At 51.0% G+C, this 70,234-nt stretch overlaps 3 protein-coding genes across 6 annotated transcripts in view; all 3 read left to right on the top strand.

Annotated features, from left to right (window-relative positions):
* Positions 1–19,606: 19,606 nt before the first annotated feature.
* On the top strand, positions 19,607–28,093 carry FCAMR (Fc alpha and mu receptor). The gene is made up of 4 exons (XM_065937116.1): positions 19,607–19,621; positions 20,684–20,798; positions 24,515–24,853; positions 25,756–28,093. The coding sequence occupies exons 1-4, from the start codon at positions 19,607–19,609 to the stop codon at positions 26,517–26,519; spliced, it is 1,233 nt and encodes a 410-aa protein (XP_065793188.1). The 3' UTR covers positions 26,520–28,093.
* A 10,351-nt stretch (positions 28,094–38,444) lies between these two features.
* On the top strand, positions 38,445–56,190 carry PIGR (polymeric immunoglobulin receptor). The gene is made up of 11 exons (XM_065938291.1): positions 38,445–38,562; positions 45,826–45,920; positions 46,654–46,998; positions 47,706–48,359; positions 49,509–49,841; positions 50,767–51,090; positions 52,272–52,437; positions 52,835–52,956; positions 53,574–53,705; positions 53,828–53,886; positions 54,899–56,190. Exons 2-11 carry the CDS (start codon positions 45,878–45,880, stop codon positions 54,995–54,997), a joined length of 2,277 nt encoding a protein of 758 aa, XP_065794363.1. The 5' UTR covers positions 38,445–38,562; positions 45,826–45,877; the 3' UTR covers positions 54,998–56,190.
* A 6,526-nt stretch (positions 56,191–62,716) lies between these two features.
* Positions 62,717–70,234, top strand: part of FCMR (Fc mu receptor) — a 15,452-nt gene continuing 7,934 nt past the window's right edge. For all 4 annotated transcript variants that reach the window (XM_065936698.1, XM_065936696.1, XM_065936697.1 and 1 more), the window contains exons 1-2: positions 62,717–62,821; positions 69,699–70,034. In XM_065936698.1, coding sequence (XP_065792770.1) covers positions 62,785–62,821; positions 69,699–70,034 — 373 coding nt within the window. In that variant the 5' untranslated portion in view covers positions 62,717–62,784. The remainder of the gene's footprint in view (positions 62,822–69,698; positions 70,035–70,234) is intronic.

Here is a 70,234-nt window from a genome sequence, read left to right as displayed (position 1 = left end):
ACAAACTCTTAGCGGCAGCACATGAGATCTAGTTCCCTGACCAGGGATTGAACCTGGAGCTTGGCATCTTAGCCACTGGACCACCAGGGAAATCCCTAAAATGTATCTTTAAAGTCAGAACTAAATATTGAATGTGCTTGGGGCATTTTTGGTCCATAGGCAATGTAGAAAGGCATCTATCTTCCCCTCCCCCCTGCCCCTCTTTCAGTAGGTGTAGTTGGGATTTCCTTATACTTTGTGTCAGAGGGCCTCAAGACTCTTTTGTGTATTACTAACCCTGAACAAAGCGGAGGATGGCCAGCGTGGGTAGCTGTAGGAAGCTTCTTGCTGAGAGTAGACAGAGGGGAGTAGCACAATTTGAAAAACACTGCCAGAACTCTCTGTAAAGAATCCCAGTACGTCCTCTTGTTCCCTCACATTCCCTCTCCCAGTTTGCCTGGCATAGTCCCAATCTACACCTGCTGTTCCCACACTAAGATTAAAAGCCCCCTTCCACTTTAAAAAGTGTCCTAATCTGAGAACTGGGGCTTCCCGCATGGCTCAGCGGTCAAGAATCCACCTGCAGTGCAGGAGATGCAGGAAACGCGGGTTCGATTCTGTGGTAGGGAAGATCCCTTGGAGGAGGAAATGGCAACCCACCGCAGTATTCTTGCCTGAAAAATACCGTGGATAGAGGAGCCTGGCGGGCTGCAGTCCATGGGGTCACAAAGAGGGCGAGCAGGCGCAGGATTTTAGGAATAAAGGACATGGTCACCCTAGTCATGAAGCCTTGCGGCCACAAGGTGGCAACATCTGTTCATCGTTGAAACAGCACCGCAGCTGGTGGGCGATCCCAGTATCTGTGATAGAAAGCAGGCCCTTCCTTAACCCGGGAGAAGGTGGAGATACAGCACCAGGCCAACGAAATGAGGGTAACTTAGAATTCAGGGACTTTAAGGGAGTCATCTTGTCCACTCTCCAGACCTGAGAGCTATGAGAGAGGCTGTCCCCGGGAAAGGGATTCTCTTAGCATGTGAAGTTAGCCCTTAGTTCAAGCATTTCCTGGGTGATGCCAGGGACAGGTCCTCTCCACCAGCAGTTTCTGAGATCCTGACCTACAGACACTAGTTCTTGCACTGCAGGTGCACACCGCTTAGATGGATTCAACGTGCCTGTTTGGTTTTCCCGACGATCTTTTCATTGTCAGCTCTCTTCTTTTTTTTCTTCCTGTTTTCGGGCTGAATTCTTTGCTCTGAAAGGATAGGCTGAAGGTCTAACCCCCAGGACCTCTTGAAAATAAGGTCATTAAAGAAGCAATTAGCTCAAATGAGGCCGTACAGAGTAGAAAAATAAAAGTGAAGTCTCTCAGTCGGGTCTGACTCTGTGATCCCATGGACTGTAGCCTACCAGGCTCCTCTGTCCATGGGATTTTCCAGGCAAGAGTACTGGAGTGGGTTACCATTTCCTTCTCCAGGGGATCTTCCCAACCCAGGGATCAAACCCGGGTCTCCTGCACTGCAGGCAGACACTTTACCCTCTGAGCCAGAGTAGAGCAGGCCCTTAACCCAATGTGACTGGTGTCCATATAAGAAGAGAAGAGGAATGGACTGGAGTGATGCTGATACAGGTCACAGAACACCTGGGGTGGAAGAGGGAAGGATAAATCACTTCCTGGAGGCTTCAGAAGGGTCATGGCCCTGCCAACACCTTGATTTTGCACTTCTAACCTCTGTAACTATGAGAGAAAATGTTTTTGTTTCTCCAGCCACTCAGCTTGTGGTATTTTGCAACAGCCATAGATAAATTTTTTTTCACTCACTGATCCCATTGATTAGCATCGATTGCTGCATAATTGTACTACCAAACAGTTAGCAGACAAAACAGTACACGTTTATTTTCTCATGGTTTCCTTGGGTCAAGAGCCCCAGCAGGGGTTAGCCGAGATCTCTGCAAGACTGCAATCAAAGCATCAGCCAAGGCTGCATTCTCATCTGAGAGCTTGGTTGGGGAATAATCCACTTTCATGTTTGCCTGATTATTGGTACGATTCAGGTCCTTGAGGGCGCTGGACTGAGAGGCTCGGGTTTCTTGCTGGCTGGAGGTCAAGTGAAAGTGTTAGCCGCTCAGTCGTGCCCGACTCTCTGTGACCCCATGGACTATAGCTTTCCAGTCTCCTCTGTCCGTGGAATTCTCCAGGCAAGAATACTGGACTGGGTAGCCATTCCCTTCTCCAGGGGATCTTCTTGACCCAGGGATCAAACCTGGGTCTTCTGCATTTTGCAGGCAGACTCTTTACCATTTGAGCCAAGGCTGCCCTCATTTCCTTTCCCCAGTGCCCTTTCCTCAGAGTAGCTCACAACAAGGCAACTGCCTTCAGCAAAGCCCACAAAGAAAGAAGTCTCCTTACAATCTTATGCGTCCTAATCATAAAAGCGACCTCTCATCACCTGTGCTCTTGGTTTAGGTGAGTCACGGACTACACTCACATTTGAGGAAAAAGCATGAGCACCGGGAGGCAGGGATCTGGAAGCCGCCCTCTAGCAAGGCTATGGACAACAAATTACTTGGAGATGAAATTTCCAGACCAAATATCGAGGGGTGTGAGTCCCTATAGCTCTCCCTAGCCCCTACCTTTCCACAGTTCAGTTAAGTCACTCAGTCATGTCCAACTTTTTGTGACCCCATGGACTGCAACATGCCAGGCTTCCCTGTCCATCACTAACACTTGGAGTTTGCTCAAACTCATGTCCATTGAGTCAGTGATGCCATCCAACCAGCTCATCCTCTGGCATCACCTTCTCCTCCTGCCTTCAATCTTTCCCAGCATCAGGGTCTTTTCCAAATAGTCAGCTCTTGGCATCAAGAGCTGGAGTTTCAGCTTCAACCTCAGCCCTTCCAATGAATTTTCATGACTGATTTCCTTTAGGATTGACTGGTTTGATCTTCTTGCAGTCCAAGGAACTCTCAAGAGTCTTCTCCAACACCACAGTTCAAAAGCATCAATTCTTCAGCACTCAGCCTTTTTATGGTCCAACTCTCACACCCATACACGACTACTGGAAAAACCATAGCTTTGACTAGATAGACCTTTGTTGGCAAAGTAATTCTCTGCTTTTTAATATGCTGTCTAGGTTGGTCATAACTTTTCTTCCAAGGAGCAAGCATCTTTTAATTTCATGACTGCAGTCACCATCTGAAGTGATTTTGGAGCCCAGAAAAATAAAGTCAGCCACTGTTTCCCCATCTACTTGCCTTGAAGTGATGGAATTGGATGCCATGACCTTAGTTTTTTGAATGTTGAGTTTTAAGCCAGCTTTTTCACTCTCCTCTTTCACTTTCATCAAGAGGCTCTTTAGTTCTTCACTTTCTGCCATAAGGGTGGTGTCATCTGCGTATCTGAGGATATTGATATTTCTCTCAGCAATCTTGATTCCATGCTTTATTCAGCCCAGTGTTTCTCATGATGTACTGGTACTCTACATATAAGTTAAATAAGCAGGGTGACAGTATACAGACTTGACATACTCCTTTCCCTATTTGGAACCAGTCTGTTGTTCCATGTCCAGTTCCATGTTCTAACTGTTGCTTCCTGACCTGCATACAGCTTTCTCAGGAGGCAGGTCAGGTGGTCTGAGATTCCCATCTCTTTCAGAGATGTGGGATACCTTCCCACACATCCAAACAATAAAGTGATTTTTCTTTCCCCATTCCCAAATCGAAAGCAACTTCTTTCTCCCTGGTCTGTGGGGTGACTCCCTTCCCACACTTCCTGCTTCCTCTCTGCTGCCAAATGAACATGTCACAGGAGGCCCTTAAATCCTGGGACGGGGCAGCGATTAAAAGCTGAAAACAGTCTGATCCGAGCCAAGGAGAGGCTGTGCTCTCACTGAGGCTGATGGGTACTATCCTCCTTCAGGGATGAAAGAGTACTGCTCACCCTCACTTGCTTCTGCCTTGCCTCCGGCTGGGCACGGGGTCAGTCCCTTTGTGGCAGGGACAGCAGCTCTCAGTGGTCCATGGCCTTATGCTTCCCCGCACTCCTTTGCCGTTAGGCAGGGGCCGTGTGACCGGTGCAGGCCCTGTAGGTTTGGTGCAACGCTCTTGTGTGAAGAAATTTAAATCCAGTGTGTCTCCTCCATCCCTTTCTCCCCAGACTCAGCAAGCTTGGCGGCCTAGTGCTGAGAGGGTGAAGCCAAAAGATGGAGGGAACTTGGTTCCTGAGACATGGCTGTCCTTGCCGGAAAGCCCCTGCTAACCCACAGGGGTATCATTTGACTGAGAAGTGAGGTTCTTTGCATTAAGCCACGGGTTTTGGAATTTGTCTATCGCATTAGCTTAGCGATAAGTACCCTTCCTGATCACCTTCACTGGGGCTTCTTTATCAGTCTCAGGCAAAACGGTGCAAAGACAAGGTCAGCCAGCGGATCTGAAACCTCCAGAACCGGCGCCAGGCTTGACCGATCTGCCAGGGCCACTTGGGCGGTCACACTGACAGCTGATTCTGTTCTGTGCCACTTGCAAGCTACGTGACTTTGGGCAAATCACATGATCTCTGTGCCTCTGCTTCCACACCTGTAAAATAGGCTCTGCTCCTAAGGCAGAGTAAAGAGTAAAGAAATGAACACGCAAAGCAGGGGAGCATCATTGGCTCTACTGGCAGGGATGCAGGTGTGCGCTCTGGGGCACCAGGGTGGCACGCATTTTAACCTTATCCTCGACCTGCCCACACAGGCCCCTGGGGGTGTCTCCTCAGCCTAGGAAAAGGACTGGGCCTCCCATCTCCAAAACAAGTCCTCACTTAAATTCTTTCTTCCTTCCCCAGCTCCCTGTCTCTCAGGCTATTACCTTCCTTTCCTTGACACTAGAAGGTTCTTCATGACTAGCATCATCCAAATCTCCAGTTCAGATTCTCACACAATCTAGTGGGCAATGGTCAGAGGCCAGACTTGACCCTGGAGCACACCACTTGAAACAAGAAGATGGGCTCCTCATTCATCAGAGGGGCCAGCCAGCCTAGGTGCTGCTGGTATATAACTACAGGTGTTACAACTATAAGACATCCACTCCTCTCCAGACCTGTCCTGGACCACTTTCTTAGAGCCCTGTTCTTTCCCTTCTCAATAGTCATTAACATTTGTAATTATGAACTTGCTTCTATGCTGATGCTGGTGGATGCCATGCCCTCCTCCCCAGACTCAGCTCCATGAAGAAGGAGACATACCTGTTTTTCAGCATCTCTTTCCAGCCCCCAGTGTTGTGTTTGGTGTGTCTATTCTTAATAAGTACCTGAGGACTCAGTAAATTAATCCCCCTGTCTGTCCTCCTACTCTCCCTCTGCCCACCTCCCCCCACACCACTGGATTTCAGTATAACCCCATGTGACTCCTCACTGCCATCCCAACCTCATCACCTTTGGTTTTATCAGAATTTCCTAATAGGCTTTCATTTTTCCAAATGTTTGCTCTCCAATACATTTTTAAAAATGCATTTCTATGTATTACTTTATTTTTTGGCCACCCCACATGGCTCGTGGGATCTTAGTTCCCTGACCAACGATGGAACCAAGGCCCCCTGAAGTGAAAGCACCATGTTCTAACCACTGGACTGCCAGGGAATTCCCTCCAGTACATTTTGTCCTCTCCTCTACCCTGCTCGAAAGACCATTACCCACAGGGTCAATTTCCAGCTGCTTTCAAGACACACTAAAAAATGTATCTGAAAAGGAGCGGTTTTGATAGCGGGGTTGGGAGAGAGAATGCTGAAATTCCCTGGGTCTAAAAACTCTTGTCTATGAAGTGCGGATAGTAATACTGCCTTAAGGGTCATTGCAGCGCTTAAATAAGACTGTGATAGGCATGAGGACAAGCAGAAAGTAGACAGGTAATGAAGGGTGCATTTTTGCATTGATAATATTCTATGATTTTAGTTCAAAGGAATGGGGACTGTTCAGGTGAGCAGACAGAAGACCCTAGTGGATGAGTTCAAAGGCTACTAAGGGAAGAGGGAGTAGATTCAATCTTATATTCCTCTTTCCAGAAGATATAAGCATTATCAATAGGAAGGAATTAAAAGCAGTTAGAGTTTTCTCAATTAGAATTTCCTAAAAATTAGAGACATTTGAAAATGTGATGGCTTTGTGTGAGTTTCCTGTCACTGGGAGTAATCAAACTGAGGTGGAATGCCTCATTTTAAAATTGGTCTTTGAAACTGAATAGATGCTTTTCCAAAGAGGAAATGTAGATGGCCAAAAGGCATATGAAAATGTGCTCAGTGTCACTAATCATCAGGGAAACGCAAGTCAAAATGATGAATCAACCTCACACCTGTCAGCATGGCTATCATCAGAAGGAACACAACAAATATTTGGGGAGGATGTGGAGAAAAGGAAACCCTTAACATAGTTGATGGGAATGTAAACTGGTGCAGCCACTATGGAAAACAGCATGGAGATTTCTCAAAAGACTAAAAATAAATGTGACCAACAATTCCAATCGGGTATATATCTGAAAAAAACAAAAGCACTAATTCAAAAAAATACATGCACCCCAATGTTCGTAGCAGTACTGTTCATAATTGTCAAGATGTGGAGACAACCTAAGTGTCCATGAACAAATAAATGCATAAAGGTATGGTACATATAGACTAAAATACTACTCAGCCACAAAAAGAATGGAATAATGTCCTTTGCAACAATTTGAATGAACTTGGAGGAGCATACTGGGTGAAGCAAATCAGAAGAGAAAGACAATACCATATGATATCACTTACATGTGGAATCTGAAAAGTATAACAAACTAGTGAATATAACAAAAAAGAAGCAGACTCGTAGATACAGAGAACAGATGAGTGGTTACCAGTAGCAGGAGGCAATATAGGGGTGGGAGAATGAGAGGTATAAATTACTGGGATTCAGTAGAAGCATTGCTAAGGGGAAGGTTCATAGCAATACAAGCTTACCTCAAGAAACAAGAGAAAAATCAAATAAATAACCTAACTTTACATCTAAAGCAACTAGAAAAAGAAGAAATTAAGAACTCCAGGGTTAGTTGAAGGAAAGAAATCATAAAAAATTAGGGCAGAAATAAATGAAAAAAAAAAACGAGACTACAGAAGGAAATCAACAAAACTAAAAGCTGGGTCTTTGAGAAGATAAATAAGATAGACAAACCATTAGCCAGACTCATCAAGAAAAAATGGGAGAAGAATCAAATCGACAAATATAACTAAAAATGGAGAAATCAAAACAGACAACACAGAAATGTAAAGGATCATAAGAGACTACTACCAGCAGCTCTATGCCAATAAAATGGACAACTTGGAAGAAATGGATGAATTCTTAGAAAAGTATAACCTTCCAAAACTGAACCAGGAAGAAATAGAAAATCTTAACAGACCCACCACAAGCACGGAAATCAAAACTGTAATAAAAAATCCTTCAACAAACAAAAACCCATACCAGATGGCTTCACAGATGAATTCTACCAAAAATTTAGAGAAGAGCTAACACCCATCCTACTCAGACTCTTCCAGAAAATTGCAGAGGAAGGTAAACTGCCAAACTCTTTCTATGAGGCCACCATCACCCTAATTCCAAAAAATTAGGAAGATGCCACAGAAAAAGAAAACTACAGGCCAATATCATTGATGAACATAGATGCAAAAATCCTCAACAAAATTCTAGCAAACAGTCTTGCTTTTAGAGAGCAATGCTTCCAGGCTGAAGTAGATGGGACTGCAGGATTCCAGCCCCTTCTCTCCTTCAAGATAAATCTCAGTCTCAAATATTGAATAGTTAGGAAGGAGACAGCCTCAGGAACTTTGAAGATCCTAGGTATTAGCTTCTGAAATGAAGACTGAGGCTTCAACATTTCCTTAGACATCTTTGTAGAAGCCATTAAAAAAAATTGATTTTTAAAAGATGGAGGATTAAGGGCAGTGATCTCTGAAGATAATCTCCCTCCTCAGATTAAGACATTTGGTTACTGTGGAGCTTACCAGATGAGAATATGAACAAATAGACTTTATTTAGCACTTAGAACTGAATGAAATGTCAGTTACCAATCATTATGGAGCCTGCCCCATCATAGCAAATCTGGATATGCATCCCATCTGCTGGTTTCAACATCTGGTGGGGAAACAGCCCTCGAGACCCTCCTGTTATCAGCTGCTGTTGAATTTCAGGGCAAATTGGGCAAGTAACATGGCTTTCTGTCTGTAAAGGAAAGCAGAACCTGCCCTCTCTGTTCCCTACACTGCACCCTAGAGAAGGGAGACATCTGGTGGGGAGATGCGGTTCTGGAGCTTGGGATGGGACATCTGGTGCACAACGCTTCCAAAATTTTAAGTCCCAGCTTCTTCTAAACTCTCAGAGCCTGCATAATTGGCCCACCCCTCCCTATGAAGAACTAGCTCCACTCTCTCTAACCCCCAAGCCCCACCACTCCATCTTGCTTTAAGACCCTATAGAGACCTCTCCCCACCATCCGCCTTCCTAGTAACTAAGCTTATGAAGTAGAGGTAAGTCCCAACATCACCCAGTTGCGATGTGCTGGCCCTGATAATGGAAGAAAAGGAATAGACCTCAAATGAGCTACAAGCCCTAGTCAGCGTGACCCAGCCAAAGTCAGAGGCGAGCATGTCAGACTAGATTCAGAAGGTCTGGACCAAGGAGGCTGAAATAGAAGATAGTGCCGGGAAGAGCTTTCCAAGAATATAAGATTTAACACCCTGGCAGGGACTTTAGGAAGTCCTCGCTGTTCCCATGACTCCTAGAAGCATGGAGAAAGTGATGGCCCAAGCTAGAGGCAAATGAAATGCCAGAGCTCCTCCAGCAGGCAGTGGAGGAAAAAATAAAAGGATTCAGGAAGGGATCATGCTAGAATGGATGTTCCATAAATTTGGAACACCTACCAGATGATTTTGTTCCATGAGAAGGCCTGAGAAATATATATTTACAAAAACTACAAGAAATGAGCCAGTATTACTGAAAAAAAGAAAAGATAGATGGGGGCTCTCCATAAGCCAGGCTGCTGGTAGGAGAGGTAGGTGGAGAATTTGGCTCAGTGATACCAATGGTGATGAGAGGCCCAGAAGCAGAGAGGCCAGCTGGATGCAATTATTCAATGAGTAACAGGATTGGAGTGCAGACACGGGCCCTGACTCCAGAGTGTTATAGAGATGATTAAAAGAATCTGGTGTTCTTACAGGCAAAATAAATGGGGCTTCCCAGGTGACACAGTGGTAAAAAAAAATCCACCTGCCAACACAGGAGATGTGAGTTTGATCCCTGGGTTGAGAAGATTCCCTGGAGAAGGAAATGGCAACCCACCAGAGTAATCTTGCAGGAAGAATCCCATGGACAGAGGAGCCTGGCGGGCTACAGTCTACAGGTTTGCAGAGCTGAACATGACTGAGGGACTGAGCGCACACAGGCAAAATAAACACCAGCAAGATCATTTCTCAGATTCTGCATTAAAAGACGTCAACAATGGAAGACAGGCTAAGGGCAGCCACCCCAATAAAATGTCAAACTCAGACTCAGCCAGGTCCGGAAAGAAAAAAAAAAAGGCTACAACACCACACCCGACATACAGAGTCGTGATTCCGTAAGTCCTTCCCAAAGGGACCCACAGTTGTCTGATTGGGTAACTGGGGGAAGAGGACCCGCAGTTGTTCTGAGGATGGTTGGACACAGCGTCTGAGCTGACATGATACCCAGAGAACCAGAGCATCACCCTGGCCCCCTATTCTAACCAGTGGGGTATGTGGGGGCCAGGTAATGACTAAAGTCCCTGCCGAGGTCTGGTTTACCGTGTGCTGGGTCTACAGATATACCCAATGGTAGTTTCTCTAGACCCTGAAAGTGTAACTGGGGCTGACATGCTTGCTAGTTGAATCCCTGGGTCTTAGGCTTGTGGGCAAGAGCTATCATGGTGAGGAAAGCCAGGTGGAAGCTTGTGAAAGTGCCCCATCTCTAGCCAAGATCATAAATACAAAACAGTACCTAATGGAAGGGAGGAACTGTTAATATTTGCATCACCCTTAAGGACCTAAAGGATGCAGAGTGGCAATTCCCATGTCTCTATTCAACTCAACAGTTGGCCCCGACAGAAACCTAGTGGGCTCTAGAGGATGACAGTAAACTACTGCAAACTCAACCAATTATTAACCCCAATTCTAGCCACCATATCTGTTTATCTGCTATAGCAGATTTGACATGGCCTCAGGTACATAATATGAAGCTTTGCTTTGGTGAATGCATTCTTTGCTATCCCCTTCAGAGGAGAGGATTAGAGACCATTTGCATTTGTGTGGGTGAATAACAACATTTACTTAAATGTGGTCCCAAGGCTATGTGAACTCCCCTGCCCTATGTCACAATACAGTCCAAGAGGATCTGACCATGTGGACACCCTGGAGAATGTTATGACTGAGTGAAGTCGCTCAGTCATGTCCAACTCTCTGTGACCACGTGGACTATAGCCTAACCAGGCTTCTCTCTCCATGGGATTCTCCAGGCAAGAATACTGGAGTGGGTTGCCATTTCCTTCTCCAGGGAATCTTCCTGACCCAGGGATCGAACCCAGGTCTCCCACATTGCAGGCAGACTCTTTAACCTCTGAGCCACCAGGGAAGTACTCTACCTGGAGAATGTTATATGTATCCATTATTTATTGATGGTATTATGCTAATCAGGCCGTGTGAGCAAGAAACAGTTAGCATATTGGAGACCCCAGTAAGACACACATGACTCAGAGGAAAACCTCATAGAAATTCTGGGGGGTGGTCACCCCAGCAGTATTTTTAGGGGTTCAGTGATCAAGGGCCTGCCAGGGACTCTCATCTCGAGTGAAAGACAAGACATCATATCCTGTATCTTCCAACCCAATGAAGGAAGCAGCATATTTGACAAGTCTCTGGCTCTGGAGGCAGCGCAAGGGAAATGTGCTCTAGGCCAGGCAGCAAGTGGCATGAAATGCTCTTCCCTCTGAGTGGGGCCCAGGTCAGGAGAAGGCTCAGCAGCAGGTCCAGGCTGAGATGGGAGCAGTCCTGCCACTTAATCTGAGAGGCACAGGTGTTGGCAAAAGATGCTATGTGGAGCTTATGGTCACACAGTCCCCTGTGGTTCTTTGGAAAGGCCATACCAGCTGCAAGGAAGAATCACGTGTCCCTTGAAAAACCACTGCTAGTGTGATACTGGGCCCTGGTAGACGTAACAGCTGAACACAGGACCCCAGATGAATACGCATCTGGAACTGCCCATCATGAACGGAGAGCTACCTATGAGATCACAAGGTCAAGTAGGCCAGCAGCAACTCAGCAGAAATGGGAAGTGCTGGGATTAAGGGCACAAGCAGGATGCATGAGCCAGTAGGCTGCCCCTCATCTCCATGACCACAGCTGCACCAGCCCCCCCACCACTCCATTCAAACGGGGTTACACAGGAGCACGTCTTAAAACCACATGGCAGGGGAACAAAACCCAGGCTTCATCTATAGATGAGTTGTGGCTCAGCTGGTAAAGAATCTGCCTGCAATGTGGGGGACCTGGGCTGGATCCCTGGGTTGGGAAGATCCCCTGGGGAAGGGAAAGGCTCCCCACTCTAATACTCTGGCCTGGAGAATTCCATGGACTGTACAGTCGTGGGGTCACAAAGAGTTGGACTTGGCTGAGTGACTTTCACTTCACTTGCATTCCATATGTGGGTCCAAGTTGAAAGTAACACGGCAGTTAGTTGTGCTACTAGTAGTAGGCTTGAGAAACAGAGAAAGCAAGAGAATCCTTCCAATAAGCAGAACTTTAGGCAGTACTACTGGTCATCTAATTCATGTTAAAGGAAAAATGTCCTGATGTTAGAATATATTCAGAGGTCTGGGTAGAGAAAGATTGGAAGATTGGTTAGAGACGTGTGGGTGAATGTGAGCATGGAGTGGAGCATGAAGCTCTTGTATTATAGGCTAATGCCCACTAGAAAGTATCCACATGGAAGAGGCACTAAATTAGCAAGCAGACAGGATGATTTGGCCACCTGACATCAGCCAGTTTCAGGCATCAGCCACCATGGTGCCGGCACAATGGACACAAAAGAGAAGTGGTCAGGGTCAGAGGGAAGGACCATGGGCTCCCGTGAGCAGCCTGGGCTCCCGCTAACCAGGCTGAGTTTAGCGCTATTGCTAACAAGCATACAACCTGCGAGCTGACCCAAGTCCCCCATCCAGCACCATTCCTCGGGGAGACCAGCTGCTCTTCCATGACAACGTAGTTATTTGGGGTCCCTTCCATCCTGCAAGGGCCAGTGGTTAGTCATCGCAGGATAATGTCTATTCCAAATAGGATCCTAACCCAATAATCCCAACCAGTAAGAAATACATTTGTTTTAATCCCCAGACTCAAGTCACTCCAGAAGGCTTACGCTAAGAGCTGCGGGGCATGTTTTCCCACAGTGGTCTCCACCAGCACCCTGAGATGAGTATCAGCTAAGATCTTAGGCTATGAGTACCCTGCTATGAGCTCTGGTATGGTCTCCTGGGATTCTTTACTCTGTGCTCTTAGCAGGAGGAAGTTAAACCACCTCAACACTCTCCCGGCTGCCTTTAGAATGTCTTCTGTGTTTGGAGGGTGTGAATATTGCTGGATCGTAATCTTTGCTATCAGTTCAATGATGATTGGGGTTGTAAAAGCTTGCTAATGGCATTATAGAATGATTATTTGTTCTATACAAACACTTTCTTCTGTTATCATCTGGAGGAGTGACAAGTCTCATAGTTCACCTTCCTCTATGAATTTCTAAGGAAGTCGTAAAAGACTTGTAGTAATCCAAATGACTTCACTTTTTCTCACTGCTCTGTGTCTTCATTGCTGTGTGCAGGCTTTCTCTAGTTGTGGGGAGCAGGGGCTCCTCTCTAGTTGCAGTCCTTCTCATTTCAGTGACTGCTTTTGTCATGGATCATGGGCCCAAGGCCGAGTGGGCTAAGTAACTGTAGCAAGTGGGCTTAGCTGCCCTGAGGCCTGTGGGGATCTTGGTTCCCAGACCAGGGGTGGAACCCATGTCCCCTGCGTTGGCAGGAAGAGTCTTAACCACTGGACCGCCAGGGAAGTCCCTCCAAGCATTTTTAAACAATGCTTTCTGCAGCCTTCAGTATTCTGACCAGAGGTTTGGTGAGGGAGGGACAGGAGGGAAGAGTTTCTCCTGCAAATAACAAGGATAGAGAAAAAGCTTACATGTGTGGGTAGAGTAAGCAGAAAAATGTACAGTGATGTACAAGGAGGAATGTAAATCTTGACCACTAGCAACATGGAAGTGTAAAACGTCTCTATACATTGCTCTTAATTATTCATTAGAAAACATATTTTGGAGAGGAGCGAGATCAATATAGATTGTTTCAGCACAAATGATTTTCTTTGAGTCGGTTAACATTCTGTATGTTGATTTTCACTTTAGTGTGTCTATTGAGCAAATAAGAGCCTTTGCTACACCTGGAATTGGGGTTGAAGATGGGGAAGTCAGGAAGTGAATAAAGCTTTGCCCAGATCTGACATTTGGTCTAAGTATTATTTCGCCTTTTTCTGGAGTCTGGGCCCTGTAATCAGAAGGTCACAATGTCATAAATCCATGTAAACAGGCCACCAGTGCCTTTGTGTTGGGCAAGAGAATTCAGTCATGCTCCCAAGAGAAGTAGCCAGCACAGTTTTTACCCCCTTAAAGTTTCAGAGAGGGGACCACTTTGGCTTTGCACCAGTACTCTGAAAACTAGCCCATGCTATCCAAACTAACTAGACTTTACAACTCATGTATTTACTAATCAAAAATGCTTTAAGGTATTTCAAAAGAAAACATTATTTTTTTTTCGCAAAATGACCACATAGGTTATAAAATAATGAAAATTTGACAGGTATTTATTTCTAAATACAAGATCATTCCAGACATATCCTTAGTAAAACTGACTTTCCTTTAATCTTTCAAATGGCAAAAGGAAAAAAAAAGGACAAAGAGCAGCAGACCTCAGAATAGGTGAAAACATTCATAAAGGACTTTGGGGGAAGGTTTGATCATTGTAAGACATTGCTCCCTGTTGCTATGTGTTAAGCTATTAACACTATCAGCTAATATTTACTGAGAATTTACTGCCTGTTAGGCACTTCAAGTTTCATGGATTATCACACTTAATTCACATAATAACTTTATGAGGTAGGTGCTACTATTCTCCTATTATAAAGATTAGGAAAACGAAGTTTCCAAAAGATAAGTAATCTGACCCACATCACTTTCCCAGTGAAAAGTACAACTGGGATATTAGTTTAGGGGAATCTAATTCCAAAATCTTTGTGATCAACCGCAAGGCCATACTGCTTTCTGCGGAACTGGGAGGGGAGAATCTAGCCAAGCATCAATCCTCTCTGCACCTGCACAGGGGTCATTCAAATCTGAGGATGCGCTTCTGAAGGCTGGACCGCCACGCACAGTTCTTCAGCCTGTGCACTGCTCCAGGATGCCACAGCTCAGGGGAGGCCATCCACGTAGTAGATGTGTTCCAGCTTACAAGGAGGCTCTAGGTATTCGTGAAAATCGGAAGGCCGTGGCCAAGCCCCGGGACAGCAGCACACACAGCTGTGCACAAATGGAAGAGTAAGGCCCTATGGTCCTGGCCCCCCGGGTTCTCAGCCTGCCTTTGGTCTGCGGAAAAACTTTAGCCAAAGAGTAAGTTTAATTGGAGAAGTGAGTAGTGCAGAAACAAGGGGAAACAGTCAAAGGAAATCAGTTAATAATAATGTGCTCATTAAGAACAGTCAAGGGCCTTTAGTTCCTGAGCCATATCCCGTGAGCTCGTATAGACACCAAAATCCCCACCAGGTGGAAAGGTTAAGTACGTGATGACCAGACCGCAGCCATGACATAAGCTACCACAGTTCTGAGAACGGGCCTCAAGAAATGGAAAAAAATCAGATCCTGGAACAGGAGATTAACTGCACTTAGTCAAGACAACACTGGCCAGATCACTGATGACCAATTTCTAGATGACTGTCAGAGCTGACTGAGCTCTTTCTGCAAATAGCCCCCTCCCTCTGTCTATACAAGCTCTTACCCGCGCTTGTCAGTGCAGGCGATTGGCCTTTGGACAGGTGTCCAGCTTCACCCCCACCCCCAGTTGCCTGCATCCAAAATAAAGCAAACTTTCCTTTCCACCAACCTGGCCTCTTTAATGGCTTTTGAGCAGCACGCAGCCAGACCTGCGTTCTGGGACACAAGCACACTGGCACGCACGGCTGCATGAGACGGTCTTGTCCCAGCCATACTCTAGGTGTCCCCTGGAGGTATTCCATTTCCTCTCCTATTGCTTTCAGTGACTCACTTCCTGGCCCTACTCTGTCTCAGACCTGGAAGGGAGAAAGCATAGGCAATACACGCTGCCCTGATGGTTGTCCAATATGTAACAATACGCCAACTACATCTATTTATTTTAAGGACGAAGTGTCATTTCTAATGGGCTCAAGAATACTACCTAGTCTACCAGGGGTCCTGGAGACAGTCTTCAACTGCAGCACTTGTATCCCCTGAAGCCCTGTCATTGTTGAGTGCTTGGGTTATGCCTGCCATTTTAGTATCAGTTGAAAGCCAGAAGAGGCAGACAAATTGCATCTTCTGCAAGATATTTCCGTGAAATATCTTCCACAGGGAAATATTGGGGTAATTTTGAAGTACGTCATCCACCTGGATAAGCTACATTTGCCAGTGTTCTCTCTCCTTGGAGATCATCTCGTTTACTGTATTGTGTTGTGTCCGGAGCATGAGTGGTAGCTGCCAAGTGTACAGTGGATCTGGAGGCCTCAAGCTGCCTCCCCGTGGAAGTCGAAGGGGACTGGTCAGCTCGTAGGCACCAGCTGCCAGCCAGACAACAGGGGAATTCCTTTCCTGAATTTTCTCTTCTCCCCAAGCTGTTGCATCATTTACCCAGAAGAGTTCTGAATGAATTGTCTGATGTGGGGCATTCTAAAAACTCTGGGCCCTGGACTGGAGGGGAAATAAGAGGTAGAAGGATATGTGTCAGTGCTTTTCCCCTGAAGCTACTGTCATCACCCCTGGAAAAGTTCTGCAGGAATAAGGGGTGGTAAGAATGACAAAGGATCTGGACTGGCTCCCTGTTATAAGAAATAAAAACCGAGGCCCAGCATGCAGTGACCAGCGTGGAGTATAGAGAGGTGAGCGGCAGCCCTATGCCTCACCCCTCCAGTCTCCAGAGCTAACTCCAGCTGCCTTCCAGTGCATCGGACAGCCAACTCAGCCTCAAGGTTTAAAGAAAAGAAACTAGAAGGTTTCCAATCACCAGCACATCAAAAACAGAAAAGGAAAATTCCAAGTGGATTTTATTTCTGGACTGAGATGGGTCTAGAATCCCCAGCTAAGCCTGGAGATCCAAAGGTGAGACGAGACTTTCCCCAAGGGGTTGGGGGCTTGTCTCCTGATGTGGGTGATGAGGGGCAACAGCAACTGCCCCAGAACAGCCAGGCCGTGCTCCCAGGGGCCAGGGAAGGATTCTGGAGGTCAGGCCAGCATCTCCCTCCTATGGTCCTACTCTTCTCTCACTCCCACTCTCCCTACCACCAGAGTGCAGGACTCCTTACAGTCCCCTGAGTGACTTGCTGTTGCTGCTAAGTCACTTCAGTCGTGCCTGACTCTGTGCGACCCCATAGACTGCAGCCTACCAGGCTCCGCCGTCCCTGGGAGTCTCCAGGAAAGAGTACTGGAGTGGGTTGCCATTTCCTTCTCCAATGCGTGAAAGTGAAAAGTGAAAGTGATGTTGCTCAGTCATGTCCAGCTCTTTGCGACCCCATGGACTGCAGCCCACCAGGCTCCTCCATCCATGGAATTTTCCAGGCAAGAGTACTAGAGTGGGGTGCCATTGCCTTCTCCACCTGAGTGACTTAGAACGAACTAAAATTAAGAAGAGCTTCCCAGGTGCTATTAGTGGCAAAGAACCCAGCCTGCTAATGCAGGAGACATGAGAGACACAGGTTTGATCCCTGGGGTCAGGAAGATCCCCTGGAGGAGGGCATGGCAACCCACTCCAGTATTCTTGTCTGGAGAATCCCATGGACAGAGGAGCCTGTGGGCTTACAGTCCTTAGGGTTGCAAAGAGTCAGGCACAACTGAAGCAACTTAGCACACACGCACGTTAACATTAAGAAGGAGAAGGAAGCATGGCTCTCTTGCAGTCAAAGCTTTTGCGTGGCTGTGGAGAGGAGAGATGCTTTGCTCAAGGTCATTGCCACAGGTAATACGGAACCTCCTGAATCCTGGTTCTGTGCTCTTTCCTTATACCTGCCTCCTTCCTTTCTCGTCTGCTGCCACAGGTGGGAGGACAGGAGAGAAGTGGGGCTCAAGGGGGCAATGGGGACTTGGGGAGTTACACACCAGCCTGGGCTGAAGCTGGGGTAGAGCCCTTCCCAGTGGGACTGAGGGACAAGAGAATTCCTCAGTGTGCCCTGTCCTCTAAAATGTGATGCACGATCCTAGAGGTATGTGACCCCAAGCTACTGAGTTGGGGCTCCCTGTCTCCTGGAGAGAGGTTTCCTGAAGGTCACCGGCAGGTGGATGACTTAGAGGCTTTCCGTTGAATGTTATCCTTGCAACCTCCAATCAAGGCTGATAACTCCTTGGAGGCATTTTATCTCACACCCTGTGCTTCCTCATTGCCCCGCAGAGGCGGTTTTGCTCCTGCAGCTGAGAGATAGCTGCACCCTCTGGGGCTTCAGGGAAGCCGGGCAGGGCTGTGCAGACTTTGGCCCCAGTGTGTGCTGCGTCAGCACTTAGCACTTGAGAAAAACCCGCCTGGGGGAACCTGGACGGCAGTCCCAGAAGTAGCCTGGACCTGGTGGATATTAATCAAACAACAGATTAGGTGCAGACACCCCTGGGAGAGCCTCCAGATGAGAGCAGGGAGCCAGCAGCTTAGAGGGCGGGAGGGCTTGAGGCTGCCATGATGGTGCCCGAGACAGGAGACAGAGGGAACCTGTGAACCTTGCCAAATCTGACCACCTTGGGGGTTCCACCTGGATACAGCTGGCAGAGGCTTGAGTGGACATGGTTGGCAGAGCCATGCTGAGGTGACAAGGTGCATCACAGAGCCAACCACAGGCTCCACCTCCTTCTCTCCTCTCTCCTTTCCTTCACCTCCTGCCTCACCCTTCCTTCCCCCTTCTCCTGTTTCCTCTGCACCCCCCACCCCCACTCCCACCTTGTTCCCTTATCCCCTCCTTTAGCCCAAGCACAGCCTGGCCAGTGGCCATGTGTGGTTTTGTCCACTGGGTCAGGGAGTGGGGCAAGGGGACCAGATTAGGACTGTATGAGCCTGTTCTCAACATGAGCAGGACAGGTGTTAACGTAGGAAGGAGGAAACAACCGCTAACTTCAGTTTGATTTCTTTAGAAAAAGTATCCACAGGTCCCAGGAGCTGCAGGCAGTAGATATATTCAAAGAAGAGATTTTTAACCACTCAAAAAGCATCCATGAAAACCCTCTGGGGACTACAAAAGAAGCATTATGTATTGACACAATCCTTGCCTTTTTTCGATCAGCAAGCAACAAAGGGCCATTGATAATGGTCAGTATGGTGTTTGTCAAAAGAGTGAGAGGTTCTTGTTCATAAATTGTTTAGTCATGCTCAGTTACGTGCCTTGGGCACCTACACGGACTAGATCCCAATTCAGAGCCGGGAGGCTCAGAGTCCTACCTTCTAGGAGCTGCCGGCTGGTGGGAGAGACCAGAGCAGGGAGATCAGCGAGGGCCGCGGGCCAGGGAGGGGTTTCAAGAGCTTGTGGAGTAGAGACTGAACAGGACCCTCCAGCAGAAACGACTTGACCTGAGAGTTGATTTTTAACTCCTGCTATTGCCTGGAGGCTCACACCAGTGAGAGAGATTTTTCCTTGAAGGAAGCAATTCTTCTGTGAAACAGAAGGGGAAGTGGGAGACTTGGTACCAGGCCCCCTGTGGATGCTTCTAACTCAGTCATTTAAGTGGCACAGCACCCTGTACGGAGTCTCATTCTCCAGGAGAGGAAGCTGATCTCCAACACTGAGTAACCTTTCCAGGGTCCCACAGTTCCAACTAAGGCTTAAACTTCTAGCTTGGAGAATTTTCACTGCACAGTGCTCAGATCTTGAGCCCAATGCTGGCAAGCAGGTGCTGGGACTGGCATGCCACAGAGAGAGTTTTTCCAGGCTTGGAGGCAGCAAGCCAAGCCAAATGTGTGTGTCTGGGGCCATGAGAATGGAGCCATGCTTCTCTCAAAGGGCCGTGACATCCTGCTCTTAAATGGAGTTGATCCGGCCCCAGCGCTGAGCTCACCCTGATCCCAGAGTGAGAAGGTGATCACACAGGTCCCAGGGCTACTGGACTGGTGTTTCACTCGCCTGCCCTCAGGCCTCCTCATCGACAGTGGTTTTATCTTGCAGGTCACCAGCCAGAAGGCAGGATGGAGAATGCTCCTCTTCCTCTTGATGTGCCTGCTGCGGGGTGAGTCCCAAACAGCCAGATTCAGAGCTTGCACACCCAGACCCGAGCCTTCCAGGCTGCAGCCTGGTGGGCACCTCAGGGGCCTTCAGTAGCCCCTCCAAAGTACAGGCATTCCCCATGGCTTTGGAGCGAGTGAGTGATTGGATCTGGGTCCAGGGAGAGTGTGGGAGGCGAGAGCTCACATGAAAGGGTGTATGTCCGACCTAATTGATCGCTGGGATATTCAGTGTTTTGATCTGTCTCTGCCCTCTTCCATTCAAGTTGACGACTGAAAGTCGGCTACATTTGCCAGATGTGGGTTCCAGGATAGCACTGCTCTATTAGCACTCATTCTAAAATAACTCAAGCGCCAAGCCCAGTTCCAGGCATGTAAAGACGAAGACCTCGCCCTAAAGAGTGCAGGGTCTACAAAGAAACCAGATGGGTAAATAAAAACCACATTGATGCATTTACTTCTTTAGTCCACTTATGGAGGGCCTACCCTGTGCCAGGCATTATGGACAGATGGACGGAAGTCACGTTGCAGGCTGGTGTGGTGATCAGTCCTGTCTCCATGCTGTGGTGTCTAGTTTTATTCTGAAGGTAATGGGGAGCCACTGAGGAAGGCAGTAAGTTTGCACCCAGAGTATCCAAGTAACTGCTTAATAAAAAATGTTGAAAGAGTAGATTAATAAATGCTATGATAACACCCTGATGCTGGGAAAGATTGAAGGCAGGAAGAGAAGGGGACGACAGAGGATGAAATGGTTGGATGGCATCACCAATTCAATGGACATGAGTTTGAACAAGCTCCAGGAGATGGTGATGACAGGGAAGTCTGGTGTGCTGCAGTCTGTGGGGTCTCAAAGAGTCGGACATGACCTATTGACTGAACAACAAATAATAACACTAAAAACAATTTTGTTTGGCTTATAAACAAATCAGATTTTAATGAATCAAGGGTAACTAATACTGGAGCAAAAAACCTCTGTGATATAATCACACCACCTCTTTATTTTCATCTCTCACTGCCTCCTTTAAAATTTTTCAGTAGGAGCAAGCTTCCTGGCCCCCAGATGAAAACTCAGGCAGGCTCATGATTTTTCAAGTCTTGAAAGTTCTAATTGGGTCATTTTAAGTATCCAGTTAAATATTTTGGTCAACCATTTCATCTTCATTCAGAGATGTGGCCCCCCCCCGCCCCCGTCACCCCAGGCCTGCGGTCAGGAAGGCAGGGATGGGTATGAGGCTGCCTTCCCCCCTCCCCTGGTTCTTCTCCCCATCTCGGAGGCAGCTGGCACCTGGGACCCCAGCAGGGTCATGGTGGCAGGTGGGAGGGGAAGCAGGAGGCAGTCTGCCCTTACCTGATGGACTGGCCTGGAGCTCTCTAGCCTGGCAGGCTTCAGAGCTGGCTCTTCCTCTTGTGGATGCCTTTGTGGACCCCTCCTGGGCCCATCTCCCTGCTATGGTCCCTGCACACAGAAGACCCCATCTCAGATGGCTGCAGGCTGGTTCTCTCCCCACTGGGCCCCACCACTGGGCAAAGGGAGCACCCAGACCTTTCTCATCCTGTTGCTGGGGTGGAAGTGACCCATCCCAGGCACAAACCAGCTCTGCGTACTCCTGCCACATGCCCCTTGCACCTCCTCACACCAAGGCAGGCTCCAGGCTGTGGTCTCCAACTGCAGGCCTCACTTGGCCATCCCTGCCTGAAGCCACACAGTGGACACTGCTGGGAGATGATGGGTGAATTACCGCAGGGGCACCTCCTCTGCCAAAGGGGCCCCCAGGAGCCATCATGCTGATCCTAAAATGCCAGCCCTTTCTTTAATTCTCACAATCAACTAGTACAAAATTCCCAAAACCTTCATCATATATAACTAAGAGCTTATATAAGAGTTGAGCTTCCTGGGTGGCACTAGTGGTAAAGAACCCACCTGCCAAGGCAGGAGACGTAAGAGACGCAGGTTTGATCCCTGGGTCGGGAAGATCCCCTGGAGGAGAGCTCGGCAACCCACTTCACTATTCTTGCCTGGAGAATCCCATGAACAGAGGAACCTAGCAGGCTGCACTCCACGGGGTTGCAAAGAGTCAGACATGGCTAAAGCAACTTAGCACGGACTCATGCAAGAGGTACCAGTTATCCACTGAACAAGTTCTCAAGGGTGCATGAAATTTGATATTGATAAAAGAAAAAAGTGTACATTGCAAAAGTTGATTAAGGATTCCTAATCAGCTCTCAACTGCAAAGTCAGAACACCCCATCCTGCTGATCAATGGGGCTCATTAATCCTCTTGCTCCCCCCACCCCCCGTGTGTGACACATAGGTCACACACAGAGTCCGGAAATCAGAGCACCATCACTTCTGTCCTAAGAACTCCTTGCTTGTGATTACAAAGATTCTTGCTTTTTATGATAAGTTGCTATGTAACTTCATCAATAGTGGCACAGTTGCGGTGTGTTGATTTATTGATTTATCTCTAACGTTTATGGCCTTGACTCTTCCTATAACAAGACCTTAAGACAAGCAGCAGGCAGCCAAGCTTTACAGGCATACGCCCTGTGCAGTCACACGGGGCCCCATTTATAAGGTGCCTGGTTTAAAGCTCTACTATTGCCTTGTGAACTCTTAGTGACTCTGGAACATGAGGTCCTCCATTTTTATTTTGCACTGGGCCTTGCAAATTATGTAACCAATCCTGGCAACAGGGTTAAACTTTCTTGGGGTCAGCGGTGCTAAACACCGCTTCCTGATCAGGTGCTTCCCTGATAGCTCAGCTGGTAAAGAAGCCACCTGCAATGCAGGAGACCCTGGTTCGATTCCTGGGTCAGGAAGATCCACTGGAGAAGGGATGGGCTACCCCCTCCAATATTCTTGGGCTTCCCTTGTGGCTCAGCTGGTAAAGAATCTGCCTGCAATGCGGGAGACCTGGGTTCAATCCCTGGGTTGAGAAGATCCACTGGAAAAGGGAAAGGCTACCCACTCCAGTATTCTGGTCTGGAGAATTCCATGGACTCTATAATCCATGGGGTCACAAAGAGTCAGACATGACTGAGCGACTTTCACTTTCAAAGACATAGAACAGATTGATAGATGCCAGGCACCTGTATCCTAAAGCAAGATGTTGAACCACCTGGAGAGGACTGTGAAGAGAGATGGCAAAGCTGGTTGTTCCAGAAAAACCCCCCATGTCGTTCCCAAAGAATCATCAGGGGTCGGAAAGAAGAGCTTTCTGGAGAGAGGCAGTGTGATGCGTTCTGCACCACCTGTCCAAAAGGGACAGAGGGCTCACCTCTTCCCGGCTTTTAGAGGAATAAGAGAAGGAGCTTCTAGGAAGCCACTCAACAAGCTTGCTGTAGTCCCAGCTGTCTCCCGACAGCTCGGTTCCAGCGGGGACCAAATGTGGATCCCAGAGAAGGAGCTACCCCAGGGCCTGCAGCAAGAGGGCCACCCACAGGGGACTATGACTCCAACCAGAGGGGCATACGGCCCCGGGTCATGGGCTTTAAAGGCCAGCAGGAGAGGAGGCAGTTCCTGCCAGGAGGGAACTCACTGCAGGCAGAGGCCCCGACAGGGGATCTGGGAGGCAACGGGGAAGGACGCGCCGCTGGACGCTGCCTTGTCCAGAGGGTGCCACCCACTGCCAGGACTCCTGCTCTCCTCCCCTCCCCCCTCCACACGCAGCCCCAGAGGGGCCCCAACAGCAGTTCTGAGTAGAGAAAGAGGTCCGGCAAAGCAAGAGACCCCGAGCTGTCCCCCTCCCAAACATCAGGCCTCCAAGCAGAGCTGGAAGAAAGGAAAAAGCTTCAATAGGATAAGAGATTGGAATTGCAACAGTCATTAGGCTGTGTGTTTTCTTATCCAAGCGAGACTACAAAAGTTACTGTACTTGAAATTATGTCTGAGATTTTGTCAAGGAGCAGAGACATCCCAGAGCCAGTGTGAAGAGGCGGTCAGTGAAAGGGCCATGGACTGAGCCTCAGCCACGGCCGCAGCCCCCGCCAAAGCAGATGTACTGACAGTCTGCTCGGCTTTGACGGCAGCACTTGGCGGCTTCCGTTTCCAGAGGAAAGTGAGCCGTGTTGCAAGCGCTGGTCCGAGGAGGTACCACAGAGCAGGGCAGGATTCCTGTGCTTCCAGCACCCTCTCCTTTCAGCAGCAAGCATACGCCTCTGTTTTTACTATTTAACATCTCTCTTTTAAAAAAAATTATTGACGTATCGCTGATTCACAATGTTGTGTTAATTTCTGCTGTACCGCAAAGTGGTTCAGTTATACATTTATCTATTCTTTTTCATCTCCTTTTCCATTGTGGTTCATCAAAGAACACTGAATATAGTTCCCTCTGCTATACAGGGGGACCTCGTTGTTCTAATATCTCTCTTTGACATTCCGTGCCAACAAATCACAGCCTTTCGTCAGGTGTTGCCTTGGCCCCCTTACAGGTGCTTAGGTGGCAGCTTTTTAAACATCTGCTTTTTTTAAAAACATCTGCACTGGAGCCCAGTGGCTAGAACCCAGGCTGTGGGCAGACTCACAGAAGATCAGCTGGCACACGGTAAGTTCTATAGCGGTTAGCTGAACCGTGGTAAGATCATTCTTGCATTTTCATCTCTCGCACAGCTCCATTCCAACCCTTGCGGCTCTTCCTGATCTAGGGGCTAAAGACTGACATTTCTATATTGATTCTTTTTGGCTTCCCCGGTGGCTCAGTGGTGAAGAATCCTCCTGCTAATGCAGGGGGCACAAGTTCAATCCCTGGGTCAGGAAGATCCCCTGGGGAAGGAAATGGCAACCCACGCCAGTACTCTTGCATGGGAAACCCCATGGACAGTGGAGCCTGGCAGAGCCACAGTCCATGGGGGATCACAAAAGAGGCAGACACGACTTTAGTGACTAAACAACTACAAGGAAAGCTCTACTTTCACAAAGACACTTTCTGACCTGTTCCCTAATTCTAGCAGAGTCTGGAGCTCAGAGCTCCTCCAACGGCGACACACTCGGCACTCTTTCTCCATGGACTTTTTTCTCCCTCTGCCTGCAGCCGCCAGTGCACTGAAGGGCCCACGGCTGGTGTCCGGGGAGCCTGGGGGCGCTGTGACCATCCAGTGCTGGTACCCCCGCCTGGCCATCAACAGCCACCAGAGGAAGTACTGGTGCCGCCTCGGGCCCCCGGCGGGGGTCTGCCGCACCGTCGTGTCCACCAACCGCTACACGCACCTGCGCTACCGAGGCCGCGTGGCCCTCACAGACTTCCCCCAAAGAGGCCTGTTTGTGGTGAGGCTGTCCCGGCTGTCCCCGGAGGATGAGGGGCGCTACCGCTGCGGCCTCGGGAGCTCAAACAACGCGCTGTTCTTCAGCATGAACCTGACGGTCTCTCCAGGTCAGGGCCGGCGGCTGGCGGGGCAGGTGTGGTGAGGAGAATGCTAGGGAGGGGAGGAGACCACGGGAAGCCCAGAGGCCCCGGAGGGCGTTACACGCGGGGACAGTGATGGTGAGAGTGGGGTCATGCAAGGACCCAAGGTGCGGGCTTGCGTTTCAGACGGAGGGAAGGTAGATGCCAGGGAAAATGGCCCGTTCGCACCCAACGGCCCAACACTGGGAACCCCTGAATGTTGTGGCACGTGGATTTGAAGGGGTTCCGTGAAGCCGGTGAGTTAGATAATGCGGCTTCTTGTGGTCATGTCTCTTTGTTCAGACGTGCGGAGCAGGTAAGATGGGCAGGACTGAGCCCTTCCTAAGACCGAGCCTCTCAGCAGGCGTCTGATGGCGGCCAGACTGGGGTCCTGTGTGGCCGGTTCCAGAGAGCTGTCCGGAGTCAGGGACCCGGAGTCCAGGGAAGGGTGTCAAGCTGTGACAGGAGATGCAGGCAGGCAGGAGTCCAGCGAGAGGACTGTTCGATTAGAGGCTGCTCTCTAACCATCTGCGGACACTGGCTACTATGCTGTGACTGGAGTTTTTCTTTTTTTCTCATTTGCAGAGCAGTACGTGAAGGGCTGTGGGCGTCTGGGGAAGCGCACAGCATGGGGTTCTGGGGCAGTTGGATAGAGAACATGTGGGTATAAAAGAAGGAGACAGGAACATAAAGTGTCAATATTTGCAACAGACTGGAGAATACAACTGGTTCTCCCAATTTTTTATTTTATCCAATATAGTGGCCAAAGACTGCACTGCTTAGCAAGGGTGCATCCTATGCAGCAAACACCTCAAGCCTGATGTCCTTTGCTAAAGCCCGTAGGCAGCCCGGATAGCCTTCTTATTGGCCTCCATCTGCTGTTCACACAGGTCTTTCCAGAACCATCCCGACAGCCACGCTGGCCTATGGTGAGCTCATCACAGAATCCTCTGAAACAGCATCACCCCCAGCAGCCATTACATGCACACGAGCAAACACCCAGACGACAGGAAGACAGACGACAGGATGGGATACAGTTGCCCTGACTCCAGGAGCCAGGGAAACCATGGCTTCAGCCACGGAGAGGCAAATCCCAGGAGTAACTGCGGCGGTGGCTCCAGGGACAGGCAGCCAGGTAGAGCGCTCCGTCGGGGCAACTGTCCCCACTGTGCAGAGTCCGGCTTCAACAGGCAGAGGCGTGACCGGTGCAGCAGCGCAGGGTCTGGTGTGGAGCACCAGCGATTCAGAAGCAACCAGGGCCAGGGCCAGCAAAAGGGAGAGGGAAACTACTCCTGGGGCCGACAGGCCAAGCGAGGAGACAGAGAGCATCAGCACAACTCTGGGCACCCCTGAGACAGCCGCAGGGACCGTTAGGCCATCAACCCTGGCCTCAGAAAGATGGATGTGGGAAACCCTCCAGGAGGAGACATCGGCTTCTGAGCCACAGAGCCTGGGCTCCGTTGAAGGGACCATCCCGGCTGCAACTATGTGGACCTCAGAGCCAACCCACATAGAGATGGTATCTGCAGAGGGAAGCGGTGAAGTTGACCTGGACACGCCTGCCGGAGACGGTGGTCCCCAAGTGATGCCGAGCCAAGCCCTGGCAGCAGGGCTCCCAGGGCCCCCGCCCAAGGAGTCTTCGGTAAAGAGGTAACCCCCAGGCCCCCACCCCCGCCGGGGCTGCAGCTCTGCTTGCTCCCTGAGTGAGCTACGAGCCCCGCGTCTGCTCACTCCCCTCCTCCCCCCTGTAACCTCAGGCCAGTCAAGGGCAAGGGTCATGGGGGTCAGAATCCTGCCTCCTTCCAAGGGTCCTCGCTGGGAGAACGCCATCTGAGCATTTTCACGAGACTGAGCAAACATCTAAGCACCAGAATATTTAGAATATTTAGGTGGGACTGTTGGGACTTTTCGTTTCTTACAGATGAGGAAAGAAAGCCCCAGCGGGTGGCGAGGTGGGGTGGCATGGGGGTGACTCACCGAAGCCACAACGAGAGATTCTGCAGCAGAGCCAAATGCCTAGCGTGGATTCCCTGAGCCTGACTCAGTTCTCTTGGCCCCTGCGGCCCGTTGGCAGGGACCCCACACAGGTGGTCAGGGAGGGACAGCACTGAGGACTTGGGACCCGGGAGGCAGGGGACCACGTTCCCAGGTCAGCGACTAACCCACCAGCCGGGGAACGAGGGCGGCTGGCCGGCCCAGGCCTCCACGTGGCCTCTATAAAATGAGGGGTGAGGCCCCAGGGCCTCGGCTCCCAGGGCGCTCCAGGCCCCGCTCTCTCGTGCGTTTCTGACGCCCACTCCTGCGGCTTCTCTGCAGCGCTCCTCTGGAAGAGAAGAACTTCTCCGGGATCCTGACCCCAGTCTCGTCAGCGCTGTGCCCGCTTCTGCTGGTGACCCTTGTTCTGTGGAAGAGGAAGCTTCAGAAGAAGAGGAGCTGTGAGTGGGGTCTAACTCGCCCCAGGCCCACGGAGGGGAGGGCTCGTTCCCCTCTGACACCCTCAGGACCAGGGCGGGTCAGGGCCAGGGCCAGGACTGTCAGATGTGGAAATGCTAAATGCTAATCTGGGCCATGCTAGCCAAGGTTGGCCTTGGTTCCTTTATCTGTCAGATGGGAAAGTCATCTGTTTGTTTATGTCCTGGTGGCATCCGAGAGCTTAGGGAGAAGTCCTTCAGAGAACGGTGAGACCGCTGCTTACTGTAGGCCTAGGATCCACGTGAACAATGCTGGCAGCAGACAGCAGTGCAGGGCCCAGAGGGGCAAACTATACCTGCACCCTCTGCAGACCTCTTACAGCACCAGGCCCAGGTTTAAACACAACTAAAGCGACTGCTCCATGGTGGTTGGATGTGGCAAAGAAAGGGTGAGACACTCTGGGAGCAAGCGAAAGGGACTAAGCTTCCCAGACCCAGGGCCCTGAAGGTCTGGCCCAGTCTCTGCGGATCTAAGGGTCTGAGTAGAAATCTTCTGTGTCAGTAGGTCCTTGAAGCTTGCAGAGGGTGAGGCGGTTCTCGGAGAAATCAGATTCAGCGCCCAGGGACCCTCACCATGTGTTCTGTGTCTATGCAGCTCAGAAGACAGGAAGGTCACCAGGGGTCACCTTGATTCAGATGACACAGTTCCCGGAGCCGGGCCTCCAGCCAGCCCAGCCACCCCAGGTGGGAAGGAAGAGGCTCCAGGCTGACTCTCCTCCTCTCCACGCCGCCTGAGTCTCCCGGCAAGGGACCCGGGACCCTAAGGAATGGAAGGATAAGCCGATCGGTCACTGTGGAAGAGGAACCAGGACCGAATACCATAGCCCAGCTTCTCTGCCTTCTTCCACGTGAACGAGCGGGGGCAGAGGGAGCTGGGGGAGTGGGACTCTGTCTAGGGAGACAAAGGCTGGGCCAAGGAAGGTCAAGCATTTTCCAAGGTCATAGGAGACACTGTGACTCAAAGAAGGCTGCAAGAAAGAATCAGTTCACTACTGGTGGAGGTCAGTGGACCTGGAGAAGGCGTGAAATTTCCATTCCTGGAGGGTTGAAAATATGAGAGATTTACAATCAAAGTGCAATGTTAACAAAATTTCAACAATCACTTCTAGCCCTTGCAGACACTCCCTTTTCTGATGTCTGTTAGCATCCAGCCTACTGCACACATTTGATTCTATTCATTTCCAGTAGATTCTAAGCTCTGGGAGCAGTAAATGTGTGTTATTCTTCTCACTACATCCCTGAAGAACTTCAGCTCACTAGAGCCCCCAATAAATAATTGTACTGAACAACTGACTGAAGGGAAATGGTCTCCGTGGCCTGTGGTGACCCTACCCATGAAGATGCTCTGAACCTCTTTCAATGTGGGGGGCCCATAGATGATCCCACAGGTCCCTACACGGGGACCAACAGGAGGAACATTTGTTCCTCATTCATCCCTCCCCACTTGGCCCCAGACTGATTATGTCATAGACCGTTTGACCCAGTCAAGATTTTCTGGGATTTTCCTAAGTTCATGAAGGAGAAGGATATTTTTCAGTAGATTCTCATCTTCTTCATAAAGCTCCTCTTATTCAACTGTTTATAAATCCTTGATACCAAGGACTGATGATAAAGCTGGAAAGCAGTTATGGTAAGAGGGGTGGATCAGAAAGAGGATGGCCAAGAGGAACTTTATGTGGATTCTGCTTTGCAGCCATTTTATCACATGCTTGTTGGGGGATTTGGCTCTGGTCCCAGGTGTCACATCTAGTCAGGTGTCACTTCTGCTCTTTTACTTTGCCAGATCTGTCAACAAGCTGTTTGAACTTCACGTTTGGACAGAGCAGCCCTTGAGCAATGGAAGAGAAGGGAAAGAAAGACTCCAGCATCAAGTCAGGAATTGTCAGGTAGATATTCCCAGAAGACTGAGCCCTGCCTCCTAAGCTGTCAGCAGCAACAGAAATCCTGCCTTACTGCCTCTGCGAAGCTGGGGCTGAACCCAGACACTGTCCAGAGAACATAAATAGGATACGGTCTGCACGGTTTGGGAGAGAAAGACTCACTGTTTTGGTTAAGCAGTGAAGTTGCCTGCCCCTAACCAAACAGATTACAGAACTGCAGCACTACCAGATCCTCAGAAGTCAACTAGTCTAAAACCCACTGCCCAGGGTAAGACAGCTGAGACCCTGTGGCGGGACAACAGCTTGCTGAGAGTCACTCAGTTAACCCACTTAGGAACAGCAGGATGAGGACTAGAAAGGGAACTCATGACCTTGACCTAGCGCTTTCCTCACTTCACCTGTGCTAAACAACATATCAGAGCAAAAGTCGTCATCAAGAATCAAAGACACCACACCCCTAGCTCTAGACCGTTTTCATGCACATGATCTCAGGTGCCTGCCTGAAACACCTGTAAGAGAGACAGAAGAGCCACCATCATCCCATCCCACCGATGTGGACACAGGCCCTCAGGGGTATAGAGTCCAACCATGATCCCTCAGCTCACTGCATGCAGGAATGGGAGCAAATCCAGACTGTGCAGGACCACTCTTGCAGTGTTTTCCAGAGGCATCTGCAAAACACTAGCTTCTGAGGACTCTTAAGAGCTATTCTGAGCAAAGGGTTTGGTAGATCAGAGAAGTTTGGGAAACGTGGCTTAAACCAAAAGCAGGTTTTGTGCAGGATTATTGGAAGACTTTAATACACCAAGGTGCATTGTGAATAGCCCTGGTGGGAGGGTCAGGGGACATTGTACGTGTTTCCCTGGGTTTTGGACTATCGTGTTTAGCTTGAAGCGATCTCACAGGATTGGGCTCCTCAAATCATTCCTCGTTTGGGGAAGCCTGATGCACTGAATCAGGGGTCACAGACCTTTTCTATAAAGGGCCAGAGAGCAAATACTTCAGACTCTGCAGGCTGTAAAGCCTGTGTTGCAACCGCCCCACTCCGCCCTGGCAGCCCAGAAGTGGCCAAAAACCATCCTGAAGTGAATAACTTTTGGCTGTATTCCAACAAAACTATTTACAGAAGCAGGCCACAGCCTGGATCTGGCTCAAGAGCGGTAATTAATTAATTTACAGCCTTAATGCCAATCCCTGCATTAAACCGTAAAACCAACTGAGGCTCTCCACTTCCCACTTTGATATGGATGATCTGACTCCAACCTCCTCTAACTTCCCTTGACCACCCTTGCTGGCACCTTCCTCCTTCTGCGCCCCTGTGAGCCTCTTTCTGGGGTGCAGCAGTTGGGCATTCTGCCTGACCACCTGCCTGGGGGAAGGACGGCACCCACTGGCCAGGGTGTTGTCCAAGGGGTTGGGGTCAGGGATAGCTTCCAGAAGTAGGAGAGGCTGCCACATCAGAGTGTTCCAGGGAAAGCTGAGGTCCACCAGTGGGGAGAACCAGTACAAGCTCAAAGGGATGGAGCAGAGCCAAAAGCAAAGTCTTTGGAGCTGAGCAGAGATAAGATCTGAGTGAAATCTTGGCCAGGAAGGAAGTGGGGGAACCCCTAAGGTTTAAGGCACTCCTTTATGAGCTTAAGGTGCTCCTTTATGGGTTAACGGATACCTGGAGAGGGGCAGGGGCCTGGATTTAAAGGGCCAGAGGCAAAGGAGGCTAAGAAGGCCATGGCCACCACTGGAAACTGTCAGCACTCTGGTTTTTATCTCACATCCCCAGCTTGATACCCACACCTCTGGGATGAGGAGCAGGGGGACTCCCATCTCTGAAGCTGGAATCAGCCAAGTGTCCATGGGGAGTATCCAAGATACAGGAACGCACTCCCTTTCCTAAGATCAAGCATGTTCTCTGGATTAGGGAGCAACCCTCCCAGTCTCAACTTGCTACATAACAATGCTGCTGCTGTTCATTGAGTGTCTCAAAGCAGGCACACTCCTAGGTATTTTCACATTCTATGTTCGCTTGATGCAACATTTCCCTAAAGTAGGCAAGATAATCCCCATTTTACAGATGAGAAGACTGAGGAGACAGAAAGTAGCCAGGAGCCACTGAACACAAGGCAGCCGCAAATGAAATCCTTGGTCATGGCACTGCACCGCCGTGCTGGACTTACAGCCTGCTTATTTTGGTCATGCCTTCCCTGTTTAAGATTCTAGAGAAGTCCTTGTTTTCCTCTTTTAGGCCTTTGTGTAAAAAGTCTCATAACCATTTCCAGTAATTTGCTCTCTTCAGTCACTGAGCTGACCTGTTCCTGTCCTGGCTAAGTGAAGTGGAAAAGTTCAGACAGCTGGAGCTAAGAGCTAAAACTTCACTGACCAGCCCTGAGGTCTTTACTGGCATTTGCAATACTCGAGCTCAGCTCTTAATCGCTTGCAGGGGTGTCCATCTGCCACAGGTAACTCTGGACAAGCGCTTGACTTTGCAGCCGACTTCTCATATGCTCCACAAGGATTTGGGGGGTTTCTTCCTCTCCTCCAGGAGCCAGTGGGGTCTGGGAAGCACAGAATCAGTTCCCATCAGATACAGAGAGGGAGGTATTTCCACAAAAGGACTTACACTTCACTTCAGTCAAGTAGACATGGATTATGCGATTATTTTCCATTGGTGCAGATAATCCAGGGCCAAGAGCTTGACAAAGGTTGAATGGAGAATGGAGAGCCCGTACTAAAGGAAGTCACTCTCTGTGGGTGGTGCTGCATGCCAAGTCCAGGGCCACCAAGCCCTCCATTTTTCTTGAAGTGACACAGAGTGACTTACAGGCACTGGCCCTTCCAAGCCAAACTGCTCCCCTCACTGTCAACAAGGGTCTGAGCCATCACCCCACGGCCCACCCTCCAAGGGGGCAGCTGAAACCAGATGGGCAGCAGAGAGGTGCCAGCTGTCAGAACGGACCCGACGCCGCACTCCTAGAGGCCTGCAGTCATCACGAGCACTGAAGCCCTGGGTCAGCGGGCCACCATTTACCTCCTGGTCCTATTTGGCCGAAACATTCCCTGATTGGCGTCTGGGCTTTTCTGTGTTCTGCCTCTTCCAGCCTCTAGCCAATTTCCGTCCTTTGCCTGTTTGTTGCCTTGATCTAGACCTACCAATTTTGCTCTGAGCATAGAGGTTCAATTAATAAGGGCCATTTCTTTCCCTAATGTTACAGATTCCTGGTTCCCCAACCCTGAGTATCTTAGAAGGAAGAGAGCCATGATGGCGGTGACCGAAAACATTTTCCAAGTTGTCCCATAGTTTGACGACATTACACTTCAGACAAGAGTTCAGGAAGAGGGCACTGGAGAGTTCACTCCTTTAAATCCTGGCACGGGAAGGACAGACTGCTCAGGAAACACAACTCTCCGCCATCCATGTAGCACAGACAGCTGAAAACTAACTACAGTATGTGTCACTGGAAAGAAGCAGATTGTATGTCATTGTACAGATGGGAATGTGGAGGCTCGGATGGGCACAGGTTGCAGAGGATCACAGAGGATGTTTTTTCAAAGGCTGCCGCCAGGCAAAGCTTAGGCTAAAGGCCAAGTTCAGACCAGGAACAAGGAAACAGCAAATTTTCAGGAGGACCCCAGTGGCTTATGAGAGGGGCTGGGCCCTGTCACCTGACACTCCACCTATTGACTTTGGATGTCTGCTCTGAAAGTCTTCCTTCTTCCGCCCCTCCCTGGCCAGGGGATGGAGGCAGTGGAGGGCAAGAGAGTGGTTTGGTAACTTCAGAAAAGATTTGATCATTTGTTCCTGCCTCGAAGAATCAGAGAATAAAAGCTCTCTGGGATCCCGGAACTGGCCTAGGGGAAACTGAGGGAGCCTGGGGACTGAAGCCGACTTTCCATTTCCAGGATCTTTCACGTTCAGGTTCGACACGTCTAGCCTCCTCGGGGCAAGACACGGGCTCAGGCGTGCCCACCGCCGTCTCTGCCATCACACCCCCACCACTCACAACGATCGCGTACAGACAGCCCCCCTCCCCACCCCACTCCAGAAGGCTCAGGAGAAATGTCGTTTTCACTTTCTAATTAGGAAGCAACAGAGCTAGGAAAACAGAGAGGGCCTGGACATCTGGGCAGTGACACAGGGAGGCAGGTTGTCGGGGAGAAGCAGGTGACTCAGTGAGTTTATGGAGACTGAAGAAAAGATCTGAACCCCCGCTGCACACACGTGGCCAGTCAGTCGCGCTCTGCGACACATCCAGTGACCTGGACCATGAACGCGGTACCGGCCCTCCTCCCCGCACACTTCCCACGTGCCTGCCGCCCAGCGTGCTGCCGTGACTTCCCCTCACTGCGGTTTTTCTTGGTGTGGACATGAGGCTGCCAGGTCACAGACGCTCTGCTCCGAGCCCCCTAAGAAGGGCCTGTGGAGCCCCTATGAAACCACCCACCAACCAGGCAAACATTTATAAAGAAGCTTCCTCCTACCTACTTCCTGATGGGGAGGTTCACCAGAAAGCCTCTGAACATAAGTCTGGGCTCAGAGACTCCTCCAAAATCTGACCCAAGCTAAGCCAGGCCAGCTGGACTGTTCCAGTCTGGGGCTCCGGGCAGTGACCACACTAGGGACCACATGGTCAAGCTGAGCAAAAGTGCAGGCGTCCACATCCCAGGCCCTCTCTCAAGCCCCAGAGGCGAAATTAAAACAGCAAGAGCCAGCACTGTGCTCCTGCCAGTAGATGACAGCTGGGCCAGGAAATACTAGATCATTATTTGCTGATGGCAAGAGCAGGCAACCTGGGCATAAATAATCCCAGATGGTCCACTTCCTTGAAAAACAGGGTGGGGGGCACAGGGGCTTGGTATTTAGCTTTTGCAGAGTCACTGTCACAATTCTATTTTCCAGTGATTATTACTAAAATGCTCTACAAATACTTACCAAGAAATGCTCGATTTCAGGGCTGGCTGGGCTGGGATTAAACATTGACTCCAGATGAAAGTTAAACTTTGACTCAGCTAAACACCTGCACACGGGAGCAGAGAGCTGGCAGCAAACAGCAGTGGTAGGCATTTCCCCCGTCCACTCTTACTCCCTTGTCCCGCAAAGCCACACTCATGAGGGCTGTCCACAGTGAGCGATGCTGAGAGGGCAGAGGAGATCTGGGGAAGGACCAGACGGCGCAGGCCTCCCCTGCTCTGCCGGTGGCTGCGTCAGCCCAGGGTCTGGGAGCCTCACACTGGTCGTGCCAACCTGGGAGGCCTGTGGACCTGGACTTCTCCTGTCTTGGTGGAATCAATTCAGGGTGCAAATGGGAGCCCTTGGCTCTCTGGGAAAACAGACTTCAAAAGATTCATCTGGGGGAGTAAAGGCTTTGGGGAGTGGAGGAAAGCGTTCAATGCTGGGAGACCTTGGTTCTCGACCATCAACTCTTTGTGCAGACCATCAAGGCCATCAACTCTTTGTGCAGACCTGGCCAAGTCCTTCCACTTCCCTGCCCGTGGTTCCTCACGGGTCAGCAGGGAATCAGTCCATTCCAAAAGCCTATGCTCTCCATGTGCTGAACCATCAACTCCTTCTAGATGCCAGCCACTGTCCATATTATACTTAATCTTCACACCATAATTGTGGGGTAAGTATAATTAGCCCCACATTATAAATGAGAAAACCAAGGTCTAGAGACATTAAATAACTTGTCAAGGGGCCCCCTGCTAGGAGGTGGCAGGACTTGGATGTGAACCCAGGGAGTTCCAGGTCTGTGGAGTGTGGGAGCTTTCCCAAGGCTGCACTGCCTGGCTGTATGTGGGGCTGATGACTCTTCACCTAGACAAGAAGCCCTTGGGGAGCAGGGATGCACACCCCTGCGTATCTCAAATTTCCCTGGACCTCGAACTTGCTGCGGGCGTAGTTTTGCAGTCAACTGATGGAACAGCTGATCATGGGCACAGCAGAAGTCTGTGGAAGGCTGAAAAATGGCCCCCCACAGACAGGTGCACCTCTGATCCCTAGAATTTGTGAGTGTTACCTTATTTGAGAAAAGGGTCTTTGCAGATGTAATTCAGTTCAGGATCTTGAGATGAGATCACCCTGGATCATCTAGACAGACCCCAAATGCCATCACAAATGTCCTTGTAAGAGAGGCAGAGAAACATCTGAGACACACAGAAGACAATGTGAGCCAAGGGCACAGACCAGAGTGGTGTGGCTACGAGACAAAGAGTGCCAAGGAATGGCAACAGCCACCAGGAGCTGGAAAAAACAAGGGTCCAGTTCTTCCCCTGAGCCTCCCAGGGGGCCCTGAGCCCACACCCCAATTTCCGATGTTTACCTTCCAAGAAAGAACATTTCTCAGTTGTTTTAAGCCACCCAGGTCGTGGTCATTTGTTGCAGCCGCCACAGGAAACTAATGCGATGCTCAATAAAAGCACAGAGTCCTAGAACCAGGAAAGTCTTGGAGGTCATTTGGTCCAGCACTCCCGTTTAACAGATGAAACACCTGCAGCCCAGAAGGGGGAAGTGATTTGGCGAAGGTCACTCAGTAAGTTAGAGGTGGGTGCAGGCTCGCTGACCCCAGGCCAGGGCTCCCCAACTGACTCGTGCTGAGTCCCAGAGTCGTGAAAGGCAGATGAGAAGCCTTTCTCATTATTATTTTCCTTGCTGATTATTATTTTAAGAGGGAGGGGGAACTCTTAAACAGATGAAGCACTGTCCATCTTGGAGGTGTAACTCCTGCTTTTACCGTCATCACTCAAGTCAGGCGGCCAGTCTCTCCTCCCCTAGGACTGAGAGGCACAGGCTATATCTTGGGGCCAGTGGGTTCCCGGTGGGGAAACCGCAGTGAAAGACGGGAAGCTGGGGGACTCCGGTCACACCGCTAGCACGTGGCTGAGCCCAAAATAGGACGCAGGGTTCTGACTTCACAACTCTACCCTGGTTCTGCTTCCCATTTGCTTCTTTCCCTAAGCTGGGTCAGTAGGCAGTGTGGGCTGGGGGTACTTGTCGTGGCGAGAACACCATCAGCTAAGATGGTTTTGGGGACTCCTGGGAAAACACCAGGACATGATCCAGGAAACGTCCCGTTATCACAGACTGTAGGGTTGGGAGAGGAGCCCTGGGCCCCCCAGGCAGCCTGAGAAGCAGCTGTTTCCTGGACAGGCTTCCGTCCCTCCTCACAGGCCCATAACTCACCAAGGTTGTGTCCGAGGGCTCAGTGGGTCCCCCTTAACCCGGACTCCAGACAATCAGATACAAGCTAGCCCTGCTTTGGGGGAAATGGTTTAATGAGAGTAAGAGAACAAAACCTACAAATAGCTTGACCATCAAATTCCAAAGAAGAGAGAGAGAAGAAGGAAAAACCTTTGAAAGGAGCCTTATAACCTGGCAGAACTAGACTTTTCCCCTCCTTGTCCCCAGACCATCTCCACCTCCCCGCACACTCTCCCACTTCATGCTGATCTTGGAGCTAGGGAAGGAGAATGATGGCTGAGCCGGGAAGAAAGATGGCCCAGCCACCGATGCGTCTCTGTGCCTGTCACCCCCCGAGGCTGACATCGATGGAGAGACCCCCAAGGGTTTGGGGGTGCCAGACCCAAGGGGGCCTGAGCCTCACTTGTCCTGTACAGAGCTCCGGGGGTCAGCATCTTACCAATGTCCACTGAAGCCCCAGTTACGTGGGGCAGGTGAGCACTGAAAGCTACAGGGGTGTTGGGGAGAATGACTCTGCAGCATGGGATCTGAGAGTACCAGGAAAATGTGAGTGAGCCACACTTGCCCTGCACACACTGGAGCCTACCCGAAGGAGCCCAGACACAGCGACGAGAAGACCCAGGGCGGACAGCAGACCTCTCAGGGTGGGCCGGCGAAAAGACCACCAACCAACAGGATGTGTCCCACTGCAGGGGACGGGACCATTTCCTGCTAGGGCGTGAGGCCAGCTTAGAGCCAACGTGGGGGGCTCCTTCCCTCCGTCTTGACGGCCACACTGGCGCAAGCCGCCCTCTCACCCAGACCCACTCCCCCAGGGTTCACAGAAACACCAGAGCAGAGACGGGGCAGAAAGGAAAGCAAACCCAGAATGAGACTGAGTTTTAAATCGGGAGGAAAGTGAATGAGATATCACTGAATCGGACCAACTTTACCTATAAGGGACTAGGTAACTTTTTTCCAACATCCGTCAGATTATGGGCTTAAGGTCTGGAAAAAAAAAAGCTTAATAATAGAAAACAAGGTTTCTTTTCTCACCAACAAAACCCATGACCTCAGACTGATGGCCCACTGTGACTGAGTGGCTAGCTAAAATAAGACCTGAGTTCTGGCTGCCTTGTGTTTTTTCCAGGACTCTATTTCCCCTTTCCTTCTTCCCCTTCTGGGGTTCGGCCTGTAGGACGCTGTAGACAGAGGCTGGGCCAGTCCTGCACAGGTAAGATGGGGTGGGGGGAGCACACAGGTGATGGGAAAGGGGCTCCACTTGTATGATTCGGACGAAGATCATTTGGGGAAAGCCTGGGAGTCCTAACCAGGTCAGGCCAGGGAAACCACCAAGGACTAACCAAGTCAGGGAGGGAGGCTTCTACCGCAGCTCAGGCGGTCAGCGCTCACTTTGCCGAGTGAGGAGCCAAGCCCAGATCCCAGCAAGACCCTGAACTCTGCCATTCCCGAAGCCCAGGGCAGCCGAAGCCTCCAGCTCCTCTAGCATGTTAGAGGGGAAAGACATGGTCCCCCGGGTCCTGGGGGCTCTGGGACTGATGAAGGGGGTTCTGCAGGAGATGTGGAAGGGGTGGACTTAATCCAGGGACGAGGGGATGTGTCCCCAGGTGTGTGGAGATGTGAGGCTATTCCTGCTGCCTGTACCCCTTCAAATGCATATTAGCTCTGCACCGTGCCCTGGGCTGCATGTTTCACATCTAATATCTGGTGCTAGCCTCAGCCTGTAGGTTTGCTATCACCCTCTCTATTTTCCAGCTTAAAAGAAATAATGAAGGTGACTTGCCTAAGATCTTGCCGCTGGAAAACAAACAGAACAGACTGTCCGTGCTTGATACCCTATCTCCCATCCTGCAGCTGCAATGATGGGGTACTCCCAAGTCACAGAGCCTCCCCAAGGTCAAGGAGAAGCAAGTGGAGCCAGGCAGGAAGGCGGAAAGGAAAGGAAAGCAAGGGCTGTGGGAGTCACGTGCCGCTGGCCAGCAGCCATGCCCATGGGAGAGTGTCCCTTTAAGAGCCCAGGTGTGGGTCAAGCCCCACAGTTTCAGTTTTGGCAGCAGCATCCAGTGTCCTGCCAGAGGCTTCTAGAAAAGCCAGGGCTGCGGACTGGTCAGCAGGCGGTGCTCCCGAAGCTGACGGGACAGGAGGAAGGAGCTCAAAGTAAGTGGGGCTGCTCTGGGGTCCCCGAAAGGATGCCATCTGGGAAGGGCCCTCCACACACACGATCCCCAGTCTCCCCAAGAGTGGGACGAGGGGAATGTGGGGGAGCTGACGGGCACAAGCCCGGGAACATCCCAGAGAGACTAGTGAGGACCAGGGGGTAAACGCTCAGAAGGTGGAAAGAAGGGATGTCTGGGCTTGGCACATGGCATTCTGCTCGAAATTTGGTCTCTGAGTTCCCTCCTAACTCCTCCATAATTTAACCATGACCTTAGGCAAGTCACCTAATTGCTCTCTCAGCCTCTGTTTCTTAATGTGCAGAATGGGGATAAAAATAAGTCTGATCACTTATGGTTGATGTGAGATTCAAATGAAAAAAAGATGTGTGAAATTGCTTTGAACACTCTAGAGCAAAATAACAGTTGTTTTGGCATTTTCCAATTCAGTTCAGTTATTCCAGGACTTTTGAGCACCAGATCGACCCAGATAGGATAATGCCTATGCAGGTCCTGGTACAAGGCAGGTACCCTTCTAGTCCTCAAATATTTCTCCCTTCAGCTTTCTGGTTGGAGGCACACGCAGTCCATTTTTCTGGACTTCGAAGACACTCTGAAATCCTTTGCAACTTCCACCCAACTTTGCTCTCACAGATCCCTGCCAACCCAAGGTGTCATGTGCATCACCGTTCCATCCTGTGCCTGCTAAGCTGGGAAAAATGAAGTCCTTCCCGGGAAAGTGAGCTAGGCAGGCAGAGCCCCCTGCCAGGAGCAGGCAGCATTCTTCAGTGCTCAGGCTCCTGCTGCCTCTGCAGCCAGGAGACCTCAGACACCAGCTCTCTCATCCTGACAGCGTCCCAGGCCAGCCAGGGGACCCCCCGCACAAGCGCAGCTGCTCTGCGGGCTACATCCCTCACCAAGAGCTGCATCCCTCACCAGCCCCACTGTGCGCACTGCCCCCGGTCACCTACGCAGCCAGTGCTGTTCTGCACCACAGCCTTCGCTCACTCTCCCCCTTCACTAGGGAAATTACAAGTCCCTGAACATCTGCAGTTGGGATGCGTCAATTCGTGGGTTAGTGTAGAAGGCAGTTGTCTATGCTCAGAGCCAGTTTTGAAACTCTCCATCCATCCCTGCCCTTGGGTGTGGTGATGTGGCAGATGGAGCCACGAATCAGGACCCAGGAGAGCAGCTGGCTCTGTTATCTCTGCCTGTCTCTTAGAACCTCTGGACTCTGGAGCCTTATTTTACAAATAGTGTAATAGCAGCAGCTTCCAGGTAGAAACGGAGAAGGCAATGGCACCCCACTCCAGTACCCTTGGCTGGAAAATCCCATGGACGGAGGAGCCTGGTAGGCTGCAGTCCATGGGGTTGTTAAGAGTCGGACACAACTGAGTGACTTCACTTTCACTTTTCACTTTCATCCACTGGAGAAGGAAATGGCAGCCCACTCCAGTGTTCTTGCCTGGAGAATCCCAGGGACGGCGGAGCCTAGTGGGCTGCCGTCTGTGGGGTCACACAGAGTCGGACATGACTGAAGCGACTTAGCAGCAGCAGCAGCCAGGTAGAAAACACACTTACCCTTGGCTTTCACAGCTTCATCTTCTTCCTACCTGAAAGAAATTGAGTGGGAGGCAGGGTAGGTGTCATAAACCCATGTTACAGTTGAGGAAACTGAGGCTGTGAATTATTATGAGTGGTGTAAGATCATCCAGCAGGTTTAAATGAAAACATTTGGGTACAGTCGTTTTGGTATGGTCATGGGGATATTTTGACATCACCTAAAAAAACACGACACGCAACTTTTTTAAACAGTGGCACACGCATGTGCTCAGCAGAGACCCCCTCACCTATGTCTTGCCCCGTATCTGGGTGGGCGGGGGCTGGGATCCCAAAGACCCTGGCACTGACACAGTGTGATGGACTGGAAAAAAGTCTTGGAGGCCATGTGTCTGGTTACAGGAAATGAATGCAACCTGCCGTACATATGGTAAGTGCTGAATAAATAGCAGCCATTATTAATTTTCAGGAAGAAATTCTGTTGGCACCTACTTCTGAGTTCAGATAGAGTCTTTTCACAGGAACCACCTTTCCTGTGAAAAGCAGAGAGGAGAGAGTTGGACTAACTTCCCCTCAAAGACTGGATTTCCACTCCTGCCCCTTCTGGCTGCTTCCCCTCAACTTTAAGACCCTCCACAGTACCTGAAATCTTGCAGGCTTGATCCGGAGTGCCTGAATCTGAACCCCACCCCAGTCACTTACCTGCTGTGTAACTTTGGGCAAGCATCTTACCTCTCTGGGCCTCCACTGTCTCATGTGTGAAACGCGTTTACCCACTGTACCCCACCTCCTAGGGCGACTGTGCGGACTAAATGAGTTAGCACGTCTGAAGCCCCTGAAAGTGGCTCCATTGTGCAGCTGTAATCAGGGCCCCTCACTCGTAACCGAGTCCCTGGCACATGTCTGCTCTTTCTGGCCGTGCTAGTCCAATCTGAACGGCTCGCCCCTAGTCTTCAAAGGACGCTCAGCAAACAGACATCTGTTCTCTCACTCCGAGACAGGAAAAAGAGGAGACTGTGTTGACTTTAAAGAGGATATGGGAAAAGAATTGTTATTTTTCAGCCCGATACCCTACTTAGGATTTTACATATGTTGCCTCATTTAATCCTTATGGCGACTCACTAGACTAGATGCAATTATCTCCAGTTTACAGATGAACAGTGGGGCTCATGGATTTAAGTAGACTGCCCCAGACAATCCCCAAGTGAAAGCGCCAACAGCAGCCTGAGGAGTCCCTATGCTGTGTACTAAGTGCACAGCACCCGTGAAAATCAAATGCATAAGCCCGCAGCCTCCTGTGCTAGCAAGCAGTCGCAGCCTCTGACAGCAGACGAGCACGTCACATGCCTGGGAGTGCCTCTCTACATTAACCCTAGGCCCCCATCCCAAGGGGGCCCCTCAACTAGACGAGTCAGGGATGATAATTCCCACTTTACAGATGACAGAGTTGAGCCAGCACATTTTGCCCAGGTGGGAGAGCTCTTCTGGGAGCCTGTGACAGAGCAGGACTCTGGACCTCTGAGTTCTCTTCCACCCTCCCCCGAGCTACTGTCCGGTGAGCACCCAGAACAAAGAAGGCATTGGGCAAAGTGAGAGAAATCAGCCCTGACTTTGTCCTTCTCAGAGAAGGAATGAGGCCATAACCATTCCCAATCTGATCGGTCTTTTCTGAACAGCTGGTCCTTGCCAGGCACTCCCCGGAGAGTGCCTTCTGGAGATGGAGAGATTGATCTCAGTGGACCCTGCCTCCCAGGAGCTTGCCGTCTGGTAGAGTGGGCGACATAAACACCTACACATCAAGGTGGAATGGGATAGAGTCGATAACAGGGCTTCTCAGTCTCTGCTGAAAGGCCATCTGAAAATCTACAAGGCTTATTCCCAGAGCTTCCTGGAGCTTGGACTCCATACGTTTCATTTCTGCTGAAGTCTTCCATGCCTACTTTTGACAGGGATGGGACCAGAAAGTCTTAGATCTTCCTAGCTCATGCCTTCTTTGGGACCTCTGTGGTTTCTCTCTGCATCTCCCTGCTCTCTCTAGCTTCAGTTCCTTTTCTGCAACACTGCCTGTGCTTGGAGATTCTCCCATACTCCAGGGCTTACGTAAACTATATAACCTCTCCTCTTGTCATTACAAGCCTGAGGCCCTTCCAAACTTCACGGACTGCCCTCCCTCCCCTAGTGGTGTCGTGGTTTCCAGGCTCGCTCTAGTGTGTGCCCGGCCTCTGCATCCACGGGAGAAGAGAGTGATAGGTCCACGCGGACTCGAGCTGCGCCTCTCCTGGCCATCAGTCCAGGCCAAGGAAAGCCCCTTCCCCAGCCAGGCCAGCTGCTCCCTGCTTCTCTGAGCCCCAAGGTCCCTGCTGCCCCAAGTTCACACTCACAGGAAGTCAGAAACTGCCAGCATGGCTTCAAGCCCCCCGTGGTGCCTGCTCGCTGTTCCCCCAAAGCCCTGAGGACCGTGAGAGCCTTAACTGTCCCTCTGCTGTGAGCCAAGCCAGTGATGACCCAGAGTCACTGAGGGCCACGTGCTCACCAGCAGGTACGCCAGGCCCTGGTCCAGAAGACCCTCTCCCGCTGATAGAGGAGAAAGCCTGAACTGAGACAGACAATCATCTGACTCTAAACCAAGAGAGTTGAAAATCAGTCACTCCGACTGAAGGTGAACTAGCTAGTTTTATAAGATGATAGACTCTATTCTTCAGCAGGGCCTACACCTAGCCCAACTTGCAATTGTGCAGACATATATTGTGAATACATGAGGGGCAGTAACTTCACAAAATGAGAATGATCTAGATTATCCCAGCCTGACTAGTGAAAATACAACTCCTATTTTAAGAGCCAGGAAAGGTGCCTTCATGCATGAGATACTAACCTATGTATGTCTGAGAGAATAGGTCCCTCTGAGCATCCAAGGAGTGATAATACGGTATCAATTTGATCCCATTCTGTTATAAGTCTTGGGGCCAGAATCTCTCTAACCCTTAGATTTCCTATCTGCCCATGAAGATATTATCTATCCCTTGGGTTGCTGTGATGGTGGATAAAGTCATAAAGAAAAGAAGGTAGCAGAGCATCCTGTGCCCAATAAATACTGTGCTCTTTCTTTCCTTCCTAAAGCAAATCCTTTGAATCCAGCTCCAGCCCCATGGAACTGTGGTCTCCCTGACACCCAAATCTCCCAGGTTAGGGAACAAGTATGGTTTTAAGACTTTGAGAGGAAGGGATTTCTGATGTTTTGTAAAGCCCAGGGTCTTTCAGCTGAGAACAGAGAAACTGTGCTTTAAGTGACGTTTTGAGCAGAGATTTCCTGCTCCTGAGAACATGGGGACGTGGGAAGATCCAGTCTCCCCGGGGACTGGACTGTGGGCTTCCTACCAAGGTCAGCTTCCACAAAACTTGTCCTCTAGCTCTGCATACCTGGTGATGTCATCCCTGGTGGGAGGTTATGCAAAGGGTAATGGGGCACATGTAAGCATCCTCCCCCTACACGGACCTTCACCGCTAGCCAAGCATGTCACAAATGAGAGACGCCTGGGGAGGAAGTCGGGACCACTGCTTTGGAAAATGCGGCCTCTGCCTGCAGCAAGCCAGGGCAAGTGGCTGTTACCAGTCCAGACTAGGGAATGTCTCCTCCAACTCAGCCTATGGGAAGACCCACTGCAGCCCAGAGAAATATCAGGAAGTTTGCTGATGTCAGCAGAGAACAGAGACCAGAACCAGAGAGCCCCTGTTGGTTGGGGCTCCTTAAAGCAAATGGCACGGTGTCCTCCCACCGACCACTGCGCCCAAGCCCAGTGCAAATAGCAGGTGGTGGGACTCTGCAGTGAACTCATCCCAAGGTTCCAGGCGAGAGAGACCTCCCCGCTCTGACCCCTGCTCCCACTTGGGAGTCAGTCCCACGTACCCCCCGGGTGGTCCTGAGGCCAGCTTCGTCCTGAGCACATCCGAGCTGGAGCTGACACTGGCATTTGGCTAAGGCCGCACTCCAGAGGTTAATCATTGGCCTGGTATGAAAAGTCCAGGGCAATTAACCGGAATCAAGAGAGGCTCGAGCTGCCACCCGACACCCATATTTGTCCCTACCTCCCCAAACCCGCTCCCCCAACTCTTCCGAAGAACTGGAGAAACAGAATACCTTTATCTCCACGAGGAAATAAAGAGGTGCTTTGCTGGGAAATTCCCTCACGGAAAAGAAGGAACCAAGATAAACAGCTCTATTGCCTTTGGCTCAAGCTAGCAAAGGGCGTCTCTGGGAGCAGGAGCGAGGCCAAGGCAGGAAGGGGGGCCTGGGAGACAGGTCTCTGCGCTCCCTGCTGCCTCGAGCCTCCTAATCTTTATGGGTGCTCGTCACTGCCCAACACGTGTTAACACAGTTTCCTCCTTCCCCCCTCATCGTCAAGACTGGTCCAAGATTGAAAGCCTGGCAAGGTCCGTGGGAGAGTGGGGACTCCCCTCTTCACCTCCATCTTCCTCCAGGCTGCGGTCAGTCAGGGTCCAGAGGACAGCTGTGGTCAGGCCAGGCCCTGCGGTTCTCAACCCACCCCAGCCCTGGGCTGTGTCCCCAGATGTGAAAAGGTCCACACGTGCGACACCCTCTGAGTGGCCTCACCTCAGATTTTCCATCTTTGTCCGTCAGCCTCACCAAGGAGGAGGCAGTCACACCTACATGTTTAACCCTGACCCCAAAACGGAGTCTCTGGGAAATCCTGGGCATGTCACTCAGCAGCTCACGATCTTGATTTTTCTTATCCAGGAAGTGGTTATAATCTTATCTGTCCTGTCTCATTTAAAGGGGACTTTTAGAGCTCCAGTGAAGTGGTGTAAATGACAACGTTTGAAAAGCAAACAGCGCTCCACAGATAACAAGAATAAGCACGAAGGATAAGCACCTCACTCCGTGTGAGATGGAATATGGGCAGTGAGACGGGCTGAGCTTGGACTCTGGGGGTCAGATAATGCAGGGTTCAGCCTTCCCCACCACCTCCACCCCCACCCTACCTACTCCCACATTTAATGCCTGTGTGGCCTTGAGGAAAGCCCTTAACCTTTAAGCTTTCATTTCCTCCTATGTCAAGTAGAGATAAGAATGCCTGCCTCTCAGGAGTGATACCTGTTTAAATGAGATACTACAGCTACACTGTTTCACGGGTACATCATGGAACGCTGTGCCAGGACCGTTGGCAGCGCTTATGACCATCATCATCACCTTAACCCTTATGAGGCTGCCTCTATGCATCTCTATTTGCTCATGTGACAGGCCATAAAATATGCCAGCTCCCCTCCACCTCCCAGGGAAGTAGGGAGGGCAGCTGGAACAGAGAGGTGGAGACACTTCTTGGTAGTAACCAATGATCTGGGGAGCTGTTCCTGAGATCCTACGGATCTTCCTCACGACGGTGCCTACTCCCAACCCCATGCGGGTGGGGAAACAGAGGAAATGACGCGCGTGTGTGTGTCCCTACCCCAAAGGAACTGGCAACTTAGCTGAAAAGACAGAAGTCTACTTATCCCTACTAAGGAACAAAAGGCATTGTGGGACCACGGGACTTTGACCTGTGATGGGAAAGGCGGGGCCGTTCATTCTTTGACAGGTTTTATGTGCATTACTGGAGACGCAAAATCAAACAGGTGTTACAGGGGCCGGAAGGTCAGCGAGCAAGTCTTGGACGACAGAGGCGTCTCATCCCCTTGTGCTATTGTCTTTCAGCAACCACGCAGGTCGGTGGCCTGGCAGCAGAGCCCCGCAGGAGCCCCCAGCCATGTCGCGCCTGTTCCTCGCCTGCCTGCTGGCCGTATTCCCAGGTGCGTTGGCCAGGCCCCAGCCGCTCCACCCTAGTCCCCGGGGCCCAGGGGCGGCCCCGCAAGGCTCGCAGCCCCTCGGGGAGCAACCACAGGCAGTGCAGGGAGGGTGGGTGAGCCAGCGCTGGGGTGTCAGGGCTGGAAATGGCACTCTCGCACGTCTGGCCAAGGGTCTTCACTGGGAATAAGGAAAAAGGGACCTTGACCTTGAACCAAGCCTCACTCTGAGTTGCTTTGGGGTTTGGGAGAAATGACTTATATTTGCGCCTGTTAACATTTTTATCTGGAAAAAAAAAAGAAAAAAAGAATCTACAAAGTGTTTTAGAAATATAGGGAAATAGCAGATAACAAATGAAATAATATAGCACTCCACAAGGATGGTTTTAAATATATATATATTTTTTATATATTTAAATGTATATAAAATATATGAATATATTATACATATTTAAATGTGTATAAATATATGCATGTATGCAAGAAATATTATAAATATATGTATATGTGCAAGGGATATCACTAAATAAGTTTGCCATTTGTTTTCTTAATGGGGCTATCATTAATGAATTATGATTAAAATCTTAGAATTGTTTAATAATTGTGCAATGTAGCAATTGCCTAGCTGCAGCACCACACATCTCAGGAGGAAAAGTTCATGTCCTCAGCGTGGACTGCTCAGACCCCCTCAGGAGGCTTTCCCTCTGACAGCCTCAGAAAGCCCGTCTTGTCCCCGCAGTGGTCTCCATGAAGAGCCCCATCTTCGGTCCCGAGGAGGTGGCCAGTGTGGAAGGCCGCTCGGTGTCCATCACGTGCTACTACCCGTCCACCTCCGTCAACCGGCACACGCGCAAGTACTGGTGCCGGCAGGGAGCCAGGGGCCACTGCACGACCCTCATCTCCTCGGGCGGCTACGTCTCCAGCGACTACATGGGCAGAGCCAACCTCACCAACTTCCCGGAGAGCGGCACGTTTGTGGTGGACATCAGCCACCTCACCCGGAACGACTCGGGGCGCTACAAGTGTGGCCTGGGCATTAGCAGCCGCGGCCTCAACTTCGACGTGAGCCTGGTGGTCAGCCAAGGTAAGGACTCAGGCTCCTTAGATTTCTGGGGAGAGCGAGAGGGAGGAAGGATTTCCCGAGAGGGCAGGGAGTCCTAGCATGGGGAAGGCTGTGGGTCCATCCAGAGCCTTCCATCTGCACAGTAGAAGGTGGGAATGAGCCAGACGGGACCTACTTGGATAGGGGAAGGGTGGATGGGCCGCTCTAGGTCTTAAGGGCCTGACACAGTTCTGGTTTTACTAAAGCTCTAGCTTAGAAGAGCGTGAGGAGAACAAGTTCTCTCCTCGTACTTGTTGTAGGTGGGACCAGAGGTCCATGAGCAGGGGGAGATTCGTAGGGATCCTTAAATTCCTGCCATTACAGCGCCCTTCAGGTCAAGACCTTGGGCCACCAGACTTCTTTTAACATGTGTTCGATTACCTGACCTCCAGCAGTCCCTCAGAAGTCTCTGCATAAATTAAATGATCAGTTCTTGTCCAAAGACCACAAGATTGGATGTAACAAATGATACGGGCATAAGTATCAAGCAAGAAAGGAGGCAGCAGTAAAGCTGGGCTTTGGAAGACAGATTCTGACGCTGTCTCTCTGGGAAAGAAGGCCCTGCGGGTGACAAGCACAGCCAGCCCTCATCAGAAACACTGAGGAGCTGAGCCGTGCGGAAGGCAGCTCAGCATCCCACGATGCAAGAAAGTAACACCGCAATTTGTTCCCCACCCTTCACCCTGCAGATCCTGCACAGACAAGTGATGTCCACGTCTACCCTGTAGAACTGGGCAGGACCGTGACCATCAACTGCCCTTTCACGAAAGCAAATTCTCAGAAGATAAAATCCCTCTGCAAGAAGATAGGCCAGACCTGTGTCCAGATCATCGACTCCAACGGGTATAAGAGCTCCGCCTATGCCGAGAGAGCACATCTCAGTATCCTGGGTACCGACACATCAGTGTTCAGCGTTGTCATCAACCAAATCAAGCTCAGTGATGCTGGGACATATGTCTGCCAGGCTGGGGACGATGCCAAAGCCGATAAGAGCAACGCTGTCCTCCAGGTGCTAGAGCCTGAGCCTGAACTGATTTACGGAGACTTGAGGAGCTCGGTGACCTTTGACTGCACCCTGGGCCCCGAGGTGGCAAATATGGCCAAATTTCTGTGCCGGCAGAAGAACGGGAAAGCTTGTGATGTGGTCATCAACACGTTGGGGAAGAAGGCTCAGGACTTCCAGGGCAGAATCCTGTTCCAGGCCAAGACCAACGGCGTCGTCAGCGTGCACATTACCAGCCTGAGGAAAGAAGACGCGGGGCGCTACGTGTGCGGGGCCCAGCCTGAGGGTGAGCCCCAAGAGGGCTGGCCTGTGCAGGTTTGGCAGCTCTTCGTCAATGAAGGTGAGACCTGAGAGGCGGAGAGGGGCGAGGTGGGCAGTCTGCAGGGGAGAGCCCTGCTCGGCCCTCTGGGGCTGTCTGACAGCATCCATCCATTGAGCGTATCTGCTCACTGACAAGCCCCAGACCAGACGGTCTGGGGGCGGCACCAGAGCTCCGAGGCTGTGCGCGATGGCCTCTGCCTCATGCGACCTCTTACCTCCTCTTCTCCGCTACCAAAGGCCTCTGATGGCCGCCCCTGATCCTTAGGAATGGGGGGAGTGAAGATCCCGACTGTCTGGGTTTCAGAGAGCCCTTGGAAGGACTCAACATGGAGTCTCCCAGACCCGGGAGCAGGATGGCAGCTCATCTGTCACATTCCGGTGGAAGAAGCCTTGGCTTGTGTTGGTCTCATAGCTTTCCCAGGTCAACGCCCCACCTTCTAAAATCTCCCCTCCAACATCTCTTAGGGTTACTTGTTATTCAGTATGGTCTGGTTGGATGCCTGCCCCTTCCCACCCTGGGAGCACTCTGTAGAGAGTTACCCTCTTGAGAAACTGAAGCAGTACTTGAAGTTTGTAGTCACTACGCTTGAGGCTTTTCCCATTCCCTGTCCTTCTTTCTCCCGCCAGCTCAGTCCTCACTACCTCCCTCAGCATCTCTGCTTGCCTGGGACTCTCCCAGAGCCTCAGCTTTAGTTTCTTGAAGATATACCATTGCTGCTCTTGGACACAGCCTTTGTGGCCCTCAATAATTAAATTTATCTGTGCTACATAGTATATATTTTAAATCATACTGTTCTAAATATATTTTCTTAATTTGGAGGAAAAAAACCACCTGGCCATCTTATGGGATGAACTAATAATAAAAAGACAAAAACTACCTAGAGGGAGACCTTATAAGAAGCCCAAGGCGAAAGGCTGATGGTCACTCTTTAAATGCCTTTCGTTCTCTGCTCAGAATAAGGTGGGGAAGGAATAGTGGGGGAGGTCCCTGGAGACAGGGTGAAGACTCCTGCGCCAGGCTCTGTGACATTAGGAAAGGCTTTTTCACTTTCTGAGGCCGGTAAGGGGATTGCTCTAAACCTCACTCTCCACCCTGGCTGAGCCCACGGGGAGGAGGCTGCCCAGACCAGGCTGAGTTCTCCCATCCCATCTCTGTCTGTGCTTCCAGAGACCGCGATCCCCGCAAGTCCCTCCGTGGTGAAAGGTGTGGAGGGAGGCTCTGTGACCGTATCTTGCCCCTACAACCCGAAGGACGCCAACAGCCTGAAGTACTGGTGTCGCTGGGAAGAGGCTCAAAACGGCCGCTGCCCGCAGCTGGTGCAGAGCCAGGGGCTGGTGAAGGAGCAGTACGAGGGCAGGCTGGCGCTGCTCGCTGAGCCAGGCAATGGCACCTACACCGTCATCCTCAACCAGCTCACCGACCAGGACGCCGGCTTCTACTGGTGCGTGACCGACGGCGACTCGCGCTGGACGTCCACAGTGGAGCTCAAGGTTGTCGGAGGTGAGAGTTAAACTTGGGCAAGAGGGAAGGGTGGCAGCTCCGGGACCCCTCCAGTCAACCGCAGCATCAGCCCCAGCCACTCTGCCTCCCGCCTCCCCGACCTCCAAGCTGCGTAACCAGCACCCTTCCCCCACCTGTTCATACCAGCAACAAACACCCTTTCCTGCCCCCACACTCTTCAAACCACCACACACAGCAACTCCTGTGATCACGAGCATCAGCTTCTTTAACAGTCTATGTGGCATCAGCTGAAGCAGAGTTCAGTTCTTTGTACTGAGTCTTCTTGCTGTTGTTCAGTTGCTAAGTCACGTCCAGTTCATAGTGACCCCATGGACCACTGCACACCAGGCTTCCCTGTCCATCAGCAACTCCAGGAGCTTGCTCAAACTCATGTCCATTGAGACAGTGATGCCATCCAACCGTCTCATCCTGTGTCGTCCCCTTCTCCTCCTGCCTTCAGTCTTTCCCAGCATCACGGTCTTCTCCAATGAGTCAGCTCTTTGCATCAGATGGCCAAAGTACTGGAGCTTCAGCTTCAGCATCAGTCCTTAAAATGAGTATTCAGAGTTGATTTCCTTTAGGATTGACTGATTTCATCTCCTTGCTGTCTAAAGGACTCTCAAGAGTCTTCTCCAGCACTACCATACTGAGTCCAGGAGAGCAGATAACAGCAAGAAAACACATAGAAGCCCTTGCCCAGGCCCGTGGTCTGTGATAGACTGGAATGACTCATAGTGGTCACTAATAGTCTATTACATGGGCACAGAATTGTAAGTGCTTTTTCTTCAATATAGTGTGTTTATTTAGCACACTGTCCAGAAAGGAACCAGACTGTGGACAAAGCACCCCTGCCCCGGCCCCCAGTCACTTGCCTGCAGCATCACCAGTGCCAACTTCTGCACCTGTTTCTCCCTCCTTGCTCCAGGAGAACCAAGCCTCAAGGCACCCAAGAACGTCACGGCTTGGCTGGGAGAGCCCTTCAAGCTCTCCTGTCACTTCCCCTGCAAGTTCTACTCCTTTGAGAAGTACTGGTGTAAGTGGAGCAACAAAGGCTGCAGCGCCCTGCCTACCCAGGATGACGGCCCCAGCCAGGCCTTTGTGAACTGCGACCAGAACAGCCAGATCGTCTCCCTGAACCTGAACACGGTCACCAAGGCGGATGAAGGCTGGTACTGGTGCGGAGTGAAGGAGGCCCATCGGTACGGAGAGACAGTGGCTGTCTACGTGGCAGTGGAGAACAGGGTGAAGGGTGAGTCTCCGAGGGCCAGGCCCATGTGCCCAGGGGACTCCAGAGAAAACTGCCTAAGAAAATTTCCATCAAGGGTGGCCCCAGGTTTGACTATAAGAGGTCTGACTATAAGGGCGGGGAGCAGGGGGCAGCGGATTGGGGGGGGGGTGGGCTTATGCGTCCACCTGGTCTCATTTATCCTTCCAAAAAAGGGCATCCCAAACAAACATACAAACTCATCAAAAATAGTGGATTTGTCCGTTAACCTCAGTCTCAAGACAAATCCCATAGTCACCCTTTCAGGCCATGATGAAGCCCGTTCTCTGTGGAGAGGTCTTCTACATGTAGACGTGTCTAAGTCACTGTTACATCATAGTCTGCCCAAGTCTGCTCCAGGGGGCCAGATAACCTTCATGCACAAGGTCTGATAAGGAAAATCCAGGCAATCTCTTCCAGTAAGATTGCATTTCAAACTGCTTCTAAAAATATCACATGAAATGTCTTATGCCTAATGAGGGGGTATTTTTGTGTGCATGCGTGCTCAGTGGTCAAGTCATGTTTAACTCTTTGTGACCCCATGAACCGTAGCCTGCCAGGCTCCTCCATCCATGGGATTCTCCAGGAAAGAATACTGGAGTGGGTTGCCACACCCTCCTCCAGGGGATCTTCCCAACCCAGGGATGGAACAGGTGTCCCCTGCGTTGGCAGGCAGATTCTTTACCACTGAACCACCAGCGAAGCCCAAGGGCTATGTTTAGTGCCGGTAGAGATGAGGTTATGGCAGCTTCCAGTTGTCAGGCTCACTGAGGGACCCCTCGCCAAGCTGCCCGCGGCTCTTTGCAACCCCGTGGACTGTAGCCCACCAGGCTCCTCCGTCCATGGGATTTTCCAGGCAAGAATACTGGAGTGGGTTGCCATTTCCTTGTAGTCAAGAGGCCCTGGGCAAACCCTGTGAAGAATCTCCCGGTCAGCCCTTGCACACAGCTGGATCTAAGCACGCAGCCTTACAGCGGAAGTGAAATTGGTGTGAATAGGCCAGAGGTTGTCTGTGACAGACTGGAGAAGAGCGTAACTCCCCCTGCTTCTTGTGTCCTCTAAGACCCTGTCCAAAAAGGCTGGAGATCTCCCCATGACCCTGGGATTCCTAATGAAGCCCTGCTCCACAGACTCCCTAAACTTAAGCCCCTCTCTGCTCTCCCCAGGGTCCCAAGACACCAAGCAAGTGAACGCTGCTCCTGGGAGGGCAGCAATAGAGTCAAGGGCCAGGGTGATCGAGAACAAAGCCATTCCAGACCCCAGGTTTTTCGCAGAGGAAAGCGCCGTGAAGGATGCTGCTGGTGGACCCGGAGCACCCATAGATCCCGGCCGGTGAGGAGAGACCTGGGGACTCCCACCTAGAGAACATTCGAGAGGCCAAGGACCTGAGGCTGGGTGATCAGGTCCCAGGAAGAGAGCCTGTCCACCTCTTGACAGTGGGTGCACCCACGCCGCCTTGGCCTGTGGTCTCTGCCCTTCTCCTGAGACTGGGGCGCGGTCCACCATTCAGCTTCATCTCCCAGTCCTGGGATGCAGGGAAGGCCCAGCGCTCGCTTTTGTCCTGTCTGGGAGGGCTTCTTAGAAGGACGGAGGCGGGTGGGGTAGGGGGTGCTGTATCCGGAGGAGGGTGTGGATAAACCTGGGAGGCAGAACTGGCTGGAGCCAACCTGCCAGCCCCTCCTGGGACCCCCAGTGTCCCTTGCTGGGACTAAGTTAACCCTTCCCCCAGCCCTGCAGAACTCGGCGGCAGCTCCAAAGTGCTGGTCTCCACCCTGGTGCCCCTGGGCCTGGTGCTGGCCGCGGGGGTCGTGGCGATTGGGGTGGTCCGAGCCCGGCACAGGAAGAATGTCGGTGAGTCCCAGGGCGCTGCCTGCCCGCTGCCCGCAGCCTCCAGCCCCGAGGGGACTGCCGAGGTCCATCCTCTCTCATCCGCTCGGAGGAAGGGTCCGGGCAAAGGGAGGTGGGGGACGACCAACGCACACATGCCCGAAACTTCCATTAGGTGCTGCCATCCAAATGCCGTCTCTGGAAGCGCATCTTCAGTCACTGGGGATCTAAGCTCACAGGAAGGGGCTCCGGGAAGAGGAGGGCAGGGCCCTGCAAACCTGGGCTTCCAGCCTGGTGTGACGACCAGTCAGCTGGGTGGCGCTGGGCGTCCCCTTCATGCTTCTGGTGTCCCTACGGCTTGAGACAGAGATGAGGATAATCACCTCCAAGGGCTGGTGTGAGGGCAAAATGAGATCCTGTGCGCTGGAAGGTCCCAGAGTGATGAACAGAGGTCAGGGGCTGCTGGATCTAGGCTGTCTGTGGACAGGGCCTGGCGGGGAGCCTCGGGTCATTTTCGTTCAACCTTGGGTCCTCATCAGAGACAGCCGTCAGAGACCCTGCTCCACTCCAGCTCTCCTGCAGGGATCCCTCGGGGACCTTCCACCCTCAGCCCTGCACCAACCCTCCTCTCTCCCCAACAGACCGGATTTCAATCAGGAGCTACCGAACGGATATCAGCATGTCGGACTTTGAGAACTCCAGGGATTTTGAAGGACGTGACAACATGGGAGCCTCTCCAGAGGCCCAAGAGACGTCTCTCGGAGGGAAGGATGGTACGTCCCTCCCTGGAGGACTGCCCAGGCCCCAGGGGACAAGCATGAACCCGGACTCTGCCTCTGGAGCGGGAATGGGGGGCCAGGGAGGGCTGATCCCCCCTCTCCTGCTCTTCACACAGAGTTTGCCACCACCACCGAGGACACCATGGAGAGCAAAGAAACCAAGAAGGCGAAGAGGGTGAGGGCAAGGAGGGAGAAGGAGGCCTCATGAGGGTGATAGGGAAAGGCAGTGTGAAGGCCTGCAGTTAGACACCGGGAGAAATCGTCTCCAATGGGGACTGGTGCCAGGGGAGGGAAGGGGTGCGCCTTTCTGGCTGCGGGACTGATGTGGCTGAAACCCAGGCAGGAGGTGAGCTGCACTGATGGGCTACCAATAGGAGGAGGGATGGAGGTGGTGTAGGGGGTGGGGAGGGGACTTGGGGGGGGTGAGGACGGTGACCGCATTAAAGATTCTGGCCATAGGGTGGGCAGGTCAAATGCCATTTGCTGGGGATCAGGGAGGTGCTTTTCCCGGGCTGTGGAACCCACAGACTTAGCTCAGCACCCTCGCAGGAGGATTTTGGGAGACTGGCATTTTCCCTGGGCCTGTAAGACTTTTGCTCATGGGGGGCCCCTTCATACCCCAACCAAGATCCACATCATCTGAAATCCTACCTGCCTTTGGGTCACAAGTTACCCTCTCCTCATGTTTCCCTGATCCCGAGGCACTAATGCTTATTACCACGTCCACACCCCGTGGCCGCAGTAGAGAGCCCAGCATCTGGAACAGTGAGGGGAACAGGTCGGTCCTGGGGACAGCCATCCCCTCCAACCTGGTGGCGTGTCTCTGAGCTGGTAGAGGAAGAAGCTGTGAACCTCTGTGGCTAATGCCAGCCTGGGCCACCTCGGCCAAGACTGTGGGCAGGGCTTCCGGGGACGGGCCCCGGGCCGCAGAGGTTGTTCCACTCCACGTGTTGAAAGGAGGTAGTGAGACCGAGGGAGGTATTTTTAGAAGCTGCAATTTTCCGTTTCTCACGATCAGTCCCTCTAGGTGAGCATGGCGGCTGGGATGAGGAGGGTGGGTGGACACAGGCTCGAGCTGCTTACGACAAGTTCGCTAAATTAGGACACTTAGAGCGACCCCTCCCCTCGACCCCCACTGTCCCAGAGCCACGGCCCCCAACACTGACTCCTCTCCTATCACCCCCCAGTCATCCAAGGAGGAAGCCGACGAGGCCTTCACCACCTTCCTGCTCCAGGCCAACAACCTGGCCTCCGCCGCGACCCAGGATGGCCCGAAAGAAGCCTAGACAGAGCCTTGGGCGCCCCTTCCCTCCGCACGTGGCAATCACGCTCCGAATCACGCTGATCCACAGGGCCCTCAGCTCGGGGGGGTCCACTGCCTGCACTCACACCCCACCTAGGCTTCTCCTACCTGTCCTCAGAAGGTGTGCTGGTCCCTTCTTGGTGGCATCCAAGCCTGGCTGACTTGTTCCTATTGGGGGTGAGGTGATACGAGGAGTTCCCACCTGCAGCTTATTCAAATAAGAAAAGTAAAGGTGTGGAGGAGAATTAAGATCTCAGAGGGGCCTCCCAGAAAGAAAAGGGACCAGAGTGGGCGGGGAGACAACTGCAGAAGGGGGGCCATTCAAGGCTTCCCTGCCCCCTTGTTTGGGGACGTCAGTGGGATTCTCCCTTCCACCCCATCTCTGCACCTCTCCATCCCCACTCCAGTCCATCTTCTCTTCTTCTTTCCCTCATTAAAAATGTGCATTTGGTTACTCACTAGATTCCAGGTGCTCTGCTAGACATTGGGATAGATAGGCTGCAATCCCAGCTAGCGGCCTTCTGCAAGCATCACGGAGCCCCTGGAAGCCACAGCATCTCTTTATGTGTACACTCACTAACATCCTCACCAGATTTTCTTACCTCTGCCTGTATTGGGAGAAATAATAAAAAGTCTGCAGCCGTGAGGCCTTAGGTGCACGGGCACACACACAAGGCACCATCAGCACATTCTTACCATTTTACAGGTGAGAAAACTGAGGCCCTAAGAGGTGAAGAGGTTTGCTAACAGGCAGCAAGTGAGATGTGCTAGTGTCAAAGCTAGATTTGACACCTCCTGTCTCTACAAAAGGGCCTCTGCTCTCCAGATAGACAGAATTCCATAAGAAGGAGAACAAAAATGTAAATAAGACTGGTCTTTTACAGGCCCCACCTCAGGGAAGATACCGCTTTCCCTGTCTGTCACTCACAGAGACCTAATAGGAAAAGAGAATGGTCAAACACTCAAAACCCCCGTATTTGAAGACTTCTGAGTGGAAAGGGAAAAAAAGGGGGGAGGGGTTTGATGGTGCCAGGGAGGGGCTGAACTCCAAAGAACTGAGGTTTAAGTTTTTTTTCCTTCTAAGCTCTGTACTTCAACTAGCATCTATGAGCTGGCACTTGCTAACAAATCAAAAATGTGAATTAATTAATAATTAAAGACCATGATTTCCTCCAAGGAGGCTCAGACTGCATTTGTCCCCATACCGTCTGTTCCCCAGGCAACCCTTTCAGAGCAGTTTGCTGTGGTCCCACTTTTAGGCATCCCAGGACACAAGTCTAAACCAGCTTTCCCCTACCTCCAGCGCTGGGCTGAGAGGGGCTAGCAAGTGGCCTGCAAGTGGGACCAAGATTATCTTCAACAAAAAGATAGTTTAGAGTCTATACAAGTGGTCAAGATCCCAAAGCTCTGTGTTACAGAAGATAATTAAGACTGAAAGCAGGTGTAACCAGCCCTCCTCTCAGGCATTAAAAAATATCTTGGCGTAGCATCCGTGGAACACTTGACCTTGAATCTCATACCTCCCTGGGGTTTCCGCTAAGATCAAGAGGCTGTTAATCAAAACTCAGGTAATCAAATGAATAAACTCCCTCCACAGACTATCAACTAAGTAAAGTTGCTCAGTCGTGTCCGACTCTTTACGACCCCATGGACTATAGCCTACCAGACTCCTCTGTCCATGGGATTTTCCAGGCAAGAATACTGGAGTATCTATCAACTAGAGGCCAGTTTAGATGATACGTGTTAGGCTTTAGAATAGTTGACCCAAAGTCTCTTGGGGGACAGAGATTAAATAAAGGATCCCCTTCTTGCCTAAGGCCATTCCGAGGTTCTGGTGCTAAACCTTGTCATATCCTATAAGCACTCTCGTCCCCGCCATACACTTTCTCAGGGTGTCTGTGTGTGGAGAGTTCTCTGTGGGAGAGAGTTCTTCCTGACCCTCCACCCCACCTGATATGGGGCAGAACCTGTTCTTGAACATAATATTTTCCAAGCTATGTGCTTCCCCAGTCTGAGATCTCAGTATTCCGGGAGAACTAGAACTGCAAGATATATCATAAGCTATCACTGTTTTACCCTCAGGCTGAGGATCTCTGACCCACCAGAGAGTCATGCCTGGGGCAGAGGGCTAAGATACAACTTCTGTGTTAATGTGATAACCTACACACCAGTGCTGAGCTCAGGCAGCCTATCCCAGTCCCGAGAATCAAAAGCCAAGAAACGTCCCTAAAGCTGCAACCTTCTCTTGTTCTGAACTGACACTGTCAATAGGTGACAGCAACTTTAGTACTATGTCTTGCCCCCAATCCACCTGCTCCTTGCTCAGACTGCTGGACAGAGAGACCCTTCTGTGAAGAAGGAAGCTGGTCTATGGCCTCAACGGGATTGCTAATAAGTTACAAAAAATCACCAAATTGCGGGGGGTGGGAGTTGGGTGGGATACTAATTTCCTAGGCTACTCTAGGAAGCACCATGAACTGGGTGGCTGAAAACAACTCTAATTTATTTTTTCACCATTCAGGAGTCTAGAAGCCTGAAATCTAGGTGTCAGCAGGGTCAGTCCCTTCTGGAGGCTCTGAAGGAGAACCTGCTCATGTCTCTCTCCTGGGTTCTGGTGGTTGCCAGCAACCCTTGACTCATAGGGACATCTCTCCACTCTCTCCCTTCATCATCACCTGGCCTTCTCCCTGTGTGTTGCTCTGTGTTTTCACATACCTTCTTACAAGGACATCAGTTATTGGATTGAGAGCCCACTGTAATCTGGTTTGACCTCATTCTAGTGAATTACATCTGTAAAAATTCCTGTTTTTAAATATTGAAGGTCATATTCTGAGGTTCCACATGGACATGAATTCTGGAGGCACACTATACAGCCCAATACAGGGTAATAACAATCAACTGTGGGATTGATGATGATAAACCATAAAATCACAGTGTCCAGCAACCACTCAGAGAACTACTTCAGAATTTCTGATGGCAAGAGAATCTTCCTCAGGTTCTTGAATCATTTTGAATTTTTTCTTTTAGAAATCCATTATATAACAATGATTATGCATTACAAAGTTCTAATAGTGGTTGAGAATCTGTTTATAGCAGTTGATTTCTGTTTGTAAAACTATACACATTCTGTGCTTAGTCGCTCAATCATGTCTGACTCTTTGTGACTCCATGGATTGTAACCCACCAGGCTCCTCTGTCCATGGGAATTCTCCAGGCAAGAATACTGGAGTGTGTTGCCATGCCCTTCTCCAGGGAATCTTCCCAACCCAGGGATCAAACCCAGGTTTCCCTCATTGCAGGAGGATTCTTTACTGACTAAGCCACCAGGGAAGCCAAAGAAGACTGGAGTGGTAGCCTATCCCTTCTCCAGGGGATCTGTCTAACCCAGGAATAGAACCGGGGTCTCCTGCATAAAGAATCCATTGGATTCTTTACCAGCTGAGCTACCAGGGAAGCCCAAAACTATATACATGTGTGTGTGTGTGTGTGTGTGTGTGTGTGTGTGTGTGTGTGTGTGTAGCTAATAGCTATAGATAGTGGCTATATAATTTTATAGATAGATAGATAAAATTTGTCAAAGTCTTTCCCAAAACTCAGGACAGGGAATCTCTCCTAAGACAGCAGAAAGGACCTGCATGATGTGGTCTGTGAAGCTGGTCCCCAAGACAGAGAAACAAGTAGAGCTCCCCTATCCCCACACGTCGTCCCCACATGAAATAATTCTGCTATGGAGCCTGTACAGTAAAATAATGAATCATCTCAGAAAGACTACATATCTAAGTAGACGGGCATACTGAGAGAGAAGACGTAAGACTGAGACCAACGGCCCCCATCTAGCCAGGAAGCTGAAGCCAGAAGGTAAGGAAAATAGGCTGTAAAATTTGAGGGGTTCTAGAAGCTTATAAACCTCTCCTAAGGCAGATAAGGAAACAGGCAGCCAATCCACCCTTTCTAGAGCCAAAAGTCTTTGTTTAAATGTGTGAAGCTAAATACCCTAAAATTTTTTTTGCTGGTCAATCACATTAAAATCCATCCAAAATTTCCACATATGTGGGTTCTAACCTGAGAGCACAAAGAGGAAAATTACCATATTCAGGAAAGAGATTTTACCAAAATTCTACCATTTCTTGTAGCAGAAGGTCATGGGTCCATTTACTGTAAAGCTGACCTTCCCAAAATCCCATTGCTGTGGAGCAGCGCCCTCTGGAGCAGGCAAGCCTGGGGTCCAATAAAAGAAAGATGGAACTGCAGGATGCCCGAGGCAGGTGCCTCTACCTGGGCTGGCTCCCTAGTGAGTCCAGAGAGCAGAGGATTCTCAGGTCTGTCTTGGGTGAGAGCAGTACTGGGTCATGGCAAGGGACACCTGAGGATTTGGGCTCTAGGTCTGGGAAGGTCAGGAGATGGCTCTTCGGAGTCTGGCCTTAAGGAAGGTCAAAGTTCAGTTCAGTTCAGTTCAGCCACTCAATCGTGTCCGACTCTTCGCGACCGCATGGACTGCAGCACGCCAGGCTTCCCTGTCCATCACCAACTTTCAGGGTCCACTCAAACTCATGTCCATCAAACTCATGATGCCATCCAACCATCTCATCCTCTGGCGTTCCCTTCTCCTCCTACCTTCAATCTTTCGCAGCTTCAGGGTCTTTTCAAAAGAGTCAGTTCATTGCATGAGGTGGCCAAAGTATTGGAGTTTCAAAGCTGGGTGATGCCATAAGCAAGCGGCGCCCATCAGGACAGCCTCCCCTTGGATGACAAGGACTAGTCCCCTCGATGCTCCTACTATATTCCAAGCCCAGGAGGTGCCTGCCTCCTACAGCCCTCACAGAGAGCTTATGAGAAATGCTCTTCCCACACCATCTGTACCAGAGGGAGGATACTAAAACCTCAGCTACCATGGAGAGCAAGTGAATTTACCTAAGGACCCAGCACAGTTCCTGACCCAGTTCATATGATTTATTCTCTCCACCTGCCAGTCATCAGACTGAATTTTTTCCATCTGCTTCATCCCTTCTGGCCAAGCCTTGGCCCCAGAGGACGTGAAGCCACAGAGCTCCCCGCCTGCCAGGGGTTCTCTGGGGAGTGGCAGCCCCAGGCCTGTCTAGCAGCCCTGTCAATCAGAAAAGAGAGGTAATGTGTAGGCAGTCAAAGAAAGAGAGGGAGAAGAGGGGAGGACGGGTACCTTCTCCCACTTGGCAGTTCAGCCAGGGATCAGCCTTCCCAGGGCCCCAGCCCCCAAGACCCTAGGGCAGCATCTCAGGATGCAGACTGGACCACCAAGTCTGCGAGCTTTGATCTCTCAGGTTCCAAACACTCACCTCCTCCCTAGCCGTCCTCAGATCCCTAAGACTTGCTCTTAACAACCCAGTTTGGGCCGCACATGAGGTGACACTCTCCTCTCACACATCCCCACACTGCCCAGCAGGCCCAGCCACAGCCCAGCTGAACTGTCATCCTCATGGACACACAAACTCACATGCAGGGCACAGCCACACTCACAACCAGGCACCCACACATTCACACTCTCACAACCACACACTCACAACCACACACTACTCACTTTCACACTCACAACCACACATACACACGTACCACACACAACCACATACTACACACTCATACAACCATACACTCACAACCACACACCATACACAACCATACACACACACTCACAGCCACAACCACACAACACACACAATCACAAACCACACACAACCACATACCACACATGCAAACACTCAGAGCCACTCACTCACAACCACAAACTACACACAATCACATATCCCACACAACCACATACCGCCCACTCACACATTCACAACCACATACCACACACAATCACATACCACATACAACATAACACACACTCACAACTATACACCATACATTCACAACCACACACACATTCACACACCACACACACACACTCCAACATCACACGTAAAACACTCCCGTATCACTCTGCTGTCACTCTGCTGGGATATGCTGGCACATATCCCACTCACACACCACTCACGCTCGTACCCCTCAGTGTCACACCCACAGTCTCTCACACACACATTTCATTCATTCACTTATTCCCTCTCCCCCCAAGGCATCCCAGGCCTCAGAGCCCAGCACGTGTCCGAGCCCAGGTGCGGCAGCCGTGTGGCTGGGAGGAGGCCTCCAAGGAGGGCGGCTGAAGGGACAGCCTGGGCAGTCTCCCGCTCTAACCGGTGCCTCGCAGCCGCCCTCGACAATTTGGTCAGGGGTGGTGGGAGGAAATCACAAGAGCAGCTGCTCGGGGCTGCGGGGGCGCAGAACCCCGCCACCCACACTTCCTTTGCACCTGTTGCGCGTCTCACACTCCACTTCCACTGCGGATGCTGTCGCTTGTGTTCTGATGAGCCTGTGACAGACCCGAGGTGTGGGGGCCGGTGGGGTCTGGAGGACCCTCCCAGAACGGCGTGGGGACAGTCTGAGTCCCCGGGGCGCCCAGGAGGTCGTCGCGCCTGGAGGTGGGGACACTGGGAACTGAGCTATGGACAGCCTCCAGGGATGAAGCCAGGGAACCCTCTGACCAGCAGCGCCCTTCCAGGCCTGGCATGAGGGGCTCTAAAGACACCCGCATGGCCATGGAGTCTGCAGGGAGGGCCTCAGGGACTCCGTGGAAGGGGGAAAGGCGGGCACCACCCCCACTTCATCCACAAGAGGATCGAGGCCCGGCCTAGAAAGCGCCGAGCCAGGACCTTCTGACTGGAGCTTCTGACAGCCCGCACTTCTGACTGGAGCCCGAAGTGCCTCCCAGGATGCCTCGCGGTTGAAGCCAGAGCGCCCGGACTCCTGGGCGCGACCTCGGAGCATCCGGGTCCTGAGGGACTGCTCTGCCAGGCAGCTCTGACGTTAGGCGGGCTTGCTGCGTGACCTGTCTATAAGCCGGGGATCATCCAGTCCCATCTTCATTTTCTAGATAAAGAAATGGGGGCTCAAAGGAAGGCAGTGAGTTGCTCAAAATCCACATTTAATATTCCTCCACAGTAGGTCTCCCAAAAGAAAGAAAGAAAGGTGAAAGAAAGGGAAGTCGCTCAGTCGTGTGCAACTCTCTGCGACCCTGTGGACTGTAGCCTACCAGGCTCCTCCGCCCATGGGGATTTTTCCAGGCAAAAGTACTGGAGAGGGTTGCCATTTCCTTCTCCAGGGGATCTTCCCGACCTAGGGATCGGACCTGGGTCCCTCACATTGCAAGCAGATGCTTTACCTCTGAACCACCAGGTCTCCCAAAGCATTTATCAAATGCGTTCAAGGGCTACCACCAGCACCTTCTGACTTCAGGCCCAAGCTTCTGTCCCTACAGCCTTCCTCAGAGGAAAAAAATTGGCAAGAAGGCTCTTTCATGCTGAAGTCAGGCATAAAGTAAATAACTTTGGCTCACATAAACCCGACAAGGCATGGGAGGACCCGCCAAGGCATAGAAATGTGAGGCCTGTTAGTTTCTAACAGTCTTTATTAATAGAAGTTGCCTCGAGGCACTTTGAACCCTGGGGACCCATTCTCACCCAACACAGAATGTTTTCTCAGTTCCTGACTTCCTCTGCGGTTTGCCAGTATTTTCTTTTTCAGTCTAAAACTAGTAAGCAAACAAGATAAGTTGTCATTTCCTCATTTCCGAGCCCTACTCCTCGTGGGGGCCCAGAAATCTCTTTCAAGCATCAGACGGTGCAGGGCTCCTGGGTGAGCAGCGGGCCTCTATCCCCCTCTTTGGGTGCCCTTGGATGGGACCTTGCTCTGGAAGGAGCCATGGACCTGTGGCTTTGGGCGCTTTACTTCCTTCCAGGTAAGTACTCTGGAAAAACCTTGGATGCCATACGAGGACTGAATCGGTCACAGTAGGGGAGTGGTTGGGCATCTCCAGCTCTGAAGCTTCTGGATGAATTTAGTTGTAAACCAGTACCTGGGGCAGGACAAGGGTGCAAGCCCTCCCAGCTCCCAGCTAGCAGCCCTCCCTCCTCTCCAGACATGCCTCCTGCCCCTCAGGTGTTGACTCACAGGCTGAAGGTGTCCCCTCTCCCCGGTCTGTCAGCCTGCTAATCTGGGATTTAAAGGCAAGTGCCTCCAACGTTCTCTCTTCTTACCTCTACATTCTTCCTTTGGTTCTCTTATCTCCTGAATTTTCAAAGTTCCAGTCGAAGACTCCCTGGCCCATTTGGCAGGCCTACTTTCCCAGGTAGCTCAAACGGTAAAGAATCTGCCTGCAATGCGGGAGGTCTGGGTTTGATCCCTGGGTCGGGAAGATCCCCTGGAGAAGGAAATGGCAACCCACTCCGGTATTCTTGCCTGGAGAATCCCGTGGACAGAGGAGCCTGATGGGCTACAGTCCATGGGGTCATAAAGAGTCGGACACGACTGAGTGGCTAACACTTTCATTTCCAGAGCTTCATATCTTGATTTACAACCATCTCTTGGGCACCCTGCACTTCCACATCTCATCAAGGACAGAAATACAACCAGCCTGACACCTAACCTCAGATTTCTCACTGGTCACCACCTAAATCAGCTACTCTCTCTTCACTATCTATGATATCAGCTGCAAAATGCCAAAATAGCTTTTTACCCACCTCTCCCCATTAACCTGCAACTAGACTTTGACCCAACTGATGGCCAATTCGTGTAGTTTCTAGATTCACACTTACCAGGATAAGAAGAAATAGCAGCCTCTGCTAGAGACAGAACAGAGGAGTGAAAAGAAAAGGAACAAAGGAGCAGCTCTTAACTACCTCTACTTTCTGCAACCCGACAGCCTGTGGCTCCAGATCCACCGTGCTACTTCTTGCCTCTGATCATAACATCATCCTTCCCTACAACCTTCCACACCTCCTACTGCCAACTGAACCAAACTCCTGAAGTACCAACTCCTTCCTTGACCTCCGCTTTTACACGCTGAGCTTATCATTCTCCCCAGGACCTTCCTAACCTCCAGCCAGCAGAGCTCGCTGCAGCTGTGCTGGACTTCCCTGCCACCACGCCCTTGCTCCTGCCGTCCCTTCTGCCAGGAACACCCTTCCCTTCACCTCCACCACTGATGCGGCCCTTCAAGCCCATCTCAACCTCCACCTCCGTCTCTACACTTTCCAGAGCCCCTTCTCTTGAACCTCAATATGTTATTGATTCAGTGGTAAGTTTTTTGGGGGTCAGAGTAGTTGTTTATTCATACTTGCTTTCTTTGTGATGGCTGGAGTTTTGAAGAAAGGCAAATGTTTGAGTCAAATGTTGGAAGTCCCTAAAAGCCCAAAGGAATGAAGTTTTAATGAAATAGACTCTGTGACAGGTAGTAGGACATGGGTGAGCACAGTGGATGGTTAACCAAACTTAGGCTTGAGAGGGAAGAGCGATTGGGTGAAAGTGGGGGATGTCTAGAAGTGAAGGGTACCTGCATTGTGGTCCAGCAGTCTGTCCAGAGCAACATGATTATTCTTCCAGAAGGGTCCTTGCTCTGGGCTTCGTTCTTCTCCACTGGTGCCAGTCCCCATGGGGTGAGGAGTTCAAGACCCGAAAGGATGTGCTTACCCCAAGCCCACATTCACACGCCCTCTGCTAGACCTCAAATTCCCTGTCCAAGTGACTCTGAATCCACCTTCGGCAACTCTGCAACACTACCCTGGGTCTTCTATCCTAGGGTTGTCTCCTGGCCTGTAAAAGGGTGGCTTCAGGTGGCTGTTTGGGAAGGAGATGGAGTTTATACATGCAAGCTGGGTCATCCACCATGTATATGCCAGGACTGTTGTGGAGTGGGCAGGGGCTAGGGATGAGAACTGAAGGGACAGGGGCCAGAAGCTGGAGGCAGAAAACGTGGGGCCATTTTCCCCTGCACAGCATGTGTGGGAATGGACATCCCAGGAGTGTGTAAATTTGTCAAGATGTTGGAGTCCCGGGGATGGAGGAGCCTGGTGGGCAGCAGTCCGTGGAGTTGCAAAGAGTCGGACACGATTGAGCAACTTAACAATAGCAACAGTTTATTAGCCTGGTGATTAACTTTAAACTATTCAGACTATGATATTTAGGTTTTATTTGTATTCCTGCCCCAGGTCCTGCAAATATGGTGGTGGTCCTGGTCCCAGAACCCAGTGCATGAGGCACGAACTACAGGCCACATCACTTGGGGCCTGAGGTGGAGGTCCACAGTAAAGCAAGGCAGTAGGGTAGGATGTAGGCTTTCAAACCATTTTTATCTTGACCTATAATAGTAAGAATGCACACACTTGATGCTGTGACAGACTACACATACACACACCTAAAACTTACCCTTAATTCTTTAATATGAGGGTGACTCTGGGGCTTCAGCACTTGGATGGATGTTGACGCTTTTTTCGGAAATAAGAAGAGCTTATAAAGCAACAGGATTTGGAGGAGAAATCAAGAGTTGTTTTTTTTTTTCCTTATACCACTGTAAGTGTGAAATATATCTTAGATGTCTGAGCTAAATCCAAGTGGAGGGACCCAAAAGGCAAGTCTGGAGCTCAGAGGTACAGACAAAGCTGGAGATGCACGCAGTGCTGAGATCTACACAGAGTTGGCACCAAAGGCCATGGGAGTCAGCGAGTTCCTGGGGGGAGACCCAGGGGAACAGAGAAGAGGACAGGCCCAGGGCCAGGCCCTGGGGTGGCGCAGAACTGAGAAAGGAGGAGCCGTGCATAAGGAAGGAGGCAAAGAAGTAAGTGAGGAAGAGAAGTAAGTGAACAGAGAAGGAGAAGTAAGGAGATGGCGAAAAACAGCCACTGAGAGAGTGATGTCAGGGAAGCCAAGAAAGAATTTCCAGGCAGGAAGGCTCTATCCCACCAAATGCTGCCAATAGGATGAGAAAAAAAAGAAGACAAAGAAGTGACCATCCAACGTGGCAACAAGGAAAGTTTTGGCGACCTTGACTGGCGCAGTATCAGTGGAATATTGGAGACAAAATTCTGACAGATGTAGGTGGAAAAGGAACTAGGAGACGTGGGGTTGGATTCAGTGGTTTTGAGAAAGAGAACAGGAGAGGGGTGGTTGCAGCTGAAGGGGAGGGGGAGTGTCGGCTGAGGGGTTTTCCAATATGGGCATTATCATCAGGGCATATGCGTGAGCTGTGTTGATGCTGGAAGAGAGGAACCAGCGAGGCAGGCAGAGAAAGGGGGTGATTGCAGGAGAGGACTCAGGAGATGGACTCAGGAGACAGGGGAAAGGACTGGCTTTTGAGAGACAGCAGATACTCCTTTCACAGCAACTGGACCAGGGCAGACAGCAGGCCTGGACATGCATGAGTCAGTGTGAGCAGAAGTGGGAAGCCGCTTGGGATGCTTCTCATCTTTTTTTTTTTTAAGAGCCCTGCTCCATCTAATAAACGTAAAGTTCTCAGGTCAGCTTCCTTCTTCCAGAGATCCTGCTGTGACTGGAGTCGATAGGGTACTCATCACCTCTCCTGCCTAGAAAATCACCACCATGCAGAATCCAGTCTATTCCCAGAGCACAACCACAGCCAAGGCCTTGGGGCCTAAACCTTATTTTGTATTACAAAAATAAGATTGTTTTCCATGTTTCAAACATATGCTGTGCTGTACTTAGCTGTTCAGTCATGTCTGACTCTTTGCAACCCCATGAACTGTAGCCTGCCAGGCTCCTCTGTCCATGGGGATTCTCCAGGCAAGAATACTGGAGTGGGTTGAGTGGGTTGCCATGCACTCCTCCAGGGGATCTTCCCAACCCAGGGATGGAACTCAGGTCTTCCCCGTTGCAGGTGGATTCATTACCAACTGAGCCACCAGGGAAGCCCGAGAATACTAGAGTGGGTAGCCTGTCCCTTCTCCAGAGGATCCTCCTGACCCAGGAATCGAACCGGGGTCACCTGCATTGCAGTTGGATTCTTTACCAGCTGAGCTACCAGGGAAGCCCATTTCAAACATATATTTATATCCAATTACATATTGAGAGTGACTTTTTATACCACATATATCCCTCTCCCCTACCATCACCACTGAAAATCAAATCACTGATTCAGAGATTAATGACACATCACAGTTTCTCTAAACCATCAATATTAAACAGATTGATTCCTTTATATCTACTTCTACTCCTCCCTTCCTTCCCTGGAATCATCTGGAAATGTAATCATGGGGCTCAAAATTGCAAAAATTCAAGGGCACCTGGGTTGCTTACCTAAAAATGCAGATTCATAAGCAGATATACTCACCCATTCTAAGCAGATATAATCACCTTGCTGAAGGGCAGGACCAGGTCATCTGCATCCTAGCAAGTTCCTCCACAGGAGTCTTATGTATACTGTGCCTAAGTTCTAAACCTCCAAATGGAGGTTGTATCCATCTTTTTTTCTATTTGGGAAGTCTGCTTGTGGTTAGAAGCTATTATGAACTCCAAGGAGAGCAGAATCTGGTCATTTTCACCTTGCCCATTAATGCTTCCCTGGGACCAGAACTCCGTGAACCCAGCAGCTGTCCTTGTGCTTCATCCATCCAAAGTTTGCACACTAAGGACGTCCCAGTCAGCACTGGTTGCTGTAACAAAGTGTCATAGATCGCGTGGCTTCCATAATAGACATTTATTTCTCACAGTTCAGGAAACCAGAAGTCCCAGATCAGGGTGCTGGCAGATACGGTTTTTGCGAGGGCCCTCTTCCTGGTTTGCAGAAGGCTACCATCTCCCTCTGTGCTCCTGTGCTCCTGTGTGAATAGAATAAGGACACTGACCTCATTTTGAGGGCTGCAGCCCCATAACCTCATCTAACCCTCCCTGCCTCCAAAGGCCCCACTCTTACACAGGAGCTTCAACACATGAGTTTTGGGCAATACAAACATACAGTCCATAACATAGGACCTGGGCAAGCCAGAGGGTGACCCGCAGTGCCCCCAGGGTAGAGAGAGGCCGCTGGAAGTGTCCGCGCATGTCATGACCCCTCTCGGCTCTGCCTTGCCTCTGCCCATTTTACAGCGCCTTACCCTTGAGGAGGCAGCCGGCGTACCCTTTTCTGGCTGAGTTGGTCTGGAAATGTTTGCATGCTCCCTCTCAGGTGCCGAGCTTTGCACACAGGTGTGTGTGGTCCCTCTGGACACATGGGGGATTCCCCCAGCCCCTTGGTTGGGTCTTTGTCCTTTGAACGGGTCACCCTTCCGTTGGCATGTTCCAGTCACAGGGCTGCCTCCCTCATCTCCATTTCCAGGGTGTTTAAAGCAGAGGTGGGTGATGGGCGTGAGGGCTTTCGCATCAGCTCACACGTGTCTGGCAGCCCCCTCTGCTCCTCCCTTCTGTGCTCACCAGCTGCACATCCAGATGCTAACGAACTCCCGTGAACGCTCCCCTGCTAGTCCTTCTCTAGCCTCCTGCACCCTGTCTCATGCTCTCACAGTTATTTCCTCCTCTCTCTGGGTATCCCCATCCTTCCCTCCCCGCAGAATGTCCTCCTCAGCACATTTAGAAGCCTGCAGCCCCACTTCTTCCCCTGACACCATGAAGCGATTCTAAATGTGTGCTCTGCAGATGAATTTCCGGAAGCTTGTGAACAACCCCACCTCCCCATGAATGCGCCATGGCCTCTCTCATCTCTTAGGCTTTATGGGGCGAATTCTCACTGTCTAGAAGGGTTTCTCCTTCACCCCATTCCCCCCCAACACACACACTCCATCCTCTGAATCATCTTCCCAGAAATATACGGACGCTTGTTGGACCCACTTAGTTGACAATCATAGCCAGCCTTACCCTGTTCTCCAGCTTAGACCCACCTTCTCTCCACCGCGCATAAGCTTACTGATGTCAGGGACTCAGGAACCACACTTTCCACTCCTCCCTGCTCCACACCAGCCCCAAGGCACACACCAGGTGTGCACACGCTCAAACACACTCTTGTTTCCCTCTGTATTCCCTCCTTCAGTGAGGATGACCATCATTCTCTTAGCCCTCCACACCCAATCCTTCAGGCCACAGCTTACACGTCCCTTCTGCCAGAAAGCCTTCCTCCATGGCAGCCTGGATCAGGCACTTTGCTTGCTGCTTCCAAGGATCCCTGTGTATCCACGCCATGGGATTTATTACACTTTGCCATCGATTTGTATCACTCAGCAAGTGACTCATCCTGTGAGGGAGAGATGTCAGCTAGCTTGTCACATGAACGTGATTCAATAGATACCTGTTAATGATTGAATTAAAAAAACAACTGGAGGGGAAAGAGTTGTTTTGGTTGGATGGATCCAAGCGAAACAAAACTAGACAGAAAAACCTGTTGCAGTGAATTTCACCATGCCAGGAGGCACCACAGTGAAGTCACTCGGGGGTCATGTGCTGGTTGGCGGCGGTGGGGGGGGTGGTTCACCATGGCACCTCCCCTGGAGTGGGGTGGAAAATTTTTACTAGATTCTCGGGGGGTTGGTGTCTGGGTCCATAGAAGTTCAGGTTTGATGATAAGCCAGAGGGCTACATGATGTCTTGGGCTGGGGAGAGACTGAGCCTCGGGCGTCGAGCTAGGGATGGACCAAGGCAGTTAACAGGGTTGAGGATGGAAAGAGGCTGAGGGTGCAGCTGGGCTAGACATCAGGGAGGCGCAGGGCTGCTCACGGGGATGGAGCTGGATGCAGGGATGAGTTTGAGGTTGCGCTGGGGCCCAGGTTGGAAACAGGGCTGTATTGGGGACATGGCTGGGGATGGGGCTTCCTCTCACTAACTCCCGCTTCCTGCAGTAGTCGGAGCCCTGAAGGTCCTTCCAGAAGTAAAGATGGAGGGAATGCTGGGAGGGTCAATTACCATCGAGTGCCCACTTCCTGAAACGCATGTGAGGATATATCTGTGCCGGACCATTGGCGAGTCTGGAAGATGCACCACCGTGGTGTCCAACAGCAAATTCGTCAGAGAAGAATTCAAGCACCGAGTCACCTTGGAGCAGCATCCAGACAGGAATCTGTTCCTGGTGGAGATGACAGAGCTGGCCAAGAGTGACAGTGGGGTCTATGCCTGTGGGGTGGGCCTGAACACAGACCAAGGCAAGACCCAGCAGATCACCCTGACTGTTCACAGCGGTAGGTGCCCCACTCGATGGAGAATCAGGACACCCAGGAAACGTTGCCACTTGGGAAGGCTGGGACAAGCATAGGGCCGCAGCAGTCCCCACACCCTAACGCTGCTGCCCTACTAGCTAGTCCAGTAGAAACTGGGATCCATGGGGCTGTAACCGCATAGAGTCACTGAACTTCATGATCCACCAGATTCTCTATCCAAG

The sequence above is a fragment of the Muntiacus reevesi genome, chromosome 5 (assembly GCF_963930625.1).
Source record: "Muntiacus reevesi chromosome 5, mMunRee1.1, whole genome shotgun sequence".
In the NCBI taxonomy this organism is placed as follows: domain Eukaryota; kingdom Metazoa; phylum Chordata; class Mammalia; order Artiodactyla; family Cervidae; genus Muntiacus; species Muntiacus reevesi.
This window is presented reverse-complemented; position numbering and strand designations above follow the sequence as displayed.

Excerpts from the sequence above, each read along its gene's own strand:
- FCAMR (XM_065937116.1), top strand. Across the intron at positions 20,799-24,514 it reads CAGCAGGGTCATGGTGGCAG|CCGCCAGTGCACTGAAGGGC; the intron begins GTGGGAGGGGAA and ends CTCTGCCTGCAG. Across the intron at positions 24,854-25,755 it reads GAACCTGACGGTCTCTCCAG|GTCTTTCCAGAACCATCCCG; the intron begins GTCAGGGCCGGC and ends CTGTTCACACAG.
- PIGR (XM_065938291.1), top strand. The coding sequence starts at position 45,878 with ATGTCGCGCCTGTTCCTCGCCTGCCTGCTGGCCGTATTCCCAG. Across the intron at positions 45,921-46,653 it reads CCTGCTGGCCGTATTCCCAG|TGGTCTCCATGAAGAGCCCC; the intron begins GTGCGTTGGCCA and ends TTGTCCCCGCAG. Across the intron at positions 52,438-52,834 it reads GCACCCATAGATCCCGGCCG|CCCTGCAGAACTCGGCGGCA; the intron begins GTGAGGAGAGAC and ends CCCTTCCCCCAG.